Source organism: Lithobates pipiens, unplaced genomic scaffold (assembly GCF_037356315.1).
Source record: "Lithobates pipiens isolate NorthernLeopardFrog02 unplaced genomic scaffold, aLitPip1_a1.2 Scaffold_8, whole genome shotgun sequence".
Classification (NCBI taxonomy): domain Eukaryota; kingdom Metazoa; phylum Chordata; class Amphibia; order Anura; family Ranidae; genus Lithobates; species Lithobates pipiens.
The window spans coordinates 586,015,306-586,087,394 of record NW_027507903.1 but is presented as its reverse complement, the minus strand read 5'-3'; the positions used below and the strand labels follow the sequence as shown (position 1 = coordinate 586,087,394).

General features: G+C 44.7%; 1 protein-coding gene across 1 annotated transcript; it reads left to right on the top strand.

Moving 5' to 3' along the window:
• Nucleotides 1-55,259: 55,259 nt before the first annotated feature.
• On the top strand, nt 55,260-56,880 carry JUNB (JunB proto-oncogene, AP-1 transcription factor subunit). The gene has a single exon (XM_077470395.1). It carries the CDS (start codon nt 55,361-55,363, stop codon nt 56,201-56,203), a length of 843 nt encoding a protein of 280 aa, XP_077326521.1. The 5' UTR covers nt 55,260-55,360; the 3' UTR covers nt 56,204-56,880.
• The last annotated feature ends 15,209 nt before the right edge of the window (nt 56,881-72,089 follow it).

Genomic DNA, 72,089 nt, shown 5'->3' with positions numbered 1-72,089 from the left:
TCTTCTGATTATGGGGCACGCATGTGTGCCGACAGTGGCTCGCCCCTGCTGTGATCACACACAACAGGAGCTATGTAAACAAGGCAGATCGCCGTTTTGACAGGAGGGATTGCATGGATCCTGTGTTCCTGCAAAGCAAGGACTAGGATCCATGCCTTCTCCTAGTAAAAGCACCTCCTACAGTTTGGAAAACAAAACACTGGCTAGGCACACAGCTAATCCTTTGATCGCCCCTGATGTTAACCCCTTCCCAGCCAGTGTCATTAGTACAGTGACAGTGCATATTTTTTAGCACTGATCACTCTATTAGTGTCACTGGTCCTTAAAAAGTCTCAGTTAGTGTCAGAATGTTTGCCACAATATTGCAGTCCTGCTATTAGTCACTGATTGCCACAATTACTAGTAAATAAATAAAAATAAATACAAATATCCCATAGTTTGTAGCTGTTATAAGCCCCTGAGGTTAACCCCTTCCCTGCCACTGTCATTAGTACAATAACAATGCATATTTTTTTTAGCACTGATCACTGTAATAATGTCACTGGTTCCCAAAAAAGCATCAGCTAGGTGTCCGATCTGTCTGCCACAATGTTGCAGTCCTGCTAAAAATTACTGATCGCCACCATTACTAGTAAAAAAAAAAAAAAATAATAAAAATGCCTAAATCGATCCCCTAATTTGTAGACACGATAACTTTTGCGCAAACCAATCAATATACCCTTATTGGGATTTTTTTTTTTTTTTTACCAAATGTACGTAGCAGAATACATATTGGTCTAAATTGATGAAAAAATATTTTTTTTTATTGGATATGTTTTATAGCAGGAAATAAAAAAATACTGTTTTTTTTTCCTTTTTTTTTACGAAATTGTCATTTTTTTATTTATAGCACAAAAATAAAAAAAAACGCAAAGGTGATCAAATACCACCAAAAGAAAGCTCTATTTGTGAGGGGGGGTTGACATCAATTTGAATTGGGAACAACGTTGCATGTCCGCGCAATTGTCAGTTAAAATACCGCTTAAACCCCCCTCCTGCCCAGACCAATTTTCAGCTTTCAGCGCTGATGCACTTTGAATGACAATTGCGCGGGCATACAACACTGTACCCAAATGAAATTTTTATCATTTTTTCCCACAAATAGAGCTTTCTTTTGGTGGTATTTAATTACAGCTGGGAGTTTTATTTTTTGCTAAACAAACAAAAAAAGATGCAAAAAAAAAAAAAAAAAAATCATGTTTAATAGTTTGTTATAAAATTTTGCAAACAGGTAATTTTTCTCCTTCATTGAAATGCGCTGATGAGGCGGCACTGGTGGGCACTGATAGGCACAGTTAAGGCGACACTAGAAGGCACAGATAAGGTGGCACCGATAGGCACAGATAAGACAGTACTGATGGGCACAGATAAGGCGGCACTGATGGGCAAAGATGGGCACTGATAGGTGGCACTGATAGGTGGCACTGATGGGTGGCACGGATGAGTGGCACGGATGGGTGGCACTAAGGGGCACTGATGGGTACCACTGATAGATGGGACTGATGGGCACTGATAGGTGGCTCTGATAGGTGGCACTGCTGGGCACTGATGGGCACTGGTAGATGACACTGATGGGCACGGATATGTGGCACTGAGGTGCAGCAATGTTTTTGAGGCAGATTGTGGGCACTGATAGGTAGCACTGTGGGTACTGATGTATGGCACTGTGGGTACTGATGTATGGCACTGTGGGCACTGATGTATGGCACTGCTGGGTGGCACTATGGGCACTGAAGGGTGGCACTGCTGTGTGGCACTTTTTTAATCATCTGGGGGTTACTGGCAGGAGGCAGGTGGGCACTGATACGCTGGCCGTGATCGGGACTGATGTCCCGATCACGGCCGCCGGTGATCGGTTTTGTTTTTTCTCTCCTCGCGCTGTCAGCGCGAGGAGGAAAAATAGCCGATTACCGGCTCCATTGTATCACATGATCATCTGTCATTGGCTGACAGCTGATCACGTGGTAAGGGGTCGGGATCGACCCATTGCTCGGATCCGTGATCTGGATCCGTGATCAGGCAAGTCTCATAGACTCGCCGATCACAGAGCGCAGCAGCAGGTCCGCGCTGTAGCCGTCATTCGGCTATAGCGCGGATCTCAAGAGGTTAAAGAAGTATGATCTGGTGTTAAGCCTAGGTGTCTGCCCCTATTTTCCATCAGGATCAGCACATTCACCACACAATGTTACCAACTTACAGCCAAGCTGGAGCCCCACACTAAGTGGGTATGTCGGAGACAAATATGGAGGCGCTCACAGTACATTGTGGAAGGTGAGGGAGCATCACAGACCCAACAAGATTGCCACTCATTATAAGAATACAGAATGAAATTGGGTATGAGGGGGTGTTACAAGCAGGGCCGGGACAAGGGGAGGGCAGGAGGGAGCGGCTCTGGTTTATTACAGGGATGAGGGTGCCCTGACCCTAAGTGAAGGGGGGGGCAAGTTTGGCATCTTTGCCCTGGGTGCTGGATGATCTTCACTTGGCACTTGTTACAAGTATGTGTAATAACCTTATAAAGGTGGTTGCCATTACCTTAACTTACCTCTCGTCTTTGATGATAACAGGTTCACTTTAAAGTAGTAGTAAACCTTAACACCCCTTTCACACCAGGGCGTTTTGAAGGCGCTATAGCGTTAGAAATAGCGCCTGCAATCCGCCCTAAAGAAGCTGCACCATTGTGTGTAGTGTGAAAGCCCAAAGGGGTTTCACACTACAGCGGTGCGCTGGCAGGACGTCAGAATAAAGTCCTGCCAGCAGCTTCTTTGGAGCGGTGAAGGAGCGGTGAAGGAGCGGTGTGTTTACCGCTCCTCCACCGCTGCTCCCCATTGAAATCAACGGGGCAGCGCTGTAATGCCGCCAGCAAAACACCGCTATTGCGGCGTATTGCCATCGGTTTTAACCCTTTCGCGGCCGATAGCGGGGGGTAAAAGCACCCCGCTAGCGGCCGAAATGCGCCGCAAATCCGGCGGTAAAACGCCGCTAAAAATGGCGGCGTTTTACTGCCGACGCAAAGGGTGGTGTGAAAGGGGTCTTAATGTTTTTCTTAGCTTAACACATTAGACACAAGAGAAAATAAACACTGCACAGTAAACTGTTAATTCTTTCCCCAGCACTTGCAGCCTCCTGCCCTCTCAACACTGCTTCCCTGAACAGTGAACAGTGGAGTCTGCAGTCAGTCTGTTAGCTTGGAGAAGGGAGGAGCAGGGCAGAGCCTGCCATTTGAGGCTACAGGGCTGTGTGTTTCTATTGATGCACACAGTGTAAGGAGATACAATTCTAGTCCCTGCATATAAGGATTGCTCCTTAGGATGTTGTAGGAGAAAGGAGACACCCTAAAACAGGAAACCTGGGGCAGGGGTCTTGGCACTAGCTTAACCGCAGTGCTACACATTAGATCAGTTATGACGCCAGCTGTTGCCATGGTGCTGCACATGGGATCGTTTATGATGCCAGCTGTTGCCATGGTGCTGCACATGGGATCAGTTATGACGCCAGCTGTTGCCATGGTGCTGCACATGGGATCGGTTATGATGCCAGCTGTTGCCATGGTGCTGCACATGGGATCAGTTATGATGCCAGCTGTTGCAATGGTGCTACACATGGGATCAGTTACAATGCCAGTTGTTGCCATGGTGTTGGCCATGGGATCAGTTATGATGCCAGCTGTTGCCATGGTGCTGCACATGGGATCAGTTATGACACCAGCTGTTGCCATGGTGGTACACATCAGTATGTGTAAGCATCAGTTATGATGCCAGCTGTTGACATGGTGCTGTACATGTAACCAGTTAAGACACCAGCTGTTGCCTTTGTGCTGCACATGGGATCAGTTATGATACCAGTTATTGCCATGGTGCTGCACATGGGATCAGTTATGATGCCAGTTATTGCCATGGTGATGCACATGGGATCAGTTATGATGTCAGTTATTGCCATGGTGATGCGCATGGGATCAGTTATGACACCAGTTGTTATCATGGTGTTGCACATGGGATCAGTTATGATGCCAGCTGTTGCCATGGTGCTGTACATGGGATCAGTTATGACACCAGTTGTTGCCATGGTGCTGTACATGGGATCAGTTATGATGCCAGCTGTTGCAATGGTGTTGCACATGGGATATGTTATGATGCCAGCAGTTGCCATGGTGTTGCACATGGGATTGGTTATGATGGCAGCTGTTGCCATGGTGCTGCACATGGGGTCAGTTATGATGCCAGCTGTTTAATGGCTCAACATTTCTGTGACAGTAATCATTCATGACATGCCTTCAGGCTGTGTTCACACATGTGTGACTGCGGTTTGCAGTTCGGAGTCCTGTGCGTTTCTGTTCACCGGTTCATGTGCGATTCGGGTGTGAATTTTTGCCTGAATTCGCACCTGAACCAGACCTAAAAACACATAGGACCCTTTTCAAAACTGCATTGTTGCCACCCGCACATGTGTGAACCGCCATTAAGAGCTGTTCACATTCACATGTTATGCGAGTTGGATGCGATTAAAAACACATCCAATTCGTATACAGGAAATATAGGGAACAGTTCAATGGATGGGTTTAGCTCTGCTTTAAGGCAGCCTATTGAAATGAAGTAGCAGAATGCCTTATTGTCATTGTGGTGTGCGATACACTAACACACGCAACGTGACACACTGCACTGGAAAGGCGTGCCTGGGCCCTTGGCCTACGGGTCGCCATCCTTTGTCTGTTCATACCTGTGTGTGTGTGTGGTGATTGTACACAGTCTCTCCCGGGTATCTATGGACGCGACACGCTGTTTGTGTGTATTTGTCCCAGCTGTATTTCCCAGACAAAGAATTTCCCTTTTTTCCCGCAGAGAAAAACATGTTTGTGTCTGGATGGGAGAGGGAGACAAACTCCCCGACTCAGCACACAGAAAGACAGACAGACACACACCCTGCCCTGTCTGGGACATGTGACTCACCTCATAGGGACTGACCCCCAGACACACACAGGTCACCCCCCAAGGTGGGTGACTCACCCCGTACACGTTGGCTGGCAGGCCACACAGACCAGGAAGACTGGTCTGCTTAATGCTGATCACACAGAATAGTGGGGGGTGGATGGGCTGTATGGGGGCCGACTAGGCCGACTCACTGCAATATTTACTCATTTACAAACAAAGCTCAAACCTTTCTCTCTTATTTACAGCTTTGGAAAGAGAGTGGATATGTGCGGCGGCCCTCGCCGCTCCTCTGAAAAACAGCCTATGGTGGATCGCTTTTCATAGGCGCTTTATGACATTGCACCACCTGATTTAACCCTGTAAGTGCTGCATGGCTGCATTGCCACATAGGCTTGGATGGGCAGAAATGCCTTTTTGAGGGTTCATTTACACTGGCAGTTGGGGGGAGGGGGGGTGATAAATCCCTTACTGTTCATTCACACTGGCAGTTGGGGGGGGGTGGTAATGCCCTTACTGTTCATTCATTCGCACTGGCAGTTGGGTGAGGGGGTGGTAAAGCTTTTACTGTTTATTCACGCTGGCTGTTGGGGGGGTGGTAATGCCCTTACTGTTCATTCACACTGGCAGTTGGGGGGGGTGGTAATGCCCTTACTGTTCATTCACACTGGCAGTTGGGGGGGTGGTAATGCCCTTACTGTTCATTCACAATGGCAGTTGGGGGGTGGTAATGCCCTTACTGTTCATTCACACTGGCAGTTGGGGGGGGTGGTAATGCCCTTACTGTTCATTCACAATGGCAGTTGGGGGGGTGGTAATGCCCTTACTGTTCATTCACACTGGCAGTTGGGGGGGGGGGTGGTAATGCCCTTACTGTTCATTCACACTGGCAGATGGGGGGTGGCAATGCCCTTACTGTACATTCACACTGGCAGTTGGGGGGAGGGGATGGTAAAGCCCTTACTGTTCATTCACACTGGCAGTTGGGGGGGGGGGTGGTAATGCCCTTACTGTTCAATCACACTGGCAGTTGGGGGGTGGTAATGCCCTTACTGTTCATTCACACTGGCAGTTGGGGGGGTGGTAATGCCCTTACTGTACATTCACACTGGCAGTTGGGGGGGGATGGTAAAGCCCTTACTGTTCATTCACACTGGCAGTTGGGGGGGTGGTAATGCCCTTACTGTTCATTCACACTGGCAGTTGGGGGGTGGTAATGCCCTTACTGTTTATTCACACTGGCAGTTGGTGGGGGGGGTATAGCTCTTACTGTTGCTTCACACTGGCACCTGGGAGTGTACATTTGCCACAGCAGGAATGATATCACTTTTAGCGGGTGTAGTGCCCACCAAATGCAACAAATTCAAGTAAAGGGGGCCACTCTGAAATGCATGCAGTTGCCATGTGCCTAGTGCGGGCTTCAAGGGTTTAAAGCAGGCTTGTTACGAGGCTACACATCACCTCCTTACCGCTTGCCAAATGCTCTCTGAATGCCGATCGCTGTTCAGAGAGCACCGAGAGTGTGGATCAGCCCTCACTGTAAGGGTTCAATTACGCTTGCTTTGCTCTCTGAAGAGTGACCCACATTTAGATTGCTCTTCAGAGAGCATTTGACAGACAGTGAGGAGGCATATTGAATCCTCACTGCCTGTGTTAACCTCCTAAATGCCAGGGAACAACTCCGCAACCACGCCCATGGTGCGCAGTAGGGGGACGGGCTTGCAGTGTGACCCATTCACTATAATCCCTGCCATTACTGTGAAGAAAAGAACCGTGGCTGCTGCTATGAGTGGTAAAAATACTGCTCAACCATGTGGTTTTACCACCTACTCAATCGCATGTAACAACATTGCGGCTGTAGTGTGTACAGTCCTGAGCGGTTGAATGTCAGTGTTCAGGTGGGTGGTCAAGGGGCAGTAAAACCACAGCTCAACCACCTGTTTTTTTTTTTTTTTGCCCCCTGGCTGCATGTATGAATGAGGCACAGGAGCCCTTTGACACAGGCAGCAGAACCTAACGCTCTTCCATAGATACCGTACATTGGGTAAGTGTTGCCACCGTAGGACAGGAAGCAGGTTACCTGCTTCCTGCCCTCCCCCTTCAGTAGTCTCTGCTGGCAGAGCTTAGTAACAGCCACACCCCTTCCACAGACTTGCATTGTAGATAAGGGGGGGGGGGGGGGGGGTGTCTGAACAGTCCTGTGAGGCTTCATTCACACCTTAGTGTTTTGTAGCTTGAAGCTCAAAAACGCTGGAAGGGAAAAAAAATCAATGATTCTCTATGGAGATGCTTCACACCTCCACTCCATGTCGCCTGAAGCCAAACAAGTTCTGGAGCTTTTTGTGTTGCTCAAATCGGGCAGATTCTCATAGAAATGAAAGGAAACACGCCATTCGTGCAATTTTTGTGCATATTTGCTTTTTTTTTTGCTCGCGATTTTATGCTCAAATTAAACATTTAAAAAATAAAATAGTAATAAAATAGTAATAATATATGAATAAATAAATGTAAAAAAAATACTAAAATAACTAAAAATCATCATAAATAAGTAAAATAAATTAATAATAATACATTAATAAATAATCATTAACCTCAACCTATATGCATTATTATTATTATTATTATTATTATTATTAATAATAATAATAATAATTATTATTAATAATAATAATAATAATAATAATAATAATAATAATAATAATAAACAATAAACACCCAAATTCGAATAAATAAATACAATATTAATAATAATACTAATGATACTAATAATAATAATTTATTTTGTGTTAGGGTGTTTAGTTATTTATTATTATTTTATTTTTATTTATTTATTTTTTTTATTTTTTTTAAAGGGGTAAGAGGTAAGGGTTAAAGTGAAGGTTTCATTTTTTATTTATTGTTACCTAGGGGGTTATTTATGAAAGGCAAATACACTTTGCACTGCAAGTGCACTTGGAAGTGCAGTCGCTCTAAATCTAACGGGGTAAATCTGAAATGAGAGGAAGCTCTGCTGATTTTATCATCCAATCATATGCAAGCTAAAATGCTGTTTTTTTATTTTCCTTGCATGTCCCCCTCAGACTTTACTCCCAAGTGCACTTGCAGCGCAAAGTGGATTTTCCTTTAGTAAATAACCCCCTTAGTATTAACCGCTTCGCACCCGCCCTATAGCCGAAAGATGGCTACAGAGCGCATGCTAACTGCCGGGAGGCCGTCACTGGACGTCCTACTGTTTACTTCCGCAATGCGCGTTCCCGGGGAAGTTCTGTGCTGGCCGTGTCCCCCGGACACAGCCAGTCACAGATCGCTGTAAACGGCCAACCACAGCGGCCGTTTACAGTGCGATCGGTGTGTCCAATGAGAGATGATGTAAACATATGAGATCATCTCTCAGCGCCGCTCTCCCTCCTCACACAGACAGCGTGTGAGAAGGGAGAGATGAACGGCTGCAGTGGCCGTAAGTTAAAAAAAAAAGTAAAAAAGTGCCATCCGCCCCAATGCCATCCTCCCCAGTGCCATCCGCCCCAGTGCCATCCTCCCAGTGCCATCCTCCCCAGTGCCACCTGCCACCAGTGCCACCTGTTAGTGCTATCTGTCCCCAGTGCCACCTGTTGTCAGTGCCATTTGTCCCCAGTGCCATCTGTCATCAGTGCCACGTATAAGTGCCATCTGTCATCAGTGCCACATGTCATCAGTGCCACATAGTACCATCTGTCATCAGTGCCACATATTAGTGCCATCTGTCATCAGTGCCACCTATTAGTGCCATTTGTCATCAGTGCCACCTGTTAGTGTCACGTGCCATCTGTTGTCAGTGTCACGTGTCCCAAAAAAGTCCCACACATGTGGTATTGTAATTCTCAGGAGGAGTAGCAGAATTTTTTTGGGGGTGTCATTTGTGGTATACACATGCCATGTGAGAGAAATGACAATTTTGTGGAAAAAAATAAAAAATCTTAATTTTGCAAAGAATTGTGGGAAAAAATGACAACATCAAAAAGCTCAAGTCTGCTTTCCAAAAGGGGGTAATTTGGGGGGTATTTGTACTTTCCTGACTTGTTCGGGTCACAAGAAGCGAGATAGGCCACCAGTACATCAGATGTGATCAATTTTGTGCGATTCGCACCACAGCTTGTGGACTCTCTAACTTTCACAAAGACCAAATAATATCCACTAATTTGGGTTATTTTTACCAAAGATATGTAGCAGTATAAATTGTGGCCAAAATTTATGAAGAAAAATTAATAATTGGCATAATTTTGTCACAGAAACCAAGAAATATGTGTTTTTTTTTTCAACATTTTCAGTCTTTTTTCATTTATAGCGCAAAAAAAAAAAAAACCCAGAGATGATCAAATACCACCAAAAGAAAGCTCTATTTGTGGGAAAAAAAGGACAAAAAATTCATTTGGGTACAGTGCTGCATGACTGAGTAATTGTCATTCAAAGTGTGAGAGCACCGAAAGCTGAAAATTGGTCTGGGCAGGAGGGGGGTTTAAGTGCCCAGTAGGCAAGTGGTTATTTTAATTTTTTATTTATGATTTTTAGTTATGTGTGTATTTATTTTACATGTATTTATTCATTTATTATTATTCATCTAATAATAAATAAAATAAAATAAAAATAATAATAAATAACCCTAACCCCCAACTTCTATTCCTAACCCTAACCTAAACTGAACTCGAAACCCTTACCCTAAGGAAAAAAAAACATTATAATAAATGAATAATAATAATACAAAATGTCTTGCAAAACACTCTCAAACCAAGTTATTCTCAAACCAAGGTTTTGTAAAAGAAGAAATAAAAGCTAATGGAATAGCTAAAAAAAAAAAAAAGCTGAAATACCTAGCAACAAATGATGCAACAGATCATAGTTTTTTCTATTGGCTAATATAAAAAAAAACGCCAAAGCCCAAAAACGCTGCATATAAAACGCGCAAGTTGCACAAAAACACACAGAAAAATGCAGTAAAATCGCTCAAGGACGCTACGCTCAGGTGTGAGTGCAGCCTTACTGAGAACACTGGGTCTACCTCGCCTCTTGGACTGCACTGTCATATTCAGACTTCCTGTACAACTGGTGAAACAAACGTGTGGGTGAGATTATGAAAATGAAGACAGTTAGTACAGTTTCTGTCTGACGGCATACTTAATTCTGTGGCTTTAATTGCTGGCCCGCCACAATCCGTTCTTGCTTGAAGATCAGTTCACACCACAAAAACGCACCCCAGATCCATTCCAGAAGCATTCTGCATGTGCGTTCTCAGCGCATTTTTGACATGTTCCTCTGCGTTTCCAGATGCATTGCAGAGGCTTCTTTTTTCCTGTTTTGTTTTTCACTGTACTGGGGTCCGGTGCGTTTTTAAAGCAATTTGATGCGTTTCAGTCCATTCCAGTGCGTTTTTTATGCATTTTTTTTCCAGTACAGACCAGTACAGAAACAAATATAGCATGCTCTACTTATTTTTCTGGAACTGATCACACTGGTGTGAACTATGCAATTGGAAACCATTTATTCTACTTTCCATGCCTTTTTGATGCAGAAAAACAAAAAACGCACTGGGCTGCATGTGGTGTGAATTGGTCCTGAATCTGGTGTGCTTTGTGTATTTCCTCCAGATCTGTGGAGATTTTCCCTCTGTGTAGAAGCTTCCTGCAATAAAGACCGGTCACTGCTGCTCTCTCTCCTTGTGCAGGGTGACTGGTCTTGTCTCCGCCCCCTTCTGTAGTTCTTTGCAGGCAGACTTTAGTGGGTGGGGCCTGCTGGGTCCCTCCCCCAGCTCTGCTCACTGCACAGGCTATGCCCAGCACAGTGATGATGTCGGTGCTACATTTACAAGGCATAGCTCCCAATTGTCTCTGATTTCGAGGGACTGTACCTGATTTGGAGCAATGTCCCTCTGTCCCTCATTGCTCCTCATTTGTCCCTTATTTTGACCTGATCTATATAGCTGTATATAAAATGCACTTTTTATCTATCAAAACGTGTTTTCCAGTGTTAAACCTTTCATCTGATCTCTAAATTGCTGCATTTGTAAATTCCAAAAGACAATATAAAGGAATAGTAGTGGTAAAAAAAACTTTGGGTTTAACCAATCTTGTTTTTTTTGTACAATTCTCCTTTAACCACCTCAATACAGTGCACTTACACCCCCTTCCCGACCAGACCAATTTTCAGCTTTCAGCGCTCTCACAGTTTAAATGACAATTACTCAGTCATCCAACACTGTACCCATATGAAACTTGCGTCCTTTTTCCACACAAATAGAGCTTTCTTTTAGTGGTATTTAATCACTAGTGGGTTTTTTTATTTTTTGTGCTATAAATAAAATAAAACGTAAATTTTGTGAAAAAAATGCCTTTTTTTATTATTATTATTATTTTTTTTACAAAATTTTCATATTATCAGGTTATTTCTCACACACAGCATATGCATACAACAAATTACACCCCAAAATACATTCTGCTACTCTTCCCGAGTACGGCGATACCACATGTGTGAGACTTTTACACAGCATGGCCACATACAGAGGCCCAACATTGAAGTAGTACCTTCAGACGTTCTACGAGCAAAAATGACGCATCTCATTTCTCAACCACCTATTACACTTTTGAAGGCCCTAGAGTACCAGGACAATGGAATTTCCCATAAAATGACCCCATTTTGGAAAGCAAACACCCCAACGTATAATCTGTGAGGCATAATGAGTCTTTTGAACAGTTAATTTTTTTCCAGAAGTTTTTGGAATATGTGGAAAAAAATTAAAACACATTTTTTTTTACACAAAATTGTCAATTTATAAGATATTTCTAACACATAGCATGTATATAGCAAAAATTACACCCCAAAATACATTCTGTGACTCTTCCCGAGTATGGCGATACCACATGTGTAGGACTTTTACACAGCCTGGTCACATAGAGAGGCCGAACATTGAAGTAGTACGTTCAGGCATTCTAGGAGCATAAATGACACATCTCATTTCATTCCTACCCATCACACTTTTGAAGGTCCTGGACTACCAGGACAGTGAAATTACCCACAAAATGACCCCATTTTGGAAAGCAAACACCCCAACGTATATTTTATGAGGCATGAGCTGCAAATAGGTACTCTGATGGGCTGGAGATAGGTACTCTGGTACTCTGATGGCCTGGTGACAGGTACTCGGCTACTCTGATGGGCTGTGACAGGTACTCGGGTACTCAGATGGGCTGTGACAGGTACTCGGGTACTCAGATGGACTGGGACAGGTACTCGAGTACTCGGATGGACCGTGACAGGTACTCGGGTACTCGGATGGACCGTGACAGGTACTCGGATGGGCCGTGACAGGTACTCGGGTACTCTGATGGGCCGTGACAGGTACTCGGGTACTCTGATGGGCCGTGACAGGTACTCGGGTACCCTGATGGACCGTGACAGGTACTCGGGTACCATGATGGGCCGTGACAGGTACTCGGGTACCCTGATGGACCGTGACAGGTACTCGGGTACCATGATGGGCCGTGACAGGTACTCGGGTACCATGATGGGCCGTGACAGGTACTCGGGTACTCTGATGGGCCGTGACAGGTACTCGGGTACTCGGATGGGCCGTGACAGGTACTCGGGTACTCGGATGGACCGTGACAGGTACTCGGATGGACCGTGACAGGTACTCGGGTACTCGGATGGACCGTGACAGGTACTCGGGTACTCGGATGGACCGTGACAGGTACTCGGGTACTCGGATGGACCGTGACAGGTACTCGGGTACTCGGATGGACCGTGACAGGTACTCGGGTACCATGATGGACCGTGACAGGTACTCGGGTACCATGATGGACCGTGACAGGTACTCGGGTACCATGATGGACCGTGACAGGTACTCGGGTACCCTGATGGGCCGTGACAGGTACTCGGGTACTCTGATGGGCCGTGACAGGTACTCGGGTACCCTGATGGACCGTGACAGGTACTCGGGTACCATGATGGGCCGTGACAGGTACTCGGGTACCATGATGGGCCGTGACAGGTACTCGGGTACCATGATGGGCCGTGACAGGTACTCGGGTACTCTGATGGGCCGTGACAGGTACTCGGGTACTCTGATGGACCGTGACAGGTACTCGGGTACTCGGATGGACCGTGACAGGTACTCGGGTACTCGGATGGACCGTGACAGGTACTCGGGTACTCGGATGGACCGTGACAGGTACTCGGGTACTCGGATGGGCCGTGACAGGTACTCGGGTACTCTGATGGGCCGTGACAGGTACTCGGGTACTCTGATGGGCCGTGACAGGTACTCGGGTACCATGATGGACCGTGACAGGTACTCGGGTACCATGATGGACCGTGACAGGTACTCGGGTACCATGATGGGCCGTGACAGGTACTTGGGTACCATGATGGGCCGTGACAGGTACTCGGGTACCATGATGGGCCGTGACAGGTACTCGGGTACTCTGATGGGCCGTGACAGGTACTCGGGTACTCTGATGGGCCGTGACAGGTACTCAGGTACTCTGATGGGCCGTGACAGGTACTCGGGTACTCTGATGGGCCGTGACAGGTACTCGGGTACTCTGATGAACTGTGACAGGTACTCGGGTACTCTGATGAACTGTGACAGGTACTCGGGTACTCTGATGGGCTGTGACAGGTACTCAAATAACTGTGACAGGTACTCTGATGGACTGTGATTGACAGGTACTATGAGGGGTGGTGACACGATCGCGCGCATTCCCTGTTTAAACGGGAGGCCGTCATATGACGGCCTCCCGCCACAATAGGTGCGCCGCCTGGCCGTCATTTGACGGCCGGCGGTCAGCAACTAGTTAAAGGAGCGTGGCTAGGAGCATGTCCTATGCCTGCATACTTTTGCTGATAGGTGTTCCTCATTCCCATCTCAAAAAGTTGGGAGGTGTGACGAGGTGATATCTGGGTTTGTAAATGTATTTGATGCACACATTAAAGCAGAACTTCTGTCATTTTTTCATCTTTCCATCTATTAAATCTTCTGTCCTTGTTGTTTTAATTTTGGATAGTAAAACATTATTTTTCTGCCAATAAATACCTTATACAGCCACTTCCTGTTTCTTGTCTGGTCATTAACCTAGGCTTATGACATTATGCATAGCTCTCTCTCTGAGGCCGCGTACACACGCGGGGACTGTTCGCTCAACTTTGTCCGCTGAACAGTGTTTCGGCGGACAGTCCGCCCGTGTGTGGGCTTTCAGCGGACAGTTTCAGCGGACAGTCTGCTGAACAAAGTTTTTCGGAAATTCCGAAAAACTGTCCGCTGAAACTTTGTTTCAGCGAACAGTCCCCTCGTGTGTAGGCTTGTTCGTCAAACTAAGTTCCGCGCATGCTCAGAAAGGATTTACACGCCGAAGTTTGCATTGCAGTGTATAGGACGTCGTATTTTTCGTCCCGTCGTACGTGCCGTTCACGTCATCGCGCACGGTTTCAGCGGACTGTTCGTTCGTCGTGTGTGGGCAAGTCCGTCCATGCAAATTTTGAGCGGACTGTCCGCTGAAACTGTTTGACGGACAAAGTTGAGCGAACAGTCCCCGCGTGTGTACGCGGCCTGACTCTCCTGAGAGATTGCCTGGAAGGGAGGGGGGGAGGGGGGGAGACATAAGAGGGCCAATGAGAGCTGCAGAGCTGGAGGTGTGCCTCTCTTTGAATCCAGGAAGTGATCAGGCAGCAGCTTCAGCTGCCCTCAATTAAAATGGATGCAGCCAGACTTAGTGGAGGGAGATTTCTGCAGCATACTTGGCAAGTAAAGAATCACAGTATATATAAAATAATATGCACAGTGGTTGGAGGGAAGCTTCAGAATGGCAAAGATATTTTTATTACAAATTATGTGAGCGGACTGCAGTTCCTCTTTAAGGTAATTACCCCTTTACTGTTGTATATAGATGGGTCATTGTTAAAGAGGAAGTAAACTCTGATGAGTTTGATTCCCTGCAAAGGTAAAGCATAATGGACTATTATGCATCGCATAGTAGTCCATTATGTGTCACTTACCTGACACAGGAGCCAGCGAAGTCACCGCTGTCCCCTGTAGTCTGGAGCCTCCATCTTCTTGGTGGGTCTCGGTGCTCCGGCGCGGTCATTCGTCGGAGCCGCGTTGACATCACTCCCGCGCATGTGCACGGGAGCCGCCACTCGCGGCATATCGCCGTTAACTGCAGCGCGCTCAGTGCGCCTGCGCGCCGCTGTCTACGGCGCATGCGCCGTAGACAGCGGTGCCTGTCTTTCGCCAAATATCTCCTAAACTGTGTAGGTTTAGGAAATATTACTTAGACCTACAGGTAAGCCTTAATCTAAGCTTACCTGTAGGTCAAAGTGGTTTGTAAGGGTTTACAACCACTTTAAGATAGTATTAAACCCTCTGTGTTTTTTTAGTTTAACACTGAGCACAATAAAATAAACATTCCCCATTCCCCAGATGTTGCCATCTCCTGCTCTCTCGGTGCTGCTTCCCTGAACTTCCTGTCTTCACAGGAAAGAGTTAGCAGTGCACCACACCGCATCAGTGTGAACCGGGCCTGAAACAGGAAACCTGGGCCAGCGGCCATGGCACCAGCTTAAAATGGAACATGGGTGAGGACTGAGGCCTGGTTCACACTGAGCCTGGGTTCAAACTAGTACATACCAAACACTGCATGTGATTCTCACAGGAATCGCACCTCATTCCTGTGCACATCACATGCAATGTCTGTGCGGTGCGATTTGAGACATACATTTTGTATGGCTCCAATTGCATTGCATCCGCACCAAAATGGCGCAGGACCCTTTTCTTTTTCCACACCAGAATCACATTGCATGGTTGTTCACACCCATGTGAGGTGATTCTGGCAATTGCACTGCGTTTTGTGATCTGTTTTGGGGTGTCGTTAATCTAACATTGACACATGCTGCAGAATCGCATGTGACTTGAGCAGGAATGAGGCGATGCGGGAAATGCATTGAATCTTGTGCGTTTCCTGCATTGCTTCAGTGTGAATCAGGGCTGATGCGATGTGGAATTCGCAAAGGAAGTCTGTGCGGTTTCTACACCGCATTAGAATCGCACCCTTTTGATTTAACAACTCCCTGAAATCGGTTTGCAAATCGCAGTGCTATTTGAGGATTCGGATCTCATGGGTGTGAACATCCAGGTAATCCAATTCTGAGGGTGAAAAAAAAAAAAAAAGGGTACTGCGCTGTTTTGGAGCAGATGCGTTGCGATTTGAGACATACAGAATAAATGGCTCTAATCACACTGCAAGCAGAATCGCATGTGATTTGAACAGCGATTCCTGTCCAAATCGCATGTGATTCCCACACTGCATCAGTGTGAACCGCGCCTATAGGATAAAGAAGCTACATACTCAGTAAGTGAATAACCACTTACCTACTGGGCACTTTCAGGCCCAGGCAAATTTTCAAATTTTTATAATTATTTTCCCACAAATAGAGCTTTTGGTGGTATTTGATCACCTCTGCGTTTTTTATTATTTGCTAAACAAAGTAAAAAAGATCGAACATTTTGAACAAAGAAAACATTTTTCTTCTTTTCTTCTTCTTCTGTTATAAAATTTTGTAAATAAGTAATTTTTCTCCTCTCGCCCGCCCTATAGCCGAATGACAGCCGTAGAGCAGGCGCTTTCGTCCGGGTGGCTGTCCCTGGACGTCCTAATGTTTACTTCCGCAATGCGCGCCGCCGCGGGCGCGCATCGGGGAAGTTCTGTGTTTGCCGTGTCCCCCGGGGACAGGCAAACACAGATTGCTGTAAACGGCCAATCACAGCGGCCGTTTACAGCGCGATCGACGTGTCCAATGGGAGATGATCTCATATGTAAACATATGAGATCATCTCTCAGCGTTGCTCTCCCTCCTCACACAGACAGAGTGTGAGAGGGGAGAGATGAACGGCTGCAGCGGCCGTCAGTGTAAAAAAAAAAAAAGTGCCATCCTCCCCCAGTGCCATCCTGCCCCAGTGCTATCCACCCCAGTGCCATCCTGCCCCAGTGCCATCCACCCCAGTGCCATCCACCTCAGTGCTACCTGCCCCCAGTGCCACCTGCCCCCGGTGCCACCTGTTAGTGCTATCTGTCCCCAGTGCTACCTGTTGCCAGTGCCATTTGTCCCCAGTGCCATCTGTCATCAGTGCCACGTATAAGTGCCATCTTTTATCAGTGCCACCTGTCATCAGTGCCACATAGTGCCATCTGTCATCAGTGCCATGTATTAGTGCCATCTGTCATCAGTGCCACGTATCAGTGCCATTTGTCATCAGTGCCACCTGTCAGTGTCACGTGCTATCTGTTGTCAGTGTCACGTGTCATCAATGCCACTTATCAGTGCCATCTGTCATCAGTGTCACGTGTCATCGGTGCCACGTATTAGTGCCATCTGTCATCAGTGCCACGTATTAGTGCCACCTGTCTTCAGTGCCACGTATAAGTGCCACGTGTCATCAGTGCCACATATTAGTGCCATCTGTCATCAGTGCCACATATTAGTGCCATCTGTCATCAGTGCCACGTGTCATCAGTGCCACGTATAAGTGTCATCATTGCCACGTATCAGTGCCATCTGTCATCAGTGTCACGTGTCATTGTCCTGGTGCTTCAAAAGTGTAATAAGTAGTCAACAAGTTAGATGTGTCATTTATGCTCCTAGAACACGGGATGGCGCTCCCTGCATTTTGGGCCTCTCTATGTGGCCAGGCTGTGAAAAAGTCCCACACATGTGGTATTGTAATACTCAGGAGGAGTAGCAGAATTTTTTTGGGGGGTGTCATTTGTGGTATACACATGCCAAGTGAGAGAAATAACCTATTACAATGACAATTTTGTGGAGAAAAATAAAAAAAATGAAAAATCTTAATTTTGCAAAGAATTGTGGGAAAAAAATGACAAAATCAAAAAGCTCACTATGCCTCTTACTAAATACCTTGGAATGTCTACTTTCCAAAAAGGGGTCATTTGGGGGATATTTGTACTTTCCTGGCTTGTTCGGGTCACAAGAAGCGAGATCGGCCACCAGTACATCAGATGTGATCAATTTTGTGCGATTCACACCACAGCTTGTAGACTCTCTAACTTTCACAAAGACCAAATAATATCCACTAATTTGGGTTATTTTTACCAAAGATATGTAGCAGTATAAATTGTGGCCAAAATTTATGAAGAAAAATTTATAATTTGCATAATTCTGTCACAGAAACAAAGAAATATGCGTTTTTTTTTCAAAACTTTCGGTCTTTTTTCATTTATAGTGCAAAAAATAAAAACCCCAGAGGTGATCAAATACCACCAAAAGAAAGCTCTATTTGTGGGAAAAAAAGGACAAAAAATTCATTTGGATACAGTGTTGCATGACTGAGTAATTGTCATTCAAAGTGTGAGAGCACCGAAAGCTGAAAATTGGTCTGGGCAGGAAGGGTGTTTAAGTGCCCAGTAAGCAAGTGGTTAACTGATGTGTGCTGATGAGACTGCACTGATGGGCACTAATAGGCACTAATGAGGCAGCACTGATAGACTCTAATAGGCACTGATGAGGCAGCACTGATGGGCACTAATAGGCACTGATGAGGCAGCACTGATGGGCACCAATAGGCACTGATGTGGCAACACTGATGGGCACTAATAGGCACTGATGGGGCAGCACTGATGGGCACTTATAGGCACTGATGGGCACTAATAGGCACTGATGGGCACTAATAGGCACTGATGAGGCGGCACTGATGGGCCCTAATAGGCACTGATGGGCACTAAAAGGCACTGATGAGGCGGCACTGATGGGCCCTAATAGGCCCTGATGAGGCAGCACTGATGGGCACTAATAGGCACCCATGAGGCGGCACTGATGGGCACTAACAGGCACTGATGAGGCAGCACAGATGGGCACTGATAAAGCTACACTGATGGGCACTGAAGAAGCTGCACTGATGGGCACAGATGAGGTGTCACTGGTGGGCACTGATGAGGAGGCACTGAAGAGGCTACACTGATAGGTAGCACTGATGGGCACTGATAGGCGGCACTGATAGGTGACACTGAGGATGAGGCACTAATTGGCATTAATTGACAGCACTGGTGGGCACTGATGGGAACTTATAGGTGGCACTGGTGGGCACTAATTGGCAGCACTGGTGGGGACAAATTATAATCGATCTCCCTGTAACAGAAGCTGGTTATTGGCTTTCTTCCATCTCCTCACGCTGATTGTGAGGAGAAAAAAAGCCGATAACCGGCTTCTGTTTACTTCCGTGATCGCTGTCATTGATTTAACAGCTGATCACACTGTAAAGGGGTGCTTTGATTGGCTCTTTACCCTGCTCTGTGATCAGCCGAGTCCGAAGGATTTAACGATCACAGAGCACGGCGCGTGAGCAGCGCAATCACAGGAGTACGTCTATGGACGCCCTCCCGCCACTAGAAGCCCGTGCTGTAACCGTCTTTTAGCTATAGTGTGGGTGAAAAGTGGTTAAATCAGCTGCTGAAAATGCTTAAAAAAAACTAAATTTCACTATATACTATACAATCTGATTGTGCAATCTCTTTTAGATCTGCCATCAACTGTAGTGAAAGGGGCTGCCTGACTGAATACAGATTGATTGGCTAGATGTGGTGTGTCCTCCTATTATACATTTTTGTTGAATCTAAGGGAGATTGTACAGAGATTGTATAGTGTGTGGCCACTTTAAGGATTTACAGTCACTTTTATTAAAGTTTCTGCATACATGTTGCACCTTTTCTTTAATTATTTAGAAGTTTGCATGGTCTTTAGTAGTGTATTGTGGTATCAGCTGTGTGTATGTTACAGAGATACTTGAAAATGATAAAAGACCTTTCATAGACAGTGAGACCTCTCTGGAGAATAAAGAGTCGGAAGTGGAAGAAGCAATGAGCGCATACAACCGATGAATCATACGGAGCTCTGGTCTCAGGAGCGCTGGGAAGACAGAGAAGTAGATTCAGAAATAACACACTGACTCATTTTCGGGACTCGCTGGTTTTTAAGACACACAGGGGGTTAAAGCTGAGTTCCGACCCTCCCGTCAGCCTTACACAGTTGTACCGGCTCCTCTCCTGGACTGAAACCGCTTACTCTGATTTCAATGCACACTGTGACCTTCATACAGTGTGCATTAGAAGCTGCAGCAAGTCAGATAGAGCCCGCCGCATTTCCTGGCTGGACGACCTCCAGCATCATCTAGCTCTTTCCTCCCCAACCTGACTGTCCCTAGCCTGCCTCTTTCATTCATTGGATTTCAGTTCATCCAGTCATGGAAGCTCAGATGACATGTGGATGCTTAGAGTCCTGCAAAGGCTCATGGGACTTGTAGTTCTGCCACAGCTGGATGGCCACCGTTTACCTACTCCTGGTCTACAGTATATGCAGAGGCAGTCTGCTTAGGAACGCCCCCTTCCCCAGGCTGACATCCACCCATCATGGCATTTTATATTTGCATAGCTCCTCCCAGGAACTCTCCACTCTGATGCAAGCAGTGGGCTGGATCTTGGGAGGAGTTATGCAAATATCAAAATGCCATGATGGGTGGATGTCATTCTGGAGGAGGGGGCGTTCCTAAACAGACTGCCTCTGCATATACTGTAGACCAGGGCTAGGTAAACGGTGGTCCAATGGGAACATAGGAGGATTGAGGAACTTTTAGAGCAGGAATATGCAGTTAGCAAACCACCAGCTGTAGCATAACTACAAGTCCCATGAGCCTGTGCAGGACTCTGACAGTCACAAGCATGACTCCCAGAGGCAGAGGCATGATGGGACTTGTAGTTTTGAACCAGCTGGAGGGCCACAGTTTGCCTACCCCCGCTGTAGACCATCCACATGTGATGCTCAGCTATAGCACGGATCTGAACAGGTTAAAAGCCCATTTAAAGGAATAGTAGTGGTAAAAAAAAGTCCCTTGTGGATTTAATTAACCTTTTTTTTTGTTTATTCTCCTTTAAGGGGTTGTGGCAGGGGGCGTGTCCTATTCCTACATACTTTTCTTAGTAGGTGTCCCTCATTCCCATCTCAAATTGTTGGGAGGTATGACTTTCCCCAGCCACAGCTGTGGCCGGGGAAGAAGCTAATGATCTGCATTCCATTAGCTTTACTGGGGGGGCAGATGAGACATCAGGGGTTCAAAAAGACCCCTGATGTCTCATCAAAGAGGGCCTGTCACAACAAAATAATATCACATAGGGACTTGTGATAAAAAATAAAATAAAGTTTATTTGAAAATAAGTGTAGCAAAATAAAATACACAGACTGAAGCATATAAAACCTCCACTCAAAAAAGTTTTGAGCCCCCTCCACCCCCACATACATGCACATAGGAATGTAAAAACATTCGCCAGTGGTGACCACACGCAAAAACATCAATTGTGCCAAACATGACACATATCGCTGGGCATGCCGGAGTGAGAGCAAACATTCCAGGTCCATTATTCACAGTTATCTCCAAACTGATGACCTGTAGAGGCTGTTAAAAGCCTTACCTATGTGTTGTAATTCTGTGTGCCAAAGTTTGTCGCCATTTCACGCAATTTTAAGGCTTGATATGTCGGGTGTCTATCTACTAACCATCACCAAAATATTATGTTTGCGTGCCCTATAATTAACCTTGGTGTATTTTTTTACTGAACGTTTGCGCTTGATAAACCATTGCATTAATATTGTGTGTTGTAAAAAAAATTGGAACTACCCCCATTTTATTCTCCAGGGTATCTGCGTTCAGAAGGTTTATATTTTTTTTGGGTGGGGGGGTTGCGTAATCTTCAAATAATAGAGCAGAAAAGAATAGAATAGAAAGCATATAACCATGTCCCAAAATTCAAATAGAATCAATGTGAATCTGAATAGAATATAAAAGAATAGATTTGAATAGGAAGATGGCTAATTCTATTCTATTCTGTTGTTTTTTTCTATACTATTGTGTTATTTTCTATTCTATTCAAATTCAAATAGATTTTATTTGAATTTTGAAAAATGGTTATATTATTTCTATTCTATCTTATTGTTTTTTTAATCCTATTTTTTTCTATGCTAACCGAATTTCAAAAGATGGTTATATTCTTTCTATTTTATTCTATTTTTTTTCTATTCTATTCCTTTTGATTCTATTCAGCTTCTAATCGATCCAAATTAAAAAATTCAAATCAATTCAAATACAAATAAACTAAACTAATTCCGAAAACAAATGAAACAAATTTAACTAAAATAAATAACGAGTCGAAACAAAACACATTTTTTCGTTCTGCACATTTTTAATGGCAGGGGTCTCCAAACTTTTCAAACAAAGGGGTCAGTTTATTGTCCTTCAAACTTTAGTAGGTTTTCGGAAGAATAGTATCCCATCATTGGTGTCAGTGAGAGAAATAGTGCCCTATTGTTGGTGTCAGTGGGAAGAATAGTGCCCCATCATTGGTGTCAGTGGAAGGAATAGTGCCCCATCATTGGTGTCAGTAGAAGGAATAGTGCCCCATCATTGGTGTCAATGGGAAGAATAGTGCCCCATCATTGGTGTCAGTGTGAGGAATAGTGCCCATCATTGGTGTCAGTGTGAGAAATAATGCCCCATCTTTGGTGTCCCTGAGAGGAATAGTGGCCCATTATTTGTGTCAGTGTGAGGAATAGTACACCATCATTGGTGTCAGTAGAAGGAATAGTGCCCCATCATTGGTGTCAGTAGAAGGAATAGTGCCCCATAATTGGTGTCAGTAGAAGGAATAGTGCCCCATCATTGGTGTCAATGGGAAGAATAGTGCCCCATCATTGGTGTCAGTGGGAGAAATAGTGCCCTATTGTTGGTGTCAGTGGGAAGAATAGTGCCCCATCTTTGGTGTCAGTGTGAGGAATAGTGCTCCATCATTGGTGTCAGTGGAAGGAATAGTGCCCCATCATTGGTGTCAATGGGAAGAATAGTGCCTCATCATTGGTGTCAGTGTGAGAAATAGTGCCCCATCGTTGGTGTCCCTGGGAGGAATAGTGCCCCATTGTTGGTGTCAGTGTGAGGAATAGTGCCCCATCGTTGGTGTCAGTGGGAGGAATAGTGGCCCATCATTGGTGTCAGTGTGAGAAATAGTGCCCCATCGTTGGTGTCCCTGGGAGGAATAGTGCCCCATTGTTGGTGTCAGTGTGAGGAATAGTGCCCCATCGTTGGTGTCAGTGGGAGGAATAGTACCCCATCTTTGGTGTCAGTGGGAGGAATAGTGGCCCATCATTGGTGCCAATTATAGGACCCATGCCTCACTGTTGGTGCCAGTCAAATAAATAGTGCCCCAAGGGCCGGATAAAGGCTAGAAACAGGCCACATCTAGCCCTCGGGCTGCAGTTTGGAGACCCCTGATCTATGGCACCAGTCTTGGATAAAAATGGTTTGTGTGCCCTCCATTGGTTGGAGTTTCACTAAGGAACAGATCTCACCGTGTGGTTTTCGGTGGTGGGTGAAGATGTGGCAAGGCATGCCTAAAGCTCAGACAAGTACAGGGGTCCTAAGAATGAAGATCGGTCATCCCTAAAGCTGGCCATACACTTTAAGAATTCTGTTCAAAATGTTTACAATTTTTATTCTAAGGATGTTTGTTCGATTTTTTTGATGGTCACTGGGGTCAAAGCGACTTTCGTTTTTGACGGCAGTGATGAGAAAAATCAAAGGCGTGGGATGAAATTTTTTTCTTAAACGAACTGATTTTTAACGGTTTTGTTCTGAAAAGGTTAAAAGCAAATTAAGATGAACAAAATTTGTCAAGTCATCGAACATACTTAGAATTTTGGTACGAACGTTTGCTCGGAAATCTACTAATGTATGGCCAGCTTTACTCTACGTATTTATAGAACAACTGCGCATAACTGTAGACAGCTTTAGTCAGACAATATGGCCGCTACACAGGGCGAAGGGAGCGCTGAGTAAAATGAAGGGCCACTCACATTTTTTAGGACATAATGCATCACCACAGCTTCATTGAACTGCCCACAAGGGCATGATCTCATCATTGGCAGCGAGCCTTTCTAAGTAACACCACTAGGAAAGTGTTCATATCTTCCAGCGGGCACTTCAAAAGGCTTTACCAACATAATGCAACACGATGAGTGATGGATATGGTTATCTCACTGCCATGTCTTAAAGTGCTTAAAGTGATTGTTAGCTCTGGTTCACACTCCTACGACTTGTCATGCAATTTGAGAGTTCAAAGTCGCATGACAAGTCACGCCCCATTAACGGCAATTAGGGTTGCACCGATACCACTTTTTTTTAAGACTGTGTACAAGTACCGATGCTTTTTTTCAAGTACTCGCCGATACCGATACTTTTTTTAATGTCATGTGACAGTGCCACTAATATGCAGCACTGATGATGCATGGACTGTATCAGTAGTTTTTTATTTTAATTTTATTATTTATTTTTTACAATTTTATTTTTAAAATGTATTTATTTATTTTTTTAAATTTTCTTTACAATACTTTTTATTTTATTTGAGGGGGGGGGGGGTAGTGGGAACACACTACCCCCCCCCCCCCAAAATAAAAAGTATTGTAAAGAAAAAAATAAATAAATGCATTTTACAAATAAAATTTAGTTTTTTTCATTATTTTTACAATTTTACTTTATTTATTTATTAAAATGTTTCCTTTTTATTTATTTTTTTATTTTTAATCAACCCTGTTGGGGGGGAGGGGGGCTTTGGTGAGATATAAGGGGTATAAACAGACCCCTGACATCTCCTCTTTGAGACAGAAAAAGAAATTGAGGACACAGATTCCACCCGTCCCTTTCTCTGCAGCCTCAGCTTCACTGAAGATGAATGGAGAGGAGACAGAGAGGCTCCTCTCTATTCATAAACTGAAGCATCATAAACACAGTTTACTCTGCTCAGTTTTGAATGGACAGTCGGTGATCACTGACTCTGTGCATTTGGAAAAGGAAGGAGTCGATAAATGACAGATTTACCAGCTCCTTCCTCCGTTCTCCATCCTGACATTATCTGGGGAACAAAGAGGACTGGAGGAGCACGGAGGAGGACCGGAACAGCATGGAGGAGGACACTGAGGGGGACCTGGGGGAGGAGCTGCTCTCCATCCTGACATTATCTGGGGAACAAGGGGGACTGGAGGAGCACGGAGGGGGACCGGAACAGCATGGAGGAGGACAGGACACTGAGGGGCACCTGGGGGAGAAGCAGGGAGGAGGACATGGAGGGGGACCGGAACAGCATGGAGGAGGACACCGAGGGGCACTTGGTGGGGGAGCACAGAGGAGGGGGGCTGGAACAGCATGGAGGAGGACACAGAAGAGGACTGGAGGGGGACACAGGGGGCGGGGGGGGGGGGTGATTGGTGCGGCGGTGGGGGCAGTTACAAGCACCGATTCCCCTGTATAGCCTTTCAATAAAGCAGCTGAAAATCACAGCACGCGCGTGGGGGATGTTATACTTACCTTTTTTGTACCATGATTTTGCACAGAGCAGGCCCGATCCTCCTTTTCTAGGGGCTCCAACCCGTGCTCCTGGCTCCTCCTCTTCTCAGTATCATCATAGAAAATCGATTCCTATCGTGTCACACCTGCGGGCTCGTTCTTAAGCTGCACTCGCTGTGTCCATAGACACAGAAAACGAGGCTTCACCCCGCCCCCTGCTCACTTGTCACATGATTTAATTGACAGCAACAGGAGCCAATGGGTAAGGAGGGAGAGACTGGAGATAGACGCTCATCTGGGGCACAGCGCTGAATGGAGATCAGACTCAGGTAAGTATAAGGGGGGCTGGCGAGCAAGCGCAGTCTGCGGGACCCTGCGGGTTGCACGAGGCACTCTGTGATCACCGAGTCTATGAGACTACCCATCAATGCCCACCAGGGCTGCCAATCAATTCCCATCAGTGTCTAATAATCAGTGCCACAGATCAGTGCTGCCTATCAGTGTCACCTACTAGTACCCATCAGTGCCACCTTTCAGTGCCACCTATCAGTGCCCGTCCTCCACCCCAAACTCGCTCATCCATGTCTACACAGACTTTGCTTTGTTCACTGATCCAAATCATTTAGTGGAGGGGGGATTATAGTGTGGGGTTGTTTTTCAGGGGTTGGGCTTGGCCCCTAATGCCGCGTACACACGACCAGACTTTTCAACATCAAAAGTCTGACGGAATGATTCCGGTAGACTATTCGATCGTGTGTGGGCTGCAGCGGACTTTTGATTTGCAAAAGTCTGACAGACTTTAGAAATGGAACATGTTTCAAATTTTTCCACCAGAACTCCGCCGGACCCAGTTCCTACCGAGAAATCCACTCGTGTGTGTGCTAGTCCGACGGACAAAAACCAATGCGAGGGCAGCTATTGGCTACTGGCTATGAACTTCCTTATTCTAGTCCGGTCGTACGTCATCACATTCGAATCCGTCGGACTTTGGTGTGATTGTGTGTGGCCAAGTCCGTTCATTCGGAAAGTCCATCAGAACTCTGTCAGAACTCCGTCAGAACTCCGTCAGAACTCCGTTGAAAGTCTGTCGGACCTAAGTCTGGTCGTGTGTACGCGGCATTAGTTCCAGTGAAGGGAACACTTAAGGCATCAGCATACCAAGACATTTTGGACAATTTCATCCTGCCAATCTTGTGGGAACAGTTTTGGGATGGCCTCTTCTTGTTGTGAACAAAGCAAGGTCCATAAAGACATGGATGAGCGAGGAACTTGGGGTGGAGGAACTTGACTGGTCTGCACAGAGTCCTGACCTCAGCCTGATAGAACACGTTTAGGGTGAATTAGATCTGAGACTGCGAGCCAAACCTTCTCGTCTAACATCCCCATTTGACCTCACAAATGCTCTTCTGGAAGAATGGTCAAACATTAGACACACTCCTAAATCTTGTGGACAGCCTTCCCAGAAGAGTAGAAGCTGTTATAGATGGAAAGGGTGGGCCAACTCAATAGTGAATCCTACAGACTAAGGCCGCGTACACACGGGCGGATTGTCTGCCCAACTTAGTCCGCTGAACCGTGTTTCAGCGGACAATCCGCTCGTGTGTGGGCTTCAGCGGACTTTTTCAGCGGACAATCTGACGGACTTTGTCTTTCGGAATTTCCGTAATTTTGTCCGCTGAAACTTGGTTTTGTCCGTCCAAACTTGGTTTCAGCGGACAGTCCGCTCGTGTGTAGGCAAGTTGGACGGACTAAGTATGGCGCATGCTCAGAAAGGATTTACACGGCCGAAGGTTGCATTGCAGTGTATTGGACGTCGTTTTTCTAGTCCCGTCGTACGTGCTGTACACGTCATTGCGCAAGTTTTCAGCGGACTGTCTGTTCATCGTGTGTGGTCAAGTCCGTTCATTCAAAATTTGAACGGACTGTCTGTCGGATTGTCTGACGAACTTAGTTGGGCAGACAATCCGCCCGTGTGTACGCGGCCTAAGACTGAGATGCCATTAAAGTTCATGTGTGTGTAAAAGCCGGCGTCCCAATACTTTTGGTAATATGCTGTATGTTACAACTTACTTTTTGCTACAGGCAAGCCTATAATAAGGCTTACCTGAAGCTACCATGGATTTTCCTAAACTTGCACGGTGTAGGAGATATCGTCTGTATCTGCATGTGCTGACATCACCGGCACATGCGCACTGAAGCAATGGCACTTACATGCCGTTGCTTCAGTAAGTGTGCCGTTACCGGGAATGATGTCATCGCGGCTCCAGCCAATCACAGTGCCAGAGCCCACAATACCCAGAAGTAACCCCTCCCTGGGAGCAATTTTGCCAGCCGCTTCTGTGTATGGGCACCGCAGCGAGGGCTTCAATCTCAGGTGAGTATTACATAATGAGCTAGTATGCTGTGCATACTAGCTCATTATGCCTTTGTCTTGCAAGTCTTTTTTTTTATATGTGGGTTTACAACCACTTTAAAAACTTTCTAAAATGTGGACTATGCCTTTAAGCATCTTTTGTAGAAGTAGAAGAGTAGAAGTGGGCGTGGGTAAATTGGATTTTTTGGTGTGAATTCATCATAACATTGCCAGCATTCCAAAATAATTTGGTGGGACGCTTTTGGGAGGCACGGTATGAATGCAGCGTGCTCAGTGCGCTACCCACTAAAACATCTTTTGGGTGTGGCCAATATATGGGCGTTGTCTCAAGAGGCGCGGTTTGTATGGACAGAATTTTCCCCTATAAATTCTACATGGGATAAAAAAAGGATTGAAACAGATATCACTGGGGGATGACTGAGTGTATGGAGCCTTCCTGCATACTGAGAATATCAGAAAACGACGGGAGAAGAGAAGTGCTACTGTTCCGGGTCTATAGATACAGAATAAGAAGACATATTGAGAATTACACCGCAGTCTATGGAGCACCATACCACGTGTGTACCACACCGCAGTCTATAGAGCACCATACCACGTGTGTACCACACCGCAGTCTATAGAGCACCATACCACATGTGTACCACACCGCAGTCTATAGAGCACCATACCACGTGTGTACCACACCGCAGTCTATAGAGCACCATACCACGTGTGTACCACACCGCAGTCTATAGAGCACCATACCATGTGTGTACCACACCGCAGTCTATAGAGCACCATACCACATGTGTACCACACCGCAGTCTATAGAACACCATACCACGTGTGTACCACACCACAGTCTATAGAGCACCATACCACGTGTGTACCACACCGCAGTCTATAGAGCACCATACCACGTGTGTACCACACCGCAGTCTATAGAGCACCATACCACGTGTGTACCACACCGCAGTCTATAGAGCACCATACCACATGTGTACCACACCGCAGTCTATAGAGCACCATACCACGTGTGTACCACACCGCAGTCTATAGAGCACCATACCACGTGTGTACCACACCGCAGTCTATAGAGCACCATACCATGTGTGTACCACACCGCAGTCTATAGAGCACCATACCACATGTGTACCACACCGCAGTCTATAGAACACCATACCACGTGTGTACCACACCACAGTCTATAGAGCACCATACCACGTGTGTACCACACCGCAGTCTATAGAACACCATACCACGTGTGTACCACACCGCAGTCTATAGAGCACCATACCACATGTGTACCACACCACACCGCAGTCTATAGAGCACCATACCACGTGTGTACCACACCGCAGTCTATAGAGCACCATACCACATGTGTACCACACCGCAGTCTATAGAGCACCATATCATGTGTGTACCCCACCACATTTTTAGTTGATGCACTGATGGGCACTGATGAAGCGGCACTGATGGGCATGGATTAGGACTGATGAGGCTGCACAGCTATGTGGCACTGATGGGAGGTACTTGAGGGGAACTGTTATGCGGCACTGATGAGGTGGCACTGATAATAGGCACTGATGGGCGGCACTGATGGGCATGGATTCGGAAGCACTTATGAGGCTGCACTGATATGCGGCACTAGAGGGGAACTGATAGGCGGCATTGATGAGACGACAGTGATAGGAGGCACTGATGAGGTAGCACTGATATGTGGCAGTGATATGCGGCACTAGAGGGGAACTGATAGGCGGCACTGATGAGGCGACAGTGATAGGCGGCACTGATGAGGTGACAGTGATAGGAGGCACTGATGGGGCAGCACTGATATGTGGCAGTGACATGCGGCACTAGAGGGGAACTGATAGGCGGCACTGATGAGGCGACAGTGATAGGCAGCACTGATGAGGCGACAGTGATAGGCAGCACTGATGAGGTGACAGTGATAGGAGGCACTGATGGGGCAGCACTGATATGCGGCAGTGATAGGCAGCACTAGGGGGGAACTGATAGGGGGCACTGATGGGCACTGATGAGGCGACAGTGATAGGAGGCACTGATGAGGCTGCACTGATATGCGGCACTGATAGGCGGCACTAGGGGGGAACTGATAGGCGGCACTGATGGGCACTGATGAGGCGACAGTGATAGGAGGCACTGATGAGGCTGCACTGATATGTGGCACTGATAGACGGCACTAGAGGGGCACTGATAGGCGGCACTGATGAACACTAATAGGCAGCACTGATGGGTACTGATTGGCAAAAATGGGGCTTCACTGATTATCATGGCACTGATGATCAGAGTCCTGATTATCTGTGTACATGTCCCCTGTCACACTTGCCAGTTATCGGCTCTGTGACAACGCGTGAGGAAAGGAATGTCGATAACCGGCAAGTGTGTTTACATGCAGTCAGCTGTGAATGGACACAGCTAATCACATGGTAAAGGGCTGCTGTAATTGGCTCTTTACCACAATCTGTGATCAGCCAATCACAGAGCATGCCGCAATGCGCACCCCAGGGGGAGCGCTGGGGGGGGGGGGGGGGCGTCCTCCTAGAACAACAGAGCCACGCTGTAGCCATCTTTTGTCTATAGCATGGGTCTAAAGTGGATAAAGCACCATATTGTTTTTGCTCATGCAGACTAGGGTACCCTCCACTTCTAGGGGTTCCTATGATGCCCATCAGTGCAGAAAATTCTGTCATTGCTCTAAAAAGAAAACACAGACAAGCCCCTGCACTAGAAGTAGAACTAAAGGCAAAACTATCATTTCCAATAAGTATAGAATAAAGAAGGGTTATAACCTCTGTCGGTTTTTTTTTGGGCTATCTATTTCCCATTTGGAAGATTTCCCTTCACTTCCTGTCCTATAGCCCAAACAGGAAGTGAGAGGAAATTCCGTCAAAGTGAGTGAATCCCTGGAACTAGTGTCCCCATTGGAAGATTTCCCCTCTATTCCTGTTCTGGTGACAACCCAAAATCTGGGATTTTCTTTCACTTTCGGCGATAACAGTAAACAGGCCACATAGAGAGGTGGATCTCCCTAACGTGGACACAGACAGAAATAAAACCTGACAGGTGTTTTAACCCCTCTCCACTCCATCCAAAACAAAAAAAACAAGGTTTTTCCTTTAGTTATACTTGAAATCAGTGATGACAATGAAATGTATTACAGGTTGTGTGCGGTGTGTGATATGTTAGAGACGGAGCTCCAGTCCTCCAGCTGTGCGTCCCTCCCGTGGGGTGTTCATCTGGAAGGCTGGGATTTTTGGGAATGAATCACCTCAGCCTTGTTCTGACCACAAATTTAACCTCCTCTTCTCCTCTCAGCTGCTCGTCTTTTCAGCTCAGCCGATTATCTCACAGCAGGTCTCTGGGCAAATCTTATAAAGTACAGCAATATTTTTCACCAGCAAAGTTGCTGAGCACCTACAATGTAAGGGGGGATTCTACAGTCTACACTGACCACCAATGTAAGTGGGGAGTCTACACTGACCACCAATGTAAGTTGGGAGTCTACACTGACCACCAATGTAAGTTGGGAGTCTACACTGACCACCAATGTAAGTTGGGAGTCTACACTGACCACCAATGTAAGGGGTAACTTCACTGACCACCAATGTAAGGGGGGTGTCCACAATGACCACCAATGTAAGGGGTATTCTACACTGACCACCAATGTAAGGGGGGTGTCTACACTGACCACCAATGTAAGTGGGGATTCTACACTGACCACCAATGTAAGGGGGATGTCTACACTGACCACCAATTTAAGGGGTATTCTACAATGACCACCAATGTAAGGGGGTGTCCACACTGACCACCATTGTAAGGGGTGTTCTACACTGACCACCAATGTAAGGGTGATGTCTACACTGAATACCAATGTAAGGGGGACGTCTACACTGACCACCAATGTAAGTGGGGAGTCTACACTGACTACCAATGTAAGTGGGGAGTCTACACTGTACACTGACCACCAATGTAAGTGGGGAGTCTACACTGACCACCAATGTAAGTGGGGAGTCTACACTGACCTACACTGACCACTAATGTAAGTGGGGAGTCTACACTGACCATCAATGTAAGAGGGCGTCTACACTGACCAACAATGTAAGTGGGAAGTCTACACTGACCACCAATGTAATTGGGGAGTCTACACTGACCACCAATGTAATTGGGGAGTCTACACTGACCACCAATGTAAGTGGGGAGTCTACACTGACCACCAATGTAAGGGGGCGTCTACACTGACCACCAATGTAAGGGGGATGTCTACACTGACCACCAATGTAATGGGCACATCTACACTGACCACCAATGTAAGGGGTATTCTACACTGACCACCAATGTAAGGGGGGAGTCTACACTGACCACCAATGTAAGTGGGGAGTCTACACTGACCTACACTGACCACCAATGTAAGTGGGGAGTCAACACGGACCATCAATGTAAGGGGGATGTCTACACTGACCACCAATGAAAGTGGGGAGTCTACACTGACCATCAATGTAAGGGGGACGTCTACACTGACCACCAATGTAAGTGGGGAGTCTACACTGACCACCAATGAAAGTGGGGTGTCTACACTGACCACCAATGTAAGTGGGGAGTCTACACTGACCACCAATGTAAGGGGATGTCTACACTGACCACCAATGTAATGGGCACATCTACACTGACCACCAATGTAAGGGGTATTCTACACTGACAACTAATGTAAGAGGGATTCTACACTGACCACCAATGTAAGAGGGAGATCTATACTGACCACCAATGTAAGGGGGATTCTACACTGACCACCAATGTAAGAGGGATTCTACACTGACCACCAATGTAAGGGGGATTCTACACTGACCACCAATGTAAGGGGGATTCTACACTGACCACCAATGTAAGAGGGAGATCTATACTGACCACCAATGTAAGGGGGATTCTACACTGACCACCAATGTAAGAGGGATTCTACACTGACCACCAATGTAAGGGGGATTCTACACTGACCACCAATGTAAGGGGGATTCTACACTGACCACCAATGTAAGGGGGACGTCTACACTGACCACCAATGTAAGGGGGATTCTACACTGACCACCAATGTAAGGGGTCAATTCTACACTCAAAACCAAAGTAACAGGACTTCTCCACTGACCCCTAATGTAAGAAGACACTACAATTTGCAGTCTGTGTTTAATTATTTTTTATTTTTTCCTGGCTATTATTATTATGTGTTTAATTCCATGACTATTATAGAAAACAATTTGTCACAGAGAGCAAGCAAGTGTTGTAAAATGATTCACTCTGGGTGTCAGATACTCTAGGTAAGCCATATGCTGTATCCTTTATGTATCCTGTATCTACATCGTACTGATCATGCTAACGTACCATGAACATTTTTAGCTGGAGTTCCTCGAGAGCTAAAAAAAATATTTCAAGAGTTCCTAATCCCGCGTACACACGATCGGATACTGATCGGACATTACAACAACAAAATCCATGGATTTTTCCGACAGATGTTGGATCAGACTTGTCTTGCATACACACGGTCACACAAAGTCGGTCGGAAATTGCAAACATCAAGAACGCGGTGGCGTACAACACATACGACGCGCAAGAAAAATGAAGTTCAATAGCCAGTGCGGGTCTTCTGCTTGATTCCGAGCATGCGTTGGAATTGTGTACACACGATCGGAATTTTGTTATCGGAAAATTTGAGAACCATATCTCAAATTATGTGCGAAGTAAATTCCGATGGAAAATGTCCTACACGCGGTCGTAATTTACAAAAAAAAACTCCCATCGAACATTTTCCGTCTGAAAATCCGACCGTGTGTATGGAGCATTAGGGGTAAAAATGCTATTATAATGAAACAATCCATTTGTGTGAAAGACCAATGTATCCTGTATTACTGGAGTCCTGACAAAAGCCTCAATGTATTCTACAGAACATTGTAGGGAGTAGGAGTCCGGACAATTCCGAGCAGAAGTCTGGAGTCTGTACAGCTGGCCAAGAAGTCTGATCAATTGGTCAGTAGTCCAGGAGTTTGGACAATTTGCCAATTGACCAGAGTAGACAACCTCAGAAATGGTTACCTATCGTGTCCAGCACAAATCCCTTTATCCTTGTCTGAGGACTTCAAGATGTCCGTTTTTTGAGTAGAGCCCTTCTGAAAAACATTACTATAATCTGGAGACCTATAAAAATGTTCTGTATATCCATGGTGATAGAGAAAGAGAGAGTTGGGAGATTCAGCAGATTACCCTTTGTGAGCTTTGAGCGGTTATTACCTCCTTAGTAATAAAGAGACAGAAGAGAAATTTCTGGTGTCTCATAGTTGAGTCACCCATGCTGTGAATGGGGCTTGTGTAACTCTGCTTAGACAAATTGAAGAAAGCTCTAATTCCCAAAACCCTCAAATTACCAACAGATGGTGAAAAAGAACACAGTGACAACCCAGGTTTGTGAATTATGGTGGTTACTACGGTGAACTGTAAAGAGTAGACAATGAGAAAACTAGTCAATGAATAGCTTTTGATCTTGAAGGCATGTTTTTCTTTGCCCACGAAACCCTACTTATACTTGCACTCCTCTTGCTCTTCTAGCTTACAGAGGGTGAACAGAAGAAATAGACAACCAAATCAGCTTAAAAGTCCATATATCTTTATTCTTCACAGTATAGTGACAACCAGTAGAAATGTAATAGCCAATGTATTTTGGGGGCCAAAGAACTTGGGCTTCATCAGGGCTTGGGCTAGGTTTTCTGGAATTCCTGTACAGGCCAATGTATTTTGGGGGCCAAAGGACTTGGGCTTCATCAGGGCTTGGGCTAGGGTTTCTGGAATTCCTGTACAGGCCAATGTATTTTGGGGGCCAAAGGACTTGGGCTTCATCAGGGCTTTATTAGGGCTTGGGCTAGCGTTTCTGGAATTCCTGTACAGGCCAATGTATTTTGGGGGCCAAAGGACTTGGGCTTCATCAGGGCTTGGGCTAGGGTTTCTGGAATTCCTGTACAGGCCAATGTATTTTGGGGGCCAAAGGACTTGGGCTTCATCAGGGCTTGGGCTAGGGTTTCTGGAATTCCTGCACAGGCCAATGTATTTTGGGGGCCAAAGGACTTGGGCTTCATCAGGGCGTGGGCTAGGTTTTCTGGAATTCCTGTACAGGCCAATGTATTTTGGGGGCCAAAGGACTTGGGCTTCATCAGGGCTTTATTAGGGCTTGGGCTAGCGTTTCTGGAATTCCTGTACAGGCCAATGTATTTTGGGGCCAAAGGACTTGGGCTTCATCAGGGCTTGGGCTAGGGTTTCTGTAATTCCTGTACAGGCCAATGTATTTTGGGGGCCAAAGGACTTGGGCTTCATCAGGGCTTGGGCTAGGGTTTCTGGAATTCCTGTACAGGCCAATGTATTTTGGGGGCCAAAGGACTTGGGCTTCATCAGGGCTTGGGCTAGGGTTTCTGGAATTCCTGCACAGGCCAATGTATTTTGGGGGCCAAAGGACTTGGGCTTCATCAGGGCGTGGGCTAGGTTTTCTGGAATTCCTGTACAGGCCAATGTATTTTGGGGGCCAAAGGACTTGGGCTTCATCAGGGCTTTATTAGGGCTTGGGCTAGCGTTTCTGGAATTCCTGTACAGGCCAATGTATTTTGGGGGCCAAAGGACTTGGGCTTCATCAGGGCTTGGCCTAGGGTTTCTGTAATTCCTGTACAGGCCAATGTATTTTGGGGGCCAAAGGACTTGGGCTTCATCGGGGCTTGGGCTAGGTTTTCTGGAATTCCTGTACAGGCCAATGTATTTTGGGGGCCAAATGACTTGGGCTTCATCAGGGCTTTATTAGGGCATGGGCTAGGGTTTCTGTAATTCCTGTACAGGCCAATGTATTTTGGGGACCAAAGGATTTGGGCTTCATCAGGGCTTCATCAGGGCTTGGGCTAGGGTTTCTGGAATTCCAGAATTCCTGTACAGACTGTGTGGAAGTCTTCTAAATGGGATATTAATCTGAAATTAGACAAATGTGAAGAGCTCAGTGGCTGTGTAAAGCTGATGGAGCTTATAGAGGTTTGAGGATGCCCCTGTGACAGCACTGGCTGGCTGAGTGGTCAATCACCAGCGTTGTCATATAGGAAGTAGTGAAACGTGCTCCTCATACTTAGAAGTATTGGATAAGTCACTTTGTTTCCCTGAGTAAGCAGGTTGGAAGAGGAACCACTTTAAATACAACACCAATGCTAGAAAAGTTATTGCCATTTTGTCAATTCATCATCCATGGCAGGGGTCTCTAAACTTTATAAAGAAAGAACCTGTTTACTGTCCTTCAGACTTTAGGGGGAACGGACTGTGGCCAGTGGGCATAAACAATGCCCGATCTTAGGTATTAGGGGGAGAAATAGTTGGTGTCAGTGGGAGGAACAGTGCCTCATTTTTGCAGCTCGTGGTTGGTGTCATTGGCAGGAATAATGCCTCAAGGATGGATAAAGGCAAGCAAAGGCCGCAGTCTGGAGACCACTGCTCTATGGCAACCTTTCCCAATCTTTTTACTTCAAAGAAACTCTTAAAATTAATGTGGGGGATCCCTGCTAAAACCAATTCATTGGGGGTCAGTGAGAAAAATGCCCTTTACATTGGTGGTCAATGGGAAGGATTCCCATCTTACAGTGGTGATCAGAATGATACCCTTACAGACAACTAAAACTGTTCACTGGTATCATGCCACCGGCTATGGCAAGTGACACTGTTGACGGAACTATGCAGGATCCATCAGATGGGAGGTCAACCAGCCACAGCTTATTGAACCATAACAACCTCTAGAGCAGCCATCCTAAACCTTTTTACCCCTAAGGGAACCCTTGAAAAAAGTTTCAGGTCTTGGGGAACCCCTGCTAAAACCAATTAATTGGGGGGATAGTGGGAAAAATGTGGGAAGCATGCCCTCTTACAGTAGCGATCAAGAATGCCACCCTTATGCCCTGTACACATGGTCGGAAATTTCCAACGGAAAAAGTCAGATCGGATTATGTTGTCGGAAAATACGATCGTGTGTGGGCTCTATCGGACTTTTTCTATCAGAATTTCCGAGGGTATCTGCCTCAGTTGAAGGCTGGATGAGGAGACGAGCGGCCACACAAGCACTCTGATACTCTCAGAGCTGTGACCTCGTATCATCTTAGCCCCTCGGTGCAGCTCATTTACTACAGAGGGCTCTCTCCCCTTGTTTCCGACTCCAGTGTGCCCATGTGCGTATACCGTGCCAAATGTCTGCATTATAACCCTCCTTCCAGTAGATGAGAGGGGGTTTTTGTGTTTGACGCATTGCAGGCCTTCCATTTGACGACAACCCCAGACCTTCAAGCCATCATTGCATGTTCTTTGTCACCGGGGACCCCTGGAGTGAGGCTTTGGGAGCTATCTGTATCCATGCACATGCTTTTAAAGTTTTGAATCATTGAAGTGTTCTATATACACTGTTTAAACATTTGGTTTCTCCTTGCTCTCACCCTTGAAGAAGGAGGACACTATAGACTCCGAAACGTGTCGGGTGTGAGAAACCATACAACTGTACTGTATAACTGCATACTGTACTAATGTCAACAGATGTTTAAACACTTCATGTTTTTATACATTTATGCTCTATAATTTTATATTTGTTCTAATAAATGCTTCATAAATCCATATATAGGCCATTTAAATATTTTTGTTAAAAATTCGTGCCTTAAAAGTCCACCACATAGGGGATCCTCCTTTTTTTGTTTGACGGAAAAAGTTTGAGAGCTGGATTTAAAATTTTCCGACAACAAAATCCGATCGGACTTTTTCTGATCGTGTGTAGAGAATTCCGAAGCACAATGTGCCACGCATGCTCAGAAAAAATTAGGAGACTAAAGCTATTGGCTACTGGCCTCTACGTAGTCCTGCCGTACGTTTTGTACGTCACCTCGTTCCGAACGATCGGATTTTCCGACAACTTTGTGCGACCGCGTGTATGCAAGACAAGTTTTGGCCGAAATCCAATTAAAGAAAACAGTTTGATCTGAAGCCACCCTCCAGCCTGTTGCTTGGACAAAAAAAGGAGCATCATCTCAATGGTATTCATGTTCACAGGAAGCTAATATAAAGAAAGATTCTGGTCCTTAATCTAGCTGCATTAAAAATGACATTAAACAATTTCGTAATGAATAAATGTCATGAAACCTTTTTTATCCGCCTGGAGTTCAGATTTAAATACCAAACCGTTATGCTTGACTGCAGCATACTTCTAACTGCGTCACACACCAAAAATGCTCTAAGTATTCATTTTTAAACCGCTAGAACATATTTTGAGCGTATTAGCGTATTGGATCGTTATCGTTGCTATATAAAAAAAGAAAAGCCCTGGTGTAGACATCACGCTGCGTTATATCTTCTGCAATAAGAATTGCCTGCTACATAAAATAGCAAATTTATGCAAATTACCACCTATACTACAATGAGGATTACTCAGCTCAAAACCTAAATATAAGTTGGCCAATTCCATTTTGAATATCTAAAATTAAATTTCAGATTTTGCATCTGTGCATTTGGCGCCCACGGAAGTCTGCAATGGCGTAGACGGAAGTGGCCTCGTCAATGTGTACTGTATTCTTGCTGCTTTTAATAGTCATGATTAGCGCTTGGATAGGCCCTTCCATTTGCAGCCATACCCCAAGGTGATGGTATTTTTTAAGCATAGGTGCCCCGCCAGGCTGTGCTCTTGCTTAGATAGCATGGCTGACAGCACCCCACCCTCCTCTCACCGCAAGGAGATACATGTTTAATTACCAGTGATTGACAGCGCTTGTTTCAGGAACCAAGGATTTCCTCAAGATGAGCGCAGTCACTAGGTATGGAGAGGACATGTCAGTTCCCCTGTTCCACCCCCTCTGTCTCTTCATTTGTCACTAGGACACATCAGTGACATTAGTTGCTAGGACACAGGTGGTCAAGGCGGGGTATACAGCATCATTAGTTGCTAGGACGCACAGCCTTGTTGGTTGCTAGGATGCAGGCAGCTGGACTTCATTGCCTCCTGCCTCTCAATGGTGCCAGTTGCAAAGCAGTCTGCAACATAATAACCATTGAAGCTGTGAAACCAGGCCACCTAAATCCTAGCAACCAAGGACAACGTGCCAATGCAAAGATATAGGGTGTGAATCAAAGGAACTGGGTGTGAGCCCTCTAAATGACACACACCTCCCTTAGTCATGCTCCCTGAACAGGGGGCAGTGGTGGCGGCAGAGCTCAACATTCATAATGTCCACTAATCGGGCTTCTATCAGGGGAGGAGCAGAGAAGGTGGAACACAAGGAATAAAGAAGGGATTTTCTTCACATTTCAATACTATTTAATTCAGGCATTTAGTCAAGAATTTGTTGAACAGTGTTTATTTTTGTAATGCTCTTGAGAGTTCTTCTCTAATATGTATTTGTAAGATATCTTCTGTTCAGCCAATATTGCAATCCAGACACAGTGTCTGAAATCATTGTCAGGCCATGGACCTCTTCTGCAGTACATCTTGGTCCAGGACACATCTAGACCTGCCAGCTAGCAAATGAAACCAAACGTGCACAGATACGTCATCACACTGCACTCACCTCCTGTGGGCATGTTGCCTGTGTTAACCTGATAGCACTGTGCACTGTTCACTGTTGCCTCTTCCCTTTCTTTCATGAAGAGGCTATAAAGACTAATTCTTTTACTAAGGCATCTTCCATGGATGCCTTGCGAAGATATAGGGTGTGGATCAAAGGAACTGGGTGTGAGCCCTCTAAATGACACACACCTCCCTCAGTCATGCTCCCTGAACAGGGGGCAGTGGAGGCACAGCTCAACATTCATAACGTCCACAAATCGGGCTTCTATCAAGGGAGGAGCAGAGAAGGTGGCAAGCAAGGAATAAAAGAGGGATTTTCTTCACATTTCAATACTATTTAATTGGAGAAGCTAATACAATACAAGTATTTAGTGAAGAATTTGTTGAACAGTGTTTATTTTTGTAATGCTCTTGAGAGTTCTTCTCTAATATGTATTTGTAAGATATCTTCTGTTCAGCCAGTATTGCATTCCAGACACAGTGTCTGAAATCATTGTCAGGCCATGGACCTCTTCTGCAGTACATCTTGGTCCAGGACACATCTACACCTGCCAGCTAGCAAATGAAATCAATCGCGCACAGATACGTCATCACACTGCACTCACCTCCTGTGGGCATGTTGCCTGTGGTAACCTGATAGCACTGTGCATAAGTTCACTGTTGCCACTTCCCTTTCTTTCATGAAGAGGATATAAAGACTAACTCTTGTACTAAGGCATCTTCCATGGATTTCTTGCTGCCACTCTTTGAATAGCGAGGGCTCTATTTGGCTTGTGCTTTTAATTGCAATACTATGAACGAAGTCCAAAGCTACACTATATTGTCAAAAGTATTGGGACACCTGCTTTTACACACACATGAACTTTAATGCCATCCCAGTCTTCGGCTGTAGGGTTCAATATTGAGTTGGTCCACCCTGCAGCTATAACAGCTTCAACTCTTCTGGTAAGGCCTCATGCACACGAGACGCAGTTAAACACGTGTTCAGATGCAGTTGGACACTTTTTTCAACTGCCCCTGAACTCATTCAATGTTATCCTATGTGTCCATGCACACGTTTTTTGCCGTTTTTATGCAGTTGCGTTTAACCTCGTTTTCCAGAAGCAAAAAAATGGGTTCAGATGCAAAAATTTCCACGTTTCAGACGCAAAGTGTTTGCATTTATATGCGTTTTTAAAGGAACCCAATTTTTTGGACCTGGAAACTCAGAAATATGATCTGAGAATTACATTTTGTGACCCGATTTTGGGGGCCCATATCTTGGGGCCACTTATTGCCAGGAACCCCAAATTTGGTATGCAGACACTGTGGAAACTACAACATATCCAAATTTGGGGTTCCTATCACCAAGTGTCCCAGAGATAGGGGGCCCCAAAGTCGGGTCGCAAAATGTCATGCACTTTTCTGCATCAGAGAATCACATTTTGCGACCCGACTTTGGGGGCCCATATCTTGGGGCCAATTATTGCCAGGAACCCCAAATTCGGTATGCAGACACTGTGTAAGAGAGGCAAATGCAAATGTACAACTGCTCTCTATGCTGCTGCTGCTCACTCTGATCAAAATAGCAGAAATAGTTAAAAAAAACATGCTTTGAGAGCTTGGGAAGGGTCTACATGATGTTATCTTTATAAACGCTTATAAACGCAAACGCGGCTAAACGCGGCATGCAAACGCGGCAAAACGCGCGTTTCTAAACACGCGTTTCAGCTTTTTTTGAGCAGAGTTTTCACCTGCGTTTCGTGTGCATGAGGCCTAGGCTGTCCAAAAGGTTTGTGTGTCTATGGGAATGTTTGACCATTCTTCCAGAAGTGCATTTGTGAGGTCAGACACTGATGTTGTCTCTGCTCTAATTCATCCCAAAAGGTGTTCTATTGGGTTGAGGTCAGGACTGTGCAGCCAGTCAAGTTCCTCCACCCCAAACTCGGTCATCCATGTCTTTGTGGATCTTGCTTTATGCACTGGTCCATATCATTTGGTGGAGGGGGGATTATGGTGTGGGGTTGTTTTTCAGGGGTTGGGTTTGGTCCCTTAGTTACAGTGAAGGGAACTCTTAAGGCATCAGCATACCAAGACATTTTGGACAATTTCATGCTCCCAACTTTGTGGGAACAGTTTGACGATGGCCTCTTCTTGTTTCAACATGACTGTGCACCAATGAACAAAGCAAGGTCCATAAAGACATGGATGAGTGAGTTTGGGGTGGGGGAACTTGACTGGCCTGCACAGAGTTCTGACCTCAATCCTATAGAACACCTTTGGGATGAATTTGAGTGCAGACTGCGAGCCAGGCCTTCTCATCCAACATCAGCACCTGACCTCACAAATGCGCTTCTGGAAGAATGGTCAAACATTTCCATAGACACACTCCTAAACCTTGTGGACAGCCTTCCCAGAAGAGTTGAAGCTGTTATAGCTGAAAAGGGTGGGCCAACTCAATATTGAACCTTGCAGACTAATGCCGCGTACACATGACCGGACTTTTTTCGACGGAGTAGGTCTGTCAGTCTTCCCGACTGACTTTTGGCGGAGTTCCGATGGACTTTCCGAACGAACGGACTTGGCCACACACAATCACACCAAAGTCCGACGGATTCGAATGGATTTCATAGCCAGTAGCCAATAGCTGCCCTAGCGTCGGTTTTCATCCGTTGGACTAGCATACAGATAAACTGATTTTTCGACTCGAGTCCGTTGGAAAGATTTTAAACATGTTTTAATTCTAAAGTTTGTCTGATTTTTAGACAGCAAAGATCGAATTGTCCGGCGGATTCGTTTCCGTCGGACCTAGTCCGTCGAAAAGTCTGATTGTGTCTACGCGGCATAAGACTGGGATGCCATTAAAGTTCATGTGAGTGTAAAGGTGGGTCTCCCAGTACTTTTGACAAAATAGTGTATCTTTGTTCTACAAGCAGCGTTAAGCTGGCTATACACTAGTTGAGTTTTAAATTAATGTTCATACTAAAATTCCTGGTACATTGACCATGAATGACGTTTTAAAGTACTTTGTTCTAAAGTTTTGGTAACAGTCGAGCAGGAAGGTACCAAATCAGGAAGCAGGAATAAAGTTGAGGATACGAGCCAAGCTCAAACAGTAGCGGAACAAGGCAGAAGGAAGAAAGCAAAGTCAAATATGCAGGCCAATGTTCCAATGAGTAGACAAAGATCCAAGGGCAGGTCAGAAGACAAGCCGCCATGTACACCGGACGCAGAATTAGCAGGTCAGGTTGCAAGTAATCAGAAACAGCTGAAAATCGATTAGCAATCTCTCCGTCTAATGCTCCAGTTTATAGATGCCATTCGGTGCCAATACCAGCGGCAAGAGAGCATGCCCATACTGCAAAGCTGATTCACATCTGGCTCTTGCTCTATACACAGGGCCATGTGCCCTAGTATGAGCACGCGCATGTGCCCACACTGGTTTTCTTGTGCTGGAAGAAGTGAGCCCTTCCTTACAGGGGTGTATTATTTGCCTTTGAATTGATAGGCTGCGGTCTCCGTTATAAAAGACTGTCTGTCTGCTTTCGCTATGACTGGCTACTTACTGTAAGAAACATATTTTGGGGTAACACAGATCTAATTAAGGACTGGCTTTGTCCTAGCATTGGGAGAATGGAGAAAAACAGATATATTTTTTACAATGGGACCTTTATTCTAGAAATGAAGGAGTTAACCTGTTCTTCCCACAACTCCACTGATTTAACCCGCCCGTCACTTCCCGCTGTGTCATAGGATATTATTAGGATGGGGGAAGTAAACGCTGCGTAACAATCCCAACGCCCGAGCATTAGTGATTTGTGAAACTCCACAATAGCCATCCTAATCTCCTATATTCTGTATGCCACCCTGTAATGGTAGGGACAGACCCCATGTCACATAGCTCCCCCTGTCTATGTCATCCTGTAGTAGAAGGGACAGACTCCATGTCACATAGCTCCACCTGTCTATGTTACCCTGTAATGGGAGGGACAGACTCCATGTCACATAGCTCCCCCTGTCTGTGTTACCCTAAAATGGGAGGGACAGACCCCATGTCACATAGTGCCCCCTGTCTGTCAACCTGTAATGGGAGGGACAGACCCTATGCCACATAGCTCCCCTTGTCTGTGTTACCCTGTAATGGGAGATACATGCCCTATGTTACATGGCTCCCCCTGTCTATGTCAACTTGTAATGGGAGGGACAGACCCTATGCCACATAGCTCCCCTTGTCTGTGTTACCCTGTAATGGGAGGTACATGCCCCATGTTACATGGCTCCCCCTGTCTATGTCATCTTGTAATGGGAGGGACAGATGCCATGTCACCTACTGTAGCTCCCCTTGTCTGTGTCACCCTGTAATGGGAGGGACAGACCCTATGCCACATAGCTCCCCTTGTCTGTGTTACCCTGTAATGGGAGGTACATGCCCTATGTTACATGGCTCCCCCTGTCTATGTCACCCTGTAATGGGAGGGACCGATACCATGTCACCTACTGTAGCTCCCCCTGTCTGTGTCACCCTGTAATGGGAGGGACAGACTCCATGTCACATAATGCCCCTTGCCTGTCACCCTCTAATGGAAAGGACAGACCCTATGTCACATAACTCCCCCTGTATGTGTCATCCTAAAATGGGAGAGACACCATGTTACATAGTTGCCCCTGTTTATGTCACACTGTAATGGGAGAGACAGACCCCATGTCACATAGCTCCCTCTGTCTGTGTCACCCTGTAATGGGAGGTACATGGCCTATGTAACACGGCTCCCCCTGTCTATGTCATCCTGTAGTGGGAGGGACAGATACCATGTCACCTACTGTAGCTCCCCCTGTCTGTGTCAACCTGTAATGGGGGAGACCCCATGTTATATAGCTCCCCCTGTCTGTGTCACCCTGCAATGGGAGAGACTCCATGTTATATAGCTCCCCCTGCCTGTGTCACCCTGTAATGGAAGAGACCCCATGTTATATAGCTCCCCTGTCTGTGTCACCCTGTAATGGGAGAGACCCCATATTATATAGCTCCCCCTATCTGTGTCAACCTGTGATGGGAGAGACCCCATATTATATAGCTCCCCATCTGTGTCACCCTGTGCTGGGAGACACCCCATGTTATATAGCTCCCCCTATCTGTGTCGCCCTGTAATGGGAGAGACCCCATATTATATAGCTCCCCCTATCTGTGTCACCCTGTGATGGAAGAGACCCCATATTATATAGCTCCCCCTATCTGTGTCACCCCATAGTGGGAAGGGCAGACTCTGCTTTGCGTCACTCTTTGCTGACAGCGGTGTACATGCCCCGTAGCACTATCCAGTCTGAACTGAACTTTTGCAATACAGGAGTCAGGAAGTTCTATCTCTGCATCTAGAAAAGGTGAGGCTTCCGTGTACATACAGGGTGTGATCTCCTCCTGGCGTAATGACAAGGATGTGAAGGAAGGACAGGTTCTGGCTTGTGACATGCCTCTCCCTCCTAGGATCAAGTATAATAACCACAGCTCTGACCTTTCATTAAGGCCACTTCAACTCTCTTCAATTTTTCCAGCTGCTGAAGAACTACAAGTCCAAGCATGCCGTCGCGGTCAGCCTTTATTACAGAATGTTTTCGCTACATTCTATCAGACAGTTTGATCACATTTGGGAGTACTTTCTTTGGATAATGCCATGAAAATTCTGATCAGAAAGCCACACAAAAATCATATGTTCTTTAGCTTTCCTTTTAATCACTTTTTCCACACTCCAATGAGCCGAAAAAATATATTGCGCCTGCTAGAATTACATAAAGACATAAAATGTTTGTCTAAATGCTCCCAAAATATCCTCAGTTATATATTTTTAATGTTATCATAACAAGAATTTTGCAAAACGTAAAGTGTAACTAAAGGTAAAGCTTTTTTTTTTTTTCTGAATAGAGTGGAGAGTGATTAGCATCCCTGTCAGGTTTTTATTTCTGTCTATGCCCCATTTAGGGATACTCATCCTCTCTATTTGTCCTGTTTACCATTATTACTGAGAGTGAAATTCAAAGAAAATCCCAAATTTTGGGTTGTCACCAGAATATGAATAGAGGAGCCATCTTCCAATGGGCAAATTAGTTTTGGTGACGATCAGGGATTTCCTCTCACTTCCTGTTTTGGCTATGGGAGAGGAAGTAAAAGAAAATCTCCCTAACGTGACACAGGTGGCAAAGAAACACTTAAAGGGGTTATAACCCTCCATAACGCTATCTAAAATAAAATAAAAAAACAGGCAGGAAGGCTGGTCGGAGATGAGCAAGAAAGAGATAGCTGACCTGTCTTTGCCACAAAGAGAGGAGATTCACCCTTTTTGACTTGAAAGTGAAGGCAATTCCAAAATTTGACAGTTGTCACAAGGGGAAATCTCCAATTGGGGGCCACCTGTTTCAGGGTTATCTTCACTTTGGAGAGATTTCCTCCCCCTTCCTGTTGTGTGTCTAGAATAAAAACCCCATGGGACTTCAGGTCAAACCTTGGAGACCCAGGCGGGCTCAATTCAGTTGGTCAAGTGGGAAAACCCCTCCTGGGGGACTGTCCCCCATAAACCCTGTATCCCTCCTTTGTTATCCATAAATTGTGCCTGCCCCCGCTCCCTCTTCTACCCCTCTGCTCACCCCTTTTCTTTTCTACCCCATTTAGATCAAGGCAGGAAAATCCCATGGCATCCTTTTAGGTCCTGCAGGAAAACCCAACAGTAACAAGTTAGACATCCACCTTAAAGGCCCTTATTTGCTGGCAATGTTAATAAGAGCATCTGGACGATGCGTGGGTCCTAGCAAGCTCATTTGACCCTCTTATTGGCTAACCTAGATAGGCACAACATGGAAATCCTTCCCTATTACCGACTGGTTACCTATCAATCCACACATACACATAAACATCTGCAGTCATGACCCACTTACCTGCAGCATAGGATCATACGCACCTCTCCTAGAGAACCCGCCTTCGGTTGCTGTTTCTATGTTCATATATGAATATATTTATATGGTTTTTGCACCATCAACTGTCACTACCATGCAGGTTATTGATCCCCAATACTGGTAAACATGTAAAAAAAAAATAAACATAAAAAAAAAAATAACAAAAAAAATAAACATAAAATAACAATACTGGTAAACATGTAATTTGTAAAGAAAGCCAATAGCAAACTGATAGGGGGTTTTGACCCTCCCCTACTCCAAAATTAAAAACAAAATTCAGGCTTTAGGGTGGATGTCCAAGGGCCTTTAGGGTGGACGTCCAACTTGTTACTGTTGGGTTTTCCTGCAGGACCTAAAAGGATGCCACGGAATTTTCCTGCCTTGATCCAAATGGGGTAGAAAAGAAAAGGTTAAAAAAGACCTGAACTCATATTGTGAAGATCTGCTATGTTAATCTTGCATATGCATTGCTCTGAAAGATCCCCCTCTGGTCTCGTAGTATGTAGAACTTCTCAGAATGTGAGTGCGCCTGGGCACTTCTGCCCTGCACAGCTGTATACCTGCAATGTGAGACCTAAGGCACTGCTGCCTGCGACTGCAAGTCTCAGAAGATTTGGAGATGTCAATGCTGTGCTGCCTACTGATCTTCTTGCTGGAGACTCTGACATGGTGAAGCAAAGTCCTGTCTTTTCAAAGTTGGCCTCATCCACAGAGCAGAACAAGGCATGGTGAGTCAGTACTGGGAAAAGGTCAGCTGCAAGTAATACTGGTAACTAGTCTTTTACCCTCTGCCTCCTTTTTTTGGACACAGCCTCCAGAATTCAGTTCCTCTTTAACACTGAACACTTACATGAATCAGCCAAGAACCTTGTTATCTTTGTCATTCACTTTATTAATCATTAGACCTTATTCTATATAGAGGTCTTATTCCTAAGTGCAGTAACCAATCAGAAGTCACACAGCTGAAATCAGCCCAGTACAAGATACATTTCTGATTGGTAGCCATGGGTTACTCCCAGGGCTGGTGCTACCACTAGGCAAACTAGGCAGCCGCCTAGGGCACCCTGCTGCCTAGGGCACCAAGCCACTGATGTTCCTACTCTCTTCTCTCTGTAGAAAGCAACTAAGTCTCAGCATCAGCAGACGGTCGCCGCTCCATTCACACATAGTGTCAGAGGCGCAGCTGTGACGGAGGACTGTGTCTGTGTCCTGACTCCCGAATGAATGGAAGCAAACAAGCATTCATTGATGGGCGCTGGTAGTCTGTATTTGATGGGCACTGGTGAGGCTGAATTTGCTGGGCGCTGGTGAGGCTGCATTTGATGGGGGCTGGTGAGGCTGCATTTGCTGGGCGCTGGTGAGACTGCATTTGATGGGGGCTGGTGAGGCTGCATTTGATGGGCGCTGGTGAAGCTGCATTTGATGGGGGCTGGTGAGGCTGCATTTGATGGGCGCTGGTGAAGCTGCATTTGATGGGGGCTGGTGAGGCTGCATTTGCTGGGTGCAGGTGAGGCTGCATTTGATGGGGGCTGGTGAGGCTGCATTTGATGGGCGCTGGTGAAGCTGCATTTGATGGGGGCTGGTGAGGCTGCATTTGCTGGGTGCTGGTGAGGCTGCATTTGATGGGTGCTGGTGAGGCTGCATTTGATGGGTGCTGGTGAGGCTACATTTGATGGGCACTGGTGAGGTTGCATTTGATGGGAGCTTCATTAAAAAGGTGGGGTATACATGGTTAGGGAAAAGGGGGTGGAGCCGGGGGGCAGCAAAATTATGTTTTGCCTAGGGTGTCAAAAATCCTTGCACCGACCCTGGTTACTCCACTGTAAAATTAGCTTCACATTAGCCTAGATTTGCTCCTGGCACTTTAGCAAATGTGCCCCTGGCATTCTCATCCTGGGAGAGGGTCAACATTCACTAACTACGTTTGTATTATTGCAGCTTCTAATGCCTTTAATTAAAACCCAGTAAAAAAAAAAAAAAAACTTTCATCAAGTTTTTACTACCCGTTGGTTGAGATTTCCTCAACTTTCTGTTCTGGTGACCAAACAGAAATTGAGATTCCCCCAGTGGTGACAAACACAGCAACAAAGGGCTGTCATAGGCCAGTGATGGCGAACCTTGGCACCCCAGATGTTTTGAAACTACATTTCCCATGATGCTCTGGCACTCTGCAGTGTGGTTGAGCCTCATGTAGTTCCGAAACATCTGGGGTGCCAAGGTTCCCCATCACTGTCATAGGCTGTCACCTCTCGCTGTTAAAATTTAGAAAAAAAAGTTTTATTATTGTCTGTCCCCCTCCGCTAAAAAGATTTTGTGGATTTTGTTCTTGTCCTGGTGACCATACCGGAAGTGAGGGGAAATCCCCACAACAGCTACAAAAATATAATATGACATAATAGAGGTTCTACCCCATCCTCACATTGTCCTAAACTGTAAAAAATATATTTGCTCCATCCAACGGTGTTGGGAGGTCATCCACCTCTGCTCCTGATGACCAACCCCAAGTTGGCGGCCAAGCAAGCGATGGCTGAAAGAAGAAGGCTCTCTTGGGGCCAGTTGTCAGTGAGGTCCTGGGCAGTTATATACTGTATATATTTATATTCATATATACAATATATATGTATATCTTAACTATTTTAAACTGCACTTTAAAATTCTCCTTTTTTTTTTTTTTTTTTTACAGCTGACAAGCTACTTCCGAGCTAAGAGAAGCCGCCACTGGATAGAAACAGGATCTTCCCCTAATGAACTCACTCAACCAACAAACAGCAGAGCAGAAAAGCTAGGTGACAAGAGGTGACAGGTGGTGACACGTGGTAGCCAGCCTGTCTTGCAGGATGCCAATGTTGGGAATTTCAGGAATGAAAATCCTTGGCACAGTATGACCTCGTCTGAGGAGGGTGCGGCACATCCGGATTCCTCTGGGTGCTGGAGGCCCGGGGCGAAGGAGCAGCCAAATTCAGATGCTGCTGGGACAGGCAGATGTTAACTCTGCTCAAAACAAATTGTATGTGGACTTGGAACCTGCAGAGTGTCCGGAAAGCTCAGAGCGTACCATCAGTGTATGTCAAGTTTATTTTTCAGGCTTTAGGATATGAAATATGGTTATTTAGTGAATCACTAGAGAAGTCTCCTATAACCATAACCTTCCCTTCATCTGGTCCTACTAGGCCCTTTCAGTGTTAGTCATTTCCTTCCATACCTTAAATCCCCCAACCTCCCTTTTATTCTGTGTTCAGATCACGATCCTCGCTCATGTATTCTCTGGGATTTCCCTAATACTCTCTGCACCCATCCTGAATCCGGCAGTCACTATTCCTTACAGGATGGAAATACACAGCATTACATTCATGCTCCTAGTCTACAATTCAATAATGACAGTGATCTAAGTGTTCTTGGTACCAATAGGACCATCTGTGACTGATCAAGATAGGCAAAATCTGGGAAAATGGGTTTTTGGCACATTTGATAAAAAGTCTTCTAACAAACATTCAGAAGAACTAATAATCCCGGAGACGGGTGCAAGTGCCAGCAAGTCTATTGTAAATCTCCTTGTGTAAAAGACACTATGACTGCAAGAGTTTTACATCAAAAAAATATTCTTCCTCATTCTATGGAATAATCCCCATAATACCTGTGTTCTTTCTCTACTTTCTTCATTCCTCAACCACCCTATACCGTCCTCATCATCATCCACCCTCCTAATTCCTTTATTACATTCTTCATTCCTGAGCCACCCTTTACTGTCCTCATCATCATCCACCCTCCTAATTCCTTTTATATGTTCTTCATTCCTCAGCCACCCTATACTGTCCTCATCATCATCCACCCTCCTAATTCCTTTTATATGTTCTTCATTCCTCAGCCACCCTATACTGTCCTCATCATCATCCACCCTCCTGATTCCTTTTATACGTTCTTCATTCCTCATCCACCCTTTACTGTCCTCATCATCACCCACCCTCCTAATTCCTTTTATACATTCTTCATTCCTCAGCCACCCTATACTGTCCTCATCATCATCCACCCTCCTAATTCCTTTTATACGTTCTTCATTCCTCAGCCACTCTATACTGTCCTCATCATTATCCACCCTCCTAATTCCTTTTATACGTTCTTCATTCCTCAGCCACCCTTTACTGTCCTCACCATCCTTCTCCATCCTAATTGCTATTATACTTTCTTCATTCCTCAGCCACCCTATACTGTCCTAATCATCACCCACCCTCCTAATTCCTATTATACTTTATTAATTCCTCTGCCACCCTATAGTGTCCTCATCATCATCCTCCTTTCTAATTCCCTCTATACCGTTATCACTCCTTAGCCATCCTACACTGTCCCCATTATCACCCACCTTCCTAATTCCTTTTATACTTCCTTCATTCCTCAGCCACCCTACACTGTCCTCATCATCATCCTCCTCCATCCTAATTCCTGTTATACTTTCTTTCTAGTGCCCTCATCATTCTCCTTTCTTACTCCCTCTATATTGTCTTCACCCACCCTATACCTTCACCATCATCATCCTCCCTCCTAATTCCTTTTACATGTTCTTCATCCTCAGCCACCCTATACTATTCCCATCATCATCCACCCTCCTAATTCCCTCTACACTGTCTTCACTCCTCAGTCTCCCTTTTACTATCACTATTTTCTGTTCCTTAAACTGACTTAATTTATCATTCTACCTACATTATCTGTCTCCACTGATTCCCCATATACTGTGTTCATTCCTTAATTCTCTCTCTACTGATCTTATCATAATCTTCCTCTTCTGATTTCTTCTGTACCCAGTTCATTCTTCAGTTATATGGTCCTCATTATCATCTGCCCCTCCTAATTCCCTCTATATTTTCTTCATTTCACAGTCTGTCTATAACTCTCAACATCCTCTGTCCCTTATTATACCCTACAGTAACTTTATTTCTAATTCTCCCTATATCATCTGTCCCTCCTAATTCCCTCTATACCATCATCATTCCTCAGTCTCTTTATACTATCATCATCCTACGTCCCTGCTAATTTTCCCAGTACTGTCCTCACCCTCCCCAGTCTTCCTATACCTTTCTCTTTATGTTCCCCCATCTGTACTTCCCTCTATAACAGCCTTTCTCAACCTTTTCAACACAGAGGAACCCTTGAAATAGTTCTCCAGTCTCGGGGAACCCCTGCTAAAAATTAGAATTCTACAACTAATGATACATTAGTGTGATGGTCAGTGGGAAGAATGATCCTTACACTTGTGGTCATTGAGAAGAATTACCTCCTTACAGATAGCTAAAAAGATCAATGGTGTCAGTGGGAACTTATCTGAGAGGCAGAAATTGCCCAATGCTGAAGGAACCTCTAGCAACCTCTGGAGGAACCCTGGTTGAGAATCACTGCTCTATACAGTCTGCACTCCTCATACTTTTCCTAAAACTGTCCACCTCTCCTAACGGTCCCCATACTTCCTTCATTCCTAAGGTTCCCTAAACTCTCACCACCATTCCAACTCCCCCCTATATCCCAATCATAGGCGCATTGATGATCTCTGCCTTCCTACATTTCCTGGAATGGCTACTTCTCTGCCCATTCTTCCTCTTCTCTTATGTGCCCTTTCTTGCTCCTCATTTTCTCCTATGTGCCCATTATTCTTTCTCATTCTAACATATATGCTATTTTTTTCTCCTCATTCTATGCTTTGTGCCCATTCTTCTTCTTCCATCTGTTGCATGCGCCCATTCTTGCTATTCTTTCTGCCTATGTGCCCATTCTTCCTCCTCATTCTATCCTATGTGTTCATTCTCACTCTTCATTCCATCCTATGTGCCCATTCTTCCTCCTCAGTCTATCCTATGTGTCTGTTCTCACTCTTCATTCCATCTTATGTGTCCATTCTCTCTTTTCCATCTCTACATGCTCATTCTTCCTCCTCATTCTTTCCTATGTGTCCATTCTTTTTTATCATTCTCCCCTATGTGCCCATTCTCGCTCTTCTTTCTCCCCTATGTGCCCATTCTTGCTCTTCATTCTCCCTTATGTGCCCATTCTCGCTCTTCATTCTCCCCTATGTGCCCATTCTTGCTCTTCATTCACCCCTATGTGCCCATTCTTGCTCTTCATTCTCCCCATGTGCCCATTCTCACTCTTCATTCACCGCTATGTTCCCATTCTCACTCTTCATTAACCCCATGTGCCCATTCTCGCTCTTCATTCTCCCCTATGTGCCCATTCTCACTCTTCACCCCTATGTGCCCATTCTCGCTCTTCATTCTCCCCTATGTGCCCAATGCCCATTCTCACTCTTCATTCTTCCCTCTGTTCTGTTCAGAGCCCTCCTCATGACCGGTTCTAGCAGTCCATGTTGTCCTTACTGCATACCTCTATTCATTTACCCCCCCCCCAGCTCACCTCACTCTCCTCTATACTCATCATTACTCTTCCCTCTGCTCTCCCCAGTAACTGTCCACTGCTGTCCTTATTGCACTACTTATTCTTTTAATTCACCTCTCCCTTAATACTCATCTTATTCTTCACTATACTCTTTCTTCTTCCCTCTGCTCTCCTCAGCGTCCTTCTCCTGTCACCTTCTACTAATCTCCCCATGCTGGCCTTATTCCATTTCCCCCAACCCCCCCCCCCCCCATACTCATCCTTACTCTTCCCTCTACTGCCTTCAGTGTCCTCCTCATGTCTCTATTAACCCCCCTGTGCTGTCCTTATTGCATCCCCTATTCTCTACACTCATTGTTCCACCTGCACTCCACTCATAGGATCCTATGTAGGCAGCTCAGCACAATGTATCTCTGTAGATATTAGAAGTATTTCTATATATGGATGGATGCGGGTATTGTAAATGAATGAACACTATATTACCAAAAGTATTGGGACGCCTGCCTTTACACACACATCAACTTTCATGGCATCCCAGTCTTAGTCCGTAGGATTCAATATTGAGTTGGCCCACCCTTTGCAACTACAACAGCTTCAACTCTTCTGGGAAGGCTGTCCACAAGGTTTAGGAGTATGTCTATGGGAATGTTTAACCATTCATCCAGAAGCACATTTGTGAGGTGAGGGCACTAATGTTGGATAAGAAGGCCTGGCTCGCAGTTTCCGCTCTAATTCATCCCAAAGGTGTTCTATCGGGTTGAGGTCAGGACTCCGTGCAGGCCAGGCAAGTTCCTACACCCCAAGCTCGCTCATCCCTGTCTTTATGAGCCTTGCTTTGCGCACTGGTGTGCAGTCATGTTGGAATAGGAAGGGGCCATCCCCAAACTGTTCCCACAAAGTTGGGAGCATGAAATTGTCCAAAATGTCTTGGTATGCTGATGCCTTAAAAGTTCCCTTCACTGGAACTAACGGGCCAAGCCCAACCCCTGAAAAACAACCCCTCATCATAATTCCCCCTCCACCAAATGATTTGGAGATTTTGACCAGTGTGCAAAGCAAGGTCCATAAAGACATGGATGAGCGAGTTTGGGGTGGAGGAACTTGACTGGCCTGCACAGAGTCCTGACCTCAACCTGACAGAACACCTTTGGGATGAATTAGAGCGGAGACAGCGAGCCAGGCCTTCTCGTCCAACATCAGCGCCTGACCTCATAAATGCGCTTCTGGAAGAATGGTCAAACATTCCCATAGACACACTCCTAAACCTTGTGGACAGCCTTCCCAGAAGAGTTGAAGCTGTTATAGCTGCAAAGGGTGGGCCAACTCAATACTGAACCCTACGGACTAAGACTGGGATGCCATTAGAGTTCATATGCATATAAAGGCATTTATTCTATATGGGTATATATGTTTATATTATTGTTTATTCTATATGGGTATATAGGTTTATTATTTTAGGATTTTTCTTATTTTATATGGATATATACGTTTATTAGGTTTATTATTTTTTTATTCTATATGGATATATCTATATATATATATATATATATATATATATATATAGAGAGAGAGAGAGAGAGAGAGAGAGAGAGAGAGAGAGAGAGAGAGAGAGAGAGAGAGAGAGAGAGAGAGAGAGAGAGAGAGAGAGAGATGATAGATAGATAGATAGATAGATAGATAGATAGATAGATAAATAGATAAATAGATAAATAGATAGATAGATAGATAGATAATCAACATCTATATGTTGATATTATTATTTATTTATTTTATCTGGGTATATAAGTTTATTTTATTATTCTATATGGGTATATAGTTTTATTATAAATTTTAACTTTAATATGGATATATACGGTTATATTAATTTATTCTATATGGGTATATAGGTTTATTATTATTTTTTAATTTTATATAGATATCTATATGTTTATATTATTATTTATTTACTTTATATGGGTATATACGTTTATAATATTATTTATTTATATGAGTGTATATAAGTTTTTATTATTATTATTTATGTATTCTATCTGTGTAATATATCATTCTTTTTTTAATCTTATACGGATATATATGTTTATATTATTTTTATGTATTTTACATGGGTGTATATACATTATTGTTATTATTTATATATTCTATTTGGGTATATACGTTTATTTTTATTTATTTTATTTTATATGAATACATACGTTTTGATATTATTATTTATTTTTACTTTATTTCAAATATACATTTTATATTTATTGTTGCCTTTTGAAAACAGGGTTCTGATATGATTTTTATATATTGGCAGATTTTTCACAAACAAGGTGCTGCACTTTATCACACATCACCCTGATGTGTCTCCTAATGTTGGCCCCCCTCCTATTCTCTCCTCATGTCTGATTCTCTCCATGTTGGGTCCTTATTCCATCTCCCCCCCCCTTGTCTCCAGCCTCCCCCTGTTTACAAGCAGCACGAGTTTCCTGGCAGTGACGTCACGCCCTCACCTCCCCCTCTCTCCCTCTCCCCCTTCTCACGCTCGGTAGCCGTGACGTCAGCCGCGCGCTTCCAATCTGCGCCCGCCTTCCCGCTTCCGGGGGGCGGGACTTGAGTATAAAGCCTCTGGCGCTCGGCTGTTCGCTATTAGAAGGGGATCTTGAGCGGTCGGATCTGTCACTTTAGCTGTCACCGCTCTTCTTCCCTGCCCGACTTCATCCTCCGGTCTCATGTGCTCCAGGATGGAGCAGCCCTTTTACCACGATGACTCACTGCTGTCTGCTTACTCCAGACCGGAGCTGCTGAAGCCCAGCCTGACTTCACTCACCGACTCTTACCGGGGAGTCGGCAAGCCAGACCTGTCCTACTACACCGAGCAGCCCAGCCTGAAGATGTCCGCCCCAGAGCTGGAGAGGCTGATCATCCACAGCGGCCCCGGGGTCATCAACAGCGCCGGTGGCAGCGGCCAGCTCTTCTACCGTGGGGGCACCGAGGAGCAGGAAGGCTTCGTGGACGGCTTCGTCCGGGCTCTGGACGACCTGCACAAGATGAACCGCGATGGGCCCCCCAACGTCTCCCTGGGGGGCGCCGGCTCGGTGCCCATGAACGGAGGGTCGCCGGCCAATGCTGCCATGTACAACGACCCCGCTGTCTACACCAACCTGGCCACCTACAACTGCTACCGACAGCCCTCGGCCACCATCAATTACCTGCCGCACTCCTACGGGAGCCCCAGCTTCAAGGAAGAGCCCCAGACGGTGCCCGAGGCCGGCAGCCGGGACAGCACGCCCGCCCCGCTCTCCCCCATCAACATGGAAGAGCAGGAGAAGATCAAGGTGGAGAGGAAGCGGCTGAGGAACCGGCTGGCTGCCACCAAGTGCCGGAAGCGCAAGTTGGAACGCATCGCCCGCCTGGAGGATAAGGTGCGAGAACTGAAAAACGAAAACAATGGGCTGAGCGGCACCGCCGGCATGCTACGGGAGCAGGTGGAGCAGCTGAAGGTCCGGGTGAGGGAACACGCCAGGCACGGGTGTCAACTGCTGCTAGGAAGCAAGGGTCAACCAGTCTTCTGAAGATTCTAATGTGTGTGTGTGTGCCCGGGTGTCCACCAGCACCCCCTCAAACCAACTCCGCTTTCCAGACTACAGAACACTCGGGGTTGTTTGGGGGTGGCAAGAACTGTGCCCAGTGCAAGCCAGTCTAGGCAAGAACTGAGCCTGAGGAACGGTCTAAAGTTACAAGGACTGAGCCCGTATGTGGGTCTAGGGGGCATTGACCATGTCCCCTGGGTCTAGGCTGCAAGAACTGTGCTCTTTGTTGACGAGAGAACTCTTTTCCCCCTGGGAAGACCCAGGCTTTGAAAACCTGAGTCCATGAAGAAAGAAGGACTGCATACTCCATGTGTGGGGGGCCTTGCTTGGCAAGAACTGAACTGAAAAAGGGGCAAGAACTGTGAAGAGGGCAAAACCAGGCGTAGGCAACTATGACTCCACAGCTGCTGTGGAAGTACAAGTCCCAGCCTTCTGGAGCTTCTAGTTCCACAGCAGTTTCGAGAGAGAGGGAGACACAGGTTTCCTACCTCTGGTCTAGATCTGTTTTTTTTTTTTTTCAAAGGGAGTGTGTGGGGTCTTGGATGGTGTTTGCGAGCACCCACCAATCATGATAATGCTGCTCCATCCCAACACTCCAGAAGGACCATGTGGTGAGATTATATATATATATATATATATATATATATATATATATATATATATATATATATATATATATATATAATATTTTTTTTTTTTTTTTTTTTTTTTTTTTTAGGTCCCTTTTGGCCAAACTCGGCAAAAACCTTCTCTACGTCTGTGGTGGGACCAAAAGAGCCAGCATGCCTTTTTTGTAGGCTCTGCTAGGCTGAGACGTAATCACACAGCTGCAGAGCGAGGCTTTGCCTCAGCCGTCGCTTAACTCTTCCGTCGCCACGAGGAGGTTGCTCAGCTCCTCCTGCCTCGTAGCAGCAGAAGAGTTAACACGCGGTGACTAATCCCTTCCCTAGCACTTGAACGTCTTCCTAATTTTGGGTCATAAAATAGGGAAGCAAAGGCAAGCCCATGTGACTGTAGCTTGTGAGAGGGAAGGGTGGGCCTTTGGCACCGAGTGGTGAAAGGGACCAAACCATGCATTCTGTAATGGTAATACCGAGTACTTAGACACTGATCTAACATCATGCACTGTATCGGGTAACCTACAGCAGTGTTTGGGTTGAAACTGGATAAATACTGTACGTCGAGGACAGTAAAGAGTGTACCGTTTTAGATTTTTATTTTCCTTTCAGTGAAGTTTACAAGATAAAGCACCAACATTCTCTTTTTGATGCCTTCGCTGGCCGTCAAGCCTCCAAAGTATGGCAGGCCAATACTACAACTTGACAGCATACGCAAGGTGTAGCCCTGTTTCAGGGTGTTTTTTTTTTTTTTTTTTTTTTTTTTTTTTGTGTGCGGGGGTTTTCTGCAGGTCTCGGAAAACCCCCTCTCCTTCTCGAATATTTAAATAGATGATGCACCATTTTATTTAAGAACAATGCACATAAAGGTACTTTTCAGGAAGCTGGGAATTTCACAAAGTGTTTTTTTTTTTTCTTGAAAGTGCTGAGTTGAAACCTAACAGAGAAAATATTTTTGTGTTTTGAATGAGAAAAAAAAATTCTGAAAATGTATTTTTGTTTTTATACTGCGATTTGACAATGTGTGTTGTACAAAATTGTTTTATATTTGTCTTGTTTTCGTATTTAAGTAAATAATATTGTTTACAACTGAAAATTGGTGTCACTTTCCTTTTAATTTTAGGGGTTTATGGTGGTGTGTTGGGGTTCAAATTTATATAAAATACAAATTTAGTTAATATGGTAAAAAAATAAAAAGAAATAAATAAATAAATAAAAAGTCATGATGAACCTGCTGGGAATTAAAAAAAATAAAAACAAAAAATGGTTTCACTTGGTTAGTGGACAAGCCACTTCTCTATTGTATTCTCCAAACTGTTATGACAACATAAAAAAAGGATCTGGTTTCTTTGGGTAACATACACTTTTTCTATAAGCTTTCACATATCTATTTTATTATTTTACTAGAGCTGGTATTCTAATCAGGTCCTTGAGTCGAAGCATAAATCTAGGCCAAACCTTGAAGGTGTTGGGGTTAAGTGATAATCCCCCAGGAGTTAACATGAAACATACTTTATCCCTTCACCAGGTATACATTTTTGTACATAGTTACATTGGTCTCACTTGGAATGTAACTATGTGTATATACCATATCTAGGGGATACCCGTTGAAGCAGGAAATCTCTGTAGTAGGCAGTGCTACTCCGGTGATCTTCAATAGCTTCCTGGGTCCTGTGCCAAGTGGCTGCCCATCTACTTACTGACCACAGGAAGTCACCCATTTGACACGGTCGCCATTCAAAAATCATGTCCTCAATGAATGCAAAGAGTTCTCTGAGTGGATGAGGTGGAGAGGCCAGGTAGTGACGTCTCACTCTCTACCTCATCCAATCGCATAGCACTGTACACACATTAACCCCTTTGAGCCAGCGCCTCCCGGCCCTTTAAAGGGTTTCTGATGCGGGGAGGTTGAGTGGGGCCTATGGTCATGTGACTGCCGTGATTGGCTGTCACATGACCAGAAAGCTCCTGATCGCAGGTAACGTTCGGAAGCTTTCCGTTAACTGCCGATAAATGTGCCAGGGGTGCGCACTGTCGGGACAGCTATGTCTGCAGTGCAGTACGCAAATATGCGGCCGCTCAGGGCCAAGGCTCACCCGGTAGACTGTATATTTGCGTACAGATGGCAGGAAGGGGTTAAAAAAATGGAAAGCGATCTCTTAATGGTGCCCAGAAGGTATCGCTTTGTCAGTGGTGCCTATTACAGTGATTTCCAGAGGGATTGGTCAGGTATGGCACATATATACTTACATTGGTCCAAAGGGATTGGCCAGGTATGGCACATGTATACTGGGATTGGTCCAGAAGGATTGGTCAGGTATGGCATATATATATATATATACGTATATTGGTGCAGAGGGATTGGTCAGGTATGGCATATATATACTTATATTGGTGCAGAGGGATTGGCCAGGTATAGCACATACTGTATATACTTTCATTGGTCCAGAGGGATTGGTCAGGTATGGTACATATATACTTACATAGAGGGATTGGTCGGGTATGGTACTTATATACTTACACATTGGTGCAGAGGGATTGGCCAGGTATGGCACATATATACTTACACATTGGTCCAGAGGGATTGGCCAGGTATGGCACATATATACTTTCATTGGTGCAGAGGGATTGGCCAGGTATGGTACATATATACTTACATTAATCCAGAGGGATTGGTCAGGTATGGTACATATATACTTACATTGGTGCAGAGGGATTGGCCAGGTATGATACATATATACTTACATTGGTCCAGAGGGATTGGCCAGGTATGGCACATATATACTTACATTGCTAAATTATGTAAATCGGTCCATGCCTGCAATTCATCTGTAAATTTTGAATAAAGTGTGGAAGGGTCAGAACTCCTGCCAAACTTTTTCTCTTTTTAAACATTCTTTATTTAAATTTTGCAGGAAGTACAGACAAGGAGGTTGGTACAGTACAGCTGTCACAATCAGATCAGGAACAAAACAAGATCATGAACATCAATAGCATTCAAATAATCCACCATTCAGATTGATATGTTAGGACCACCCAAAACACTGTGACCATCTCACATCCTGCCAAACTACAGGAAGTGAGGGGAGATCTTTCCAGTGAGGACAAAAAAGCCAATAAAAAATAGATGTCTCCCTTTCCCCACTCTACTTAAAAAAGGAAAATAATGTATTGTTTGTCTATGCTCTCATCAGAGAGATCTCCTTATTCCCCTATGCTGGGGGTTTATTTAGTAAAACTGGAAGGTGCAAAGTCTGGTGCAACTCTGCATAGAAACCAATCAGCTTCCAGGTTTTATTGCTAAAGCTTAAAGCGCATGCGCTGCTGACGTCAGCGGCTGCATGCAAAGTGAATATCTCCTAAACCTTACAGGTTAAGGAGATATTCATTTTACCTACAGGTAAGCTTTATTGTAAATATAATAAATGTACAGTTACAAATTCTATGTGTTTTAATGGTGTATTTAGCTGAACTCACATTCTACCTGAAGTTCTATTTCAAATGTACAGTACAGAGGGTTTTTAATTTTCAGAGAAAAAAAATGGAAATCTCCTCTCTTGCAACCCCCACTGTAATTAGCAAGTGGTATCTTACCCTTGTAGCCTCAATCAATAATCATTTATGGCATCAGTGCATCGTCATGGGATTGCATTGGCCGTTGCATGGGATTAGCAGCCATGTTTTATAAGTGGATGGGAACAGAGGATTTATCAAACTGATATAAGAAAAAAAAAAATGCTTTCAGTGATATAATGTAATTAACAGGCCACAAGGGAGAAAATGAGAAGTTAATTGTTAAGGTTTACACTATAATTATAATCTCCTTCCTTTTTTTTTTACCATAACCCTTGAAATTCACACGTCCTAGCCTAGCAAGCCTCCTTCACACTTTTACATTGCAGTAATGCATGGTAACACGCAGAAACTATGGTGTGTTGGGTTGTGGAGCATTTACTTTTAGAAAAAAAACAAAAAAACAGGAAAATAATAGTTAAAGTGGAGTTGCACACAAAAAAAAAGTTAAAAAAAACATTTGTAGTGTGGGGAGCAAGCCGACACAAACTGTCATGGCAAGTACTGAAAAATCCTACTGATTTAGGAGGCACGGCACTATCCGACTTTAACCTATACTATTTAGCAGTGCAATTATCCCACCTCTATTACTTAGATAAGCAGGATAAAGATCGATAAAGATCGATACCTGGCCCTGGTGTGCTCCCCCCATACCGGCACATACACCCACCCTTTCCAAATACTATTTAGAGACCCAATGGATCTGTGGGTGCTGGGAAGTCGCAGGGGACTGCTGTATAACTACTGTAAAATATGGGAAGTAGTGAGACGCAGATTGAAAACACCACCCGCACATTTATTACATACACCACTGTGGGATAACCCAGGCCTGAAAGAATTAATATCAATACCTGATCACAACTTGTGGCTTTCCCGAGGGGCGACATGCCTTTCGCATGTTTACCAAGATGACACTTTGAAATCATTCCAACAACTCAAAGACGAATTTAACCTCCCCAATTCCATGCTTTTCCGATACCTCCAGCTCCGTCACACCCTCCAAACTCAGTTTTGTGATAACCCTCCAAATCTAGAACGTATGGACACTCTGAGTATTTTAATAGGACAGGACTCCTCAAAACTCATCTCCATGTTCTATAATGACCTTATCCGACCTACAGCGACTGCACTAGCCTATACTCTAAAAGATAGGTGGACGGGAGACATGGGGGAGATGGAGGACGAGGAATGGGAGGACGCGCTAGGCACCTGTAAAACAGTCTCTACTAAACTATATGATCGCCTAACACAAATATATATCATGCACAGAGTGTACATGACCCCCGGTCGCCTTGCCAAATACAGACCGGCTCAGAATCCACTTTTCCCCAGATGTGACAGTCCCTCCAGTACCTTCTTTCACCTTATTTGTTCATGCCCAGTAATACAAGATTACTGGTCTCACATAGTTAAGTTCATACATGATGAGATGGGACCCCCCCTGACATTATGCCCCAAACGATGCTTACTGGGTGTGTTCCCCGACCCAGAATCTGACAAGTTCCATATCACTTTTCTGCAGGAATCACTATTTATAGCCAGATTACTAATAGCAAGAAAATGGCTGAGGGCATCACCTCCGACACTTCAGGAATGGATATCCACCATCAACAATGTACTACCTTACAAGATAGAAACTTATGCTCATAGGGGCTGCCTGGCCAAATATTGGAAAATGTGGGACTCATGGTTGGGCAACGCAGCCACATGTAATGCCATGACCGAGAACCCCCATGAAAACTAACCTATAACCCAATGCGCAACTACCCTCTATAATGTATCCACCAACTGAGCTACCTCTATATATGAACCCCACTGCTGTGTATACGTAGTGCACTGTAAACAAAGTTTACGCTTTCATGTAGATGTTCTTCAATTGTACCCCTTCCCTTTTCTTTTTTTTATTATTACTTATCTGAATGTACTGCCAAACGTTCAAATTTTGTAAATGTGAAGTCTTCTCAAATAAATAAACATGTTATTTGTAAAAAAAAAAAAAAAAAAAACATTTGGAAAAAAAATATTTTTTACTCAACTCTAAATGTCTGTTGCTAGGGAGTCCCTCATAGTCTGCCTCCTTCAGTGCCCGGGCTTGTGACGTCACTTCCCCTCGGCATAGGAAGGGCTGAGCTCTGACCCCTCCCTCTTGTCAATCATCTGGGACACATGACAGGTCCCAGATGATTGCGCGGCTCCCACAGCCGGGCACCCACAGTTACAATGCCGCTTCACTGGATCCTGGGACAGGTAAGTGTCCGATTATTAAAAGTCAGCAGCTGCAGTATTTGTAGCTGCTGACTTTTAATTATTATTATTTTTTTAAATGGCAACACTTTAAGGGGAGTAGGTGAAGAGGGGGTTCATTTGGGCTGATTAGGATAAACTAATAATTATTAAGGGTTGTATAGGAACAAAGACATTTACTTGGCAGGTTGTTTAACTGAAAATTGTATGCAGATAGAAGTTCTGTAGATGAATGATACAGAGTATATACAGTACAAAAGAAGTTTTGTATCTCTATAGCGCTCTCTAAACAGTTTTTCTTTAACACTGTGTCAGACTTCCTCTTTTGACAGCAACTTCTACAGCTGACAAGCGCCCTCTGTCGAAATGTGCCCGCGCATGCGCAGTACGGATGGCCACTCCAGCTGATTTCCTGATCAGCTGGCGTGACGTCACCATAGCGCATGTGCACATCGTAGGAGACATTTTTCAATGGAAGATACCATTTGACAGGCGGAAGTAAAAGCTATGCAAACAGCGGAGGGAGACCGTAGATGACAGATTGTGCCTCGCTGTTGCGAGGCAAGTTTACAGTGTTCTCAAGGTCGAGTTTTGTCTGTGTTATAATGGGTTATAAAACTCCCTTACTCTATCCAAAATGAAAAAAAAGTTTTGCTTTTAACTCTACTTTAAAGTGGTTCTACAGGCTGAAGGTTTATTTACCTTAATGCATTCTCTGTATCAAGGTAAAAACCTTTTGAGCACAGGCCCCCCACTTATACTTACCTGAGCCTAATCTTGATCCAGCGATGTGCACGAGAGCAGCTGCTCTCTTCAATCTCTCCCTCCTCATTGGCTCAGAGTCAGAGGCTCCCGCTGCTGTCAATCGCAGCCAGTGAGGAAGGAGTGGGGGGCAGGGCCAGGGCTGAGCCACACTCTGTGTGTCTATGGGCATACAGGATGGGCTTGGGAGTGAGTACACGAGTGCCCCCATATAGTGCCTTGCAAAAGTATTCACCCCCCATTGGCATTTTTCGTGTTTTGTTGCCTCACAACCTGGAATTAACATGGATTGTTTGAGGATTTGCATCATTTAGTTTACAGAACATGACCACAAGATTTTTTATTTTTTTTATTGTGAAGCAAACAACAAATAGGACAAAATAACAGAAAAAATCAATGTGCATAACTATTTACCCCGTTAAAGTCAATATTTTGTAGAACCAACTTTTGCGGCTATCACAGCTCCAAGTCACTTTGGATAAGTCTCTATGAGCTTGCCACATCTTACCACTGGGGATTTTTGCCCATTCCTCCTTGCAAAACTGCTCCAGCTTCTTCAAGTTGGATGGTTTGCGCTTGTGAACAGCAATCTTTACAGCCCCATACACACTATCAGATTTTCTGCTGATTTTTGTCTTCAGATTTACCAAAACCATATAATATGAGGTCAAACCTTAAGAGTTTCAATGTGTATGCAGTCAAGCAGGCCCTTGCACTACATGGTTTTGGTAAATCTGAAGACAAAAATATGCAGAAAATCTGATAGTGTGTATGGGGCTTAAGTCTGACCACAGATTTTCTATTGGATTGAGGTCTGGGCTTTGACTAGGCCATTCCAACACATTTACATGTTTCCCATTAAACCACTCAAGTGTTGCTTTAGCAGTGTGTTTGGGGTCATTGTCCTGCTGGAAGGTGAACTTCCATCCTAGCCTCAAATCACACACAGAGTGGTACAGATTTTACTCAAGAATATCCTTGTATTTAACACCATCCATCTTTCCCTCAACTCTGACCAGTTTCCCAGTCCCAACTGCTGAAAAAAATCCCCACAGCATGATGCTGCCACCACCATGTTTCACTGTGGGGATGGTGTTCTTTGGGTGATGTGATATGTTGGGTTTGCGCCAGACATAGCGTTTTCTTTGATGGCCGAAAAGTTCAATTTTAGTCTCATCAGAGCAGAGCACCTTCCTCCATACATTTTTGGAGTCTCCCACATGCCTTCTCACAAACTCGAAACATGCCATTTTGTTTTTTGATGAAAGTAATGTCTTTCTTCTGGCCACTCTGCCATAAAGCCCAACTCTATGGAGCGTACGGCATATTGTCGTCCTATGTACAGATACTCCAGTCTCTGCTGTGGGACTCTGCAGCTCCTCCAGGGTTACCTTAGGTCTCTGTGCTGCCTCTCTGATTAATGTCCTCCTTGCCCGGTCTGTGAGTTTTGGTGTGCGGCCGTCTCTTGGCAGGTTTGCTGTTGTGCCATGTTCTTTCCATTTGGTTATGATAGATTTCATGCTGCTCCTAGGGATCAACAAAGATTTGGATATTTATTTTATAACCTAACCCTGACTTGTACTTCTCAACAACCTTGTCTCTTACTTGTTTGGAGAGTTCCTTGGTCTTCATGGCAGTGTTTGGTTAGTGGTGCCTCTTGCTTAGGTGTTGCAGCCTCTGGGGCCTTTCAAAAAGGTGTGTATATGTAATGACAGATCATGTGACACTTACATTGCACACAGGTGGACATCATTTCACTAATTATGTGACTTCTGAAGGTAATTGTTTGCACCAGAGCTTTTTATGGGCTTCATAACAAAGGGGGTGAATACATACACACATGCCAATTATCAGTTTTTTATTTCTGAAAAATAGTTTTATATATGTATTTTTCAAATTTTACTTCACCAACTTAGACAATTGTGTTCTGATCCATCACATATAATTCAGACTAAAAAACATTGAACTAAAGGCTGTAATGTAACAAAATAGGTAAAAAGCCAAGGGGTTGAATACTTTTGCAAGGCACTGTAACAAGCAGCATGCTATGGTGGGCACTCCACAAGGAGGAGGAGCCAAGAGTGCCAGCGGGGGAGGTTTGGGGCTGCTCTGTGCAAAACGATTACACAGAGCAGGTAAGTATATCATGTTTGTTATTTAAAAAATAGAAAAATAAACATTTACAATCACAGGGCAAATTTGGTGGAGGGCGGCGGTGGTATAGGACGTACATCACGTGTCCTGTGTATGTCAATGAAGTTTATTTGGGCATTTTTAATATGCCCAGTGTCCACAATTGGTTAATGTGAACCCTTAACCCAACCCTGAATATTATCCCTAATACTTAAAGCAGAACTAAAGGGAGGATACTCACCTTCCCAACATTCCCTCACCAGCGTCGACATATTCTCCTGTGTGCCAGGTTTTGGCCACCTTCATTGGCTGACACACGATGACGTCACTCCTGTACATGTGTAGTCATCCTGACAAAGAGGATTAGCCCAGCCACTGTAAGCTGAGTTGCAGATGCGCAGTTTATAGTGCGAGGATCGCTGTGTACAGGCAGGTAGGTATGTTATATTGTAGAAGAGACATCCCATGTCTCTTCTACAATAAAATGTCTTCCTGCTCAGTGTGTATCATAGTGGAACTTTAGTTAACCCTATATCCTCCCCTATCTTTAACTTAAAGCGGAGTTCCAGTTTGTAAAAAAAATAAAATAAAAGTCAGCTGCTTACTTTTAATATAAAGACACTTACCTGTCCAGGAATCCGGCAATGTCGGCACTCCTAGCTGATTTGTCAATCGACTTCGAGTGCAGGCGCCGCCATCTGTAGTAAGGGAAACAGGGAGTGAAGCTTTGAGGCTCCACAGCCTGTTTCCTACTGCGCATGCACGAATTACGCTTCACTTTCTAAATGATCCAGCCATCAACTAGCACTTCTGTGTGTCCCAGAAGGCGGGGTGGGGGGGGGGGGGGGGTAAGGAGAAGGGGGTCGGAAATTTTGTAGATCTTACCCAGAAGTGGGAGCGGGTACCTGTCTAAACCTGGAACCTGCTCCCCCGCCCCCCAAAAAAAATGTGGCAGTGGAGAGGGGTAGAGTGAAAACATGCTTCCCCTTTTGGGCGGAGCTCCGATTTAACTTAACGTAAACTTATATTGAGAGAGATAGGTAGTCTGCCATTACTGACCTTTGTTTGAAGCATCTAGTTTCCTGGCTGACCTCTGGCTTTTAGTACTTTTGGAATCACTGACCTGGAACAAGCATGCAGAAACCTGGCAGAGGCTCCAACCCTTTTCTGTTCAATCCAAAGTGAACTAAAAACTTTTGGCTGGAATTATACCTTTATTTCCTGAAGGGTGTTCTGACATGATACATATAAACCTATTACATAAAGTGGTAAGAATTCACAACGGAAGAGTAGTAACCCATAGTGGCCAATTGGGGTTTCGGTTGACTGTAGCCAAATCAAAGATGGTTGCTTTGGCTTACTGCACTATAATTACCATCCGGAATGTGGTTCTACCGATGTCCCTGCCTCCCACTTCTGAGCACTCCTACAGGCTGCCGTGTAGTATATAGGTTACAATGTTCCTGCACAATGTTGCAACAGTAATAGCTGAAATTTATAGACTGTTATATAGGTCATGGTTCATCAACCCATTAAGTGCAGCCAGCCCGTAATTATCCTTTAAAGATATCTTGTTAACACTACTTCAAAAGAAGATGATGATCCTTATTATGGGATATAGGCTGCAGGTATTTATTCTGCATTAGGCACAACATCTCTATTATCACTTTTACAATCTATTCCAAAACTTCTAAAATCCGCTCCAGCCTAAGTGGATGTCAGGCAGTTTTTTTTTATTATTATTATTTTACTTCTTTATAATAAGATAGAATCGCTGTTGGGTTTCTTTCTGCTACGTCTCTACAGGGAAGGTTTTCCATTACTTCTATTTCTGACGACACCTGACAATTTGTACCGTGCCTATGGTCACCACAGATGAATAGAGAGAATGAATCTCCCCAGTGAATATACCCTTCCATATGCTACAAAAAAAAAGAATATATATATATATAGATATATATATATGTAGATATATGTGTCTTTATATATATCTATATATATATATATATATATATATATATATGTGTCTTTAGATAGATAGATAGATAGATAGATAGATAGATAGATAGATAGATAGATAGATGATATATAGCTATATATATATATATATATATATATATATATATATATATATATATACCGTATATATATATATTTTTTTTATCTTCTTTTTAATTCTATATGCAAAATTGCAACATGTCCTATTTTTATCACCAATTCTGTCATTTGAAATAAGACATAAGGCAAATTGTCTTGTCTGTGCATTGGGAGTGCATTGGGCAACACTGCTCAATGGGGTCGGTGTGAATTAGCCCTTAAAGTGATACTAAAGGATCGTTACTTACCTCCACTGTGCAGCTCGCTTTGCACAGAGTAGCCCCGAACATCCATTTCTGGGGTCCCTCGGCAGCTCTTCCCTGTTAATAGATAACCCCCTCGGAGAGACGCTCTCCCGAGGGGGTTACCTTGCTGGCGCTCTCCCGCATTCGGCGTCTATAGAGGCCAAAGGCAGGACTTGGCCCCACCCCCTGCATCATTGGATGTGATTGACAACAGCGGGAGCCAATGGCTGCGCTGCTATCAATCTATCCAATCAAGGGCTGGAAACCCATGGAGAGAGGGACGGAGGGGGGGCGCCAACGGAAATTCGGGGCTCAGGTAAGTAAAACAGGGGGCTAGGAGGCCGGTGACCGCCAGGTATTTTTTCACCTTAATGCATAGGATGCATTAAGGTGAAAAAACAAGAACTTTTATAACCCCTTTAAAGTGGTTGTAAAAACCTCAGACATGAAATATGAACAAAGATTATCCCTCTATAGTGTGTGCTTGGCTCAATCCAGAGCACTAAATGTAATTTCTGTCTGCTGTTTCATTCCTCTGCTATAAGCGTGAGTCACTCCTAACAAGTTTGCCTGAAACCAAGAGAAATATTCTGACGGGGCGGGAACTCAAGCTGATTGACAGAGATGTGTCCCTTCCCTCCAATCAGCTCTCGGAGCTCTTCTCACTCTTCAGTGTGTAATTTCAGCTCTCTGCCCTTATGTAGTGGTGGTGGGGGATTGTAAAAGGTACCCTGTCATTTTTCTCACAGTGGACAAAAAGCAACAGGATGTCTTTAACCACTTTTCCCATAGCAGTAGATTTTTGAAATGATGATGGACCTTTAGTTCCCATAAACTACATTGGAGAAGACACACATGGACAGCCATTGCACCTGTTAATAGCTGTCAACTGAGCGATGGTTAGATGGCCCGGTTCACAGACTCAGCGTACCAAGCGATCTGAGTGGCCCTTTACCATGTGATTGCTGTGATGACCAATCACAGTGATCACAAATGTAAACACAATGCTATTTACATTGGAGACCCTACCCCTTCCTCTTATAATCGATCAATGAAGTTTTATGACTGAATGGATCAATAGCTGCAACAAATTATTGGAATTTTCTCTGATTTGGGGGCTGCTTTTTTTTTAACCCTTTCACACCCTCTACTCTACTCTACATCTACATGTACATCTGATCTTCACCCTGTCTCTGCAGTGACCTGTATAGTAACTCAATCCCCTCCTTTATTCTGCACATTAACCCCTTCATCCCCATCCTCTCGCTGTATAGGAATTGTACATTAACCCCTTCATCCTCTCACTGTATGGGACCTGCACATTAACCCCTTCATCCCCATCCTCTCACTGTATGGGACCTGCACACTAACCCCTTCATGCCCATACTCTCACTGTATAGGAACTGTATATTAACCCCTTAATCCCCATCCTAACACTGTATATGAACTGTACATTAACCCCTTCATCCCCATTCTCTCACTGTATGGGACCTGCACATTAACCCCTTCATCACCATCCTCTCGCTGTATGGGACCTGCACATTAACCCCTTCATCCCCATCCTCTCACTGTATGGGACCTGCACATTAACCCCTTAATCCCCATCCTCTTGCTGTATAGGAACTGTACATTAACCCCTTCACCCCCTCCTCCCTCTATGTGTGACCTGTACATTTATTTATCTAGTGCATCAGTACAAAGTTCCAATTTGTAACCCAAACATTACCAGCATATTTCTCCTTTTTAAAAACATTGTAGCAAAAAATGAGATCACCTTGGGGTGTCTACTTTCCAAAAAAAAATTAAATTTGGAGGTGTTTGTACTGCCCTGCCATTTTTATTGGATAGTTTTTTAACAGGAAGTAAGGGGGGGGTGTTTTTCCTTTATATAATAAATAATAAAAAATGCTTGTGGTTATGAAATACCACTAAAAGAAAGCTCTGTCTGTTCCTGAAAAAATATATAAAATTAATTTGGGTACAATGTTGCTTGGTGGAGTTATTGTCAGTCAAACTATCATAGCACTGAAAACCTAACAATGGCCTGGTAATTATGGGGTATAGACAGGCTGGTATTGAAATGGTTAAAGAGGGGGCAGGAATACAATTGGTTAAAGGGGTATTTTGGAGTGTAGGTCTTATTAGCACCACAAAGCACAGAAAACGCAAGTGAGTTAATTGCATTAGTTAGTATATTGTATACCTCACTGAACTGTATTTTAATGTGTGTTAAATTGTGTTTTTTTCTGTACAGGCCACATTAAGGGTCGAAATTCTACCTTTTTTGTATTATAATAGGTGCTTTGTGCCAATGTGCATTGGGTAGAAATTCACACCTACTTAATTTTTATGCAATACACATGTATGGCATGAACAAGGGATATAGAAAATATTGTTTTCTTTATGTCCTTGTATTGATCAATGCAGCTCTACAGACCTGGTGTGAACAAGCCTTAGTTAACAAAACCTATATATAGTTTTGACAGCTTTTGTCTAATTAATACAACTATTCCCAGTGTGCCCACACATTACATTTATTTTTTATGGCCAAAATTATGCTCAGTAGATCATGGATTATTTCCAAACTGAAAGAGATAATGATAATTTATTAGAGGGGATAAGCACAGGCTTGGACCAAACCCAGAAGTAAGCTGTCACTCCTGCCAAATCAGCATTTAATTAGTGTGGGCCAGGGCATGCCCCACAGCCGTACATAACAAAGGGGAGGGAATGCTGGTGACATTGTTGGACTAATCAGGACACACGGCCATATTTGGTCAATGACATTACCCAAACAAGACCACATGGCCATATTAGGTCAATGATGTCACCAGCAACCCCACCCATTTGTTACACAAAGGCTACAGGAATGCCCTAGCCTTGGCTGATTGGGTGCTAATTTGGCAGGAATAACAGCTTGTGTCCGAGTTTGGGCCGATATCTCATTATCTTACATTATGAATTGGATGATTTCTGGAAGGTGGTGGCTTAATTATACAGCCACTCATTCATTATATACAGTGTATCTATATATACATATTAGATAGGGGAATAACCTGCATTCCCTTCCCATCCACTTTATCTTTTTTCTTTTTCAAACACATTGGAACAAACGTTTGTCCTCCTGTTTCTCTTTCTTTCTCCTTACATTTTTGTTTCTCTCTCTCTCTGGTTCCTTCTTTTTTTCCTCTCTCTCTCCTTCTTTTTTCCTCTATCTCTCTTTCGTTCCTTCTTTCTCTCTCTTTCTCCTTCTTTCTATTTCTTTCCATCTTTCTCTCTCTTCCCTTTCTTTCAATTTCATTCCTTCGTTCTATTTTTTTTCCATCTTTCTTGCTCTTTCCTTTTTTCTCTCTTTCCTTCCTTCTCTCTATTACTTTCCATCTTTCACGCTCTTTTCTACTTTTTCTCTCTCATTCTTTCATTTTTTTCTCTCTCCTTCTTTCTATTTCTTTCTTTCTCTCTCCTTCGTTCTCTCTCTCTCTTTCCTTCTCTCTCTCTTTCCTTCCTTCTCTCTATTACTTTCCATCTTTCACGCTCTTTTCTACTTTTTCTCTCTCATTCTTTCTATTTCTTTCCATCTTTCTCACCCTTTCCTTCTTTCTCTGTCCTCTCTTTCTTCCCTTCTTTATCTCTCTCTCTCTCCTCTCCTATTTCTTTCCATATTTCTCGACCTTCCCTTCTTTCTCGCTCTCTTTCTTTCACTGTCCTCTCTCTCTTCCTTTCCCTCTATCGCCGTGTTCTCTCTCTCTTTCCTCAAAGCACAATAAAAATAACTGAAGCAGGAAAAAGCATGCACACAGTGAAGTCAGAGCAAACTTAGAATACCAGATCTTCATTCTTGTTGCTGGTCACCCACTCGAAGCCTACTGAAGCCAATGCTTGAGGCTGACGGCCAGGCAACTAGCATTTTCATGATCTATCTATGGTATGCAGTGTAGTTTATGAAATGTACACTGATGATGGACCATACACATGCCATAGGCTCTGTGTCCCGTCTTTGTGATCGGAGAACCCGGTGAACTTTGCCTCTGTCATAATCTAGAGGTGATCAGGCCGCTCCCTCCCTCCCTCCCTCTCTTCCCTTCCCTGCAAACTGACAGTTAGACGAACCCGCCCGCACTCTCCTTCCTCCCCCGCACGCTGCCCTTCCCGGCCGTGACGTCAGCAGCCGGGCGGGACCTGTCAGGAAGAAACCGG

Bases quoted from the DNA above. Each gene is read 5' to 3' on its own strand.
- JUNB (XM_077470395.1), top strand. From the start codon at position 55,361: ATGTGCTCCAGGATGGAGCAGCCCTTTTACCACGATGACTCACTGCTG.